The following is a 72,089-nucleotide window of genomic DNA, read 5'->3' as shown; positions in this document are numbered from 1 at the left end:
TCATGGACTATCTTCCCAATGTTGCCATACCTGGGGTCCTAATTTAAAGTCTGACATACGCTCACACCACCTGTCTTTTTATTTACTAACCAAGTACTCTTACTATGTGGTCCAGTGCTATTGAATGGTACGCCCTTATTAAATAAAAAGATAAAAGAAGATCTTCTTCCAAACAATTCATTTTTTTACTCAAATAAATAAAATTTAATTATAAAAGGGAATTCTTCTATTGCTACTATAAATTAGCAAACAGGAATGCTATCATAAAGAGAAGGTAACTATATACATAAAAGCAACCCCAACAAAAACATTAGTCAGTTGTAGCAAGATGCCACTGCCAGCCCAAGGCCTAACTCTCCCTTTGTTACAAGGAAGACTGGAAAATTTCATTAAAGGTAAACCATTACCCAACTGAAAATTTCCTCTTAAGGTAATCAGGAGGCTCATAAGAAAAATGAAAGGCTTATAATTTCCTTGCTCTATGATTCCATATTATGTTAATCCTTTCTTTTACAGCCTAAACTCCTTGAAATGACCCGTTGGTAAACTCACAAGGCACAATGAGCAACATATTCTAGGGAAAGCATAAGGATCCACTGGAGCAAGGAGAAGGACGCATGGGCTGGGACAACCCCTGTTCTCCATCCACGATCTCATTCTCTGGAAACCGATGAGGCATAAGGCTACTCAGCAGCTTGCCTTGGAGAGTGGGAGACCTGGAATCGCAATGTTAATGTCCGGGGTAAACTTGCCTACGGAGGAATAAGCCCACAGACCTATTTTATCAGCCTGTGGAGCTCCATGCACATGTGGGGGAGTGTGCGCACACATGTGAGCACATGCACATGCACACACACACATAAAGTCTTGCTCAGGGGACTATGAGCTTCAGGGCCAGACAGATGTATAGATTCCCTCACTTAGTACTTGAGCCTCAGTTTCCCCATATGTTAATTAAAATATTTGTCATGGAGGATAACTATAATTAGTACATATGCAACATCAGCTTGCTGCTCAGGACCCTATAGGAGCCTAGTAACTGGCAGCTATTATTCTTCCAATCCAATTTTCCAATATTGAAATATTGCCAAGTGACACTAGAGAAGGAACAGACGGGAAGAAATTTAGAGAGATGCATTTGAAATACAGACTTAGTGAATCTTTCTACCCTGTGACCTATGGAATGTGGTAAAACTCTGTGAATGTCCAATTTCATGTACATGAAACAGTATAAAATGTTAAGTTATATAATTAATAACTATATAATTAGATAATAGGATGGCTTTGAAGACATCCAGCACATGGTAGTTGCACAAGGAATGTGAGTTAATTCTCTATCTGCAGTTGAACCAGTTAGAAATACAAAAATCCAGTGTCACAGAGCAAATGCATTTTTCTGATTTAATTTACCAAATCCTTTCAAAAGGATTTCTGGATGTACAAGATGATCTGCTAATCTTACCTTTAGTAGTGAGCTTTGTTAGTGCATTTAAAATGCATCTCCTTCTTTATTTTGAGTTGTGGACCCTACCTTTTGGCCAATTTTCAAGTTAAACACAATAGTACTTAAAGATAGAAACTAAGCAGTAGAGGGAACAGACGTTACCAGAAACAGGTAGGTAAGGACTTCGGTGCTGTGCGTCACAGCAGCTAAGACCAAGACAGAAAGAGGAGTAGTTTCTACTACCTGACAAAAGCAAGCGGAGCAGTCCCAATGCCTAATGAGCCCTCCCTACCCCATTGCCAGGTACTCAGGCAGGGAGAGTCCCAGCTGTTCTCTGTATAATGTATTAAACACACAGCTCCTTCAGTGATGACATATTTATTACATACCATAGTGTACTCACTCTTAAAGAAAGGTATCCCAGTGCAATCATGATACCTACTACTTCACCTTCATTTTCACCCAAAGATTCATGCAGGAATCCAATGTTGGATCTGCAGTTGTTACAGGTCTACACCTGCAAAGCTCATTTAAGATTTTTATTTATTTTAGAGAGAGAAAGAGAGAGAGCATGCAAGGGGCTGGGGGCAGAGGGAGACAGAGAGAGAGAATCCCAAGCAGAATCTGTGCTAAGCATGGAGCCTAATGCCAGGTTCGACCTCAGGACCCTGAGATCATAACCTGAACCAAAATCAAGAGCTAGTTGCTTAACCAACTGAGTCATCCAGGCGCCCCACAAAGCTTACACAGACTGAAATGTATGTATGTGTATCAGTTAGTGACCTAGAGAACAAATTGGGCACACATTGCTCCCTGTACTAGTGGTCAAGAGCAACGGTTCAGGCCTGCATCTTACCTGCTGTGGTGGGCTGAGTGGTCCTCTAATCCCTGGAACCTGTGAATATGTTACATAACATGGCAAAGGAGACTCACATATAATTAAGGTTACAGAATTTAAAATCGGGAGATTATCATGAATTACATCCAATCTATCACACAAACCCTTAAACAAAGGGAACAGTCTCTGGCAGTAGGTAAGGCAGTTGAAAAAGAAGGGGAGATCAGAGCGTAAGAAGGGTTTGACTCATAACTGCTGGGTTTGAAGGGAGAGGGGGCCACAAGCCAAGAAATGTGGGTGACCTCTACAAGTGGACAACAATCCTTGACTAATAGTCAGCAAGGAATCAGAGACTTCAGTTTGAACTGAGTTTTGCCAATAAGCTGAATGAACCTGGAAGCAGACTTCAGTTTGAACTGAGTTTTGCCAATAAGCTGAATGAACCTGGAAGCAGATTCCCCTCCAGAGGGTCCTAAGTTCCCAGACCAGCTGATACCTTGAGTCCAGTCTTGTGAGACACAGAGCAGAGAATCTACCCCAAACAAACCACTGCCCCAGGCATGTGACCTACAGAACTGTGAAATAATTCATTTGTCTTAGCTTTAAGCCACCAAACTCGTGTCATTTATTATGATAGTAACCGCAATCAAATACAGCTGTGTTCCCAACACTGGCTCACAGACCAGAAAAGGTTTACAAGCAAGTTTTACCAATCCTCTGTTTAAACAAGGAAAAAAAGAAAAAAAAGAAATAACTGAAGAATAAAAAAAAAAAAAAAAAAAGAAAGAAAGAAAATTGATTTTTTTTTTTTTCATGTATTGATAGTTTGGTATAAGGAAGTCAACTCTCCTTTCAAGGCTAACCACAATCCTTTATTCTGAGGTGACATCCTTTCTGATTCTTTGACCTTAAACTGTGTTGATTTTTTTTTTTTTTAAAGATTTTATTTATTTATTTGACAGAGATAGAGACAGCCAGCGAGAGAGGGAACACAAGCAGGGGGAGTGGGAGAGGAAGAAGCAGGCTCATAGCGGAGGAGCCCGATGTGGGGCTCGATCCCAGATCGCCGGGATCACGCCCTGAGCCGAAGGCAGGCGCTTAACCGCTGTGCCACCCAGGCGCCCCTAAACTGTGTTGATTTTTTAAAAGATTTTATTTATTTATGAGAGAGACTGTGAGCATGAGCAGGGGGAGGGGCAGAAGAAGAGGGAGAAGAAGACCCCCCGCTGAGCAAGGAGCCCAACACAGGGATCGATTCCAGGACCCTGAGATCATGACCTGAGCCAAAGGCAGACGCTTAACTGACTGATATGCCCAGGTGCCCCAAATTGTCTTCTGTTTTATGACATTATGATGCAGCGGATGATTATCTTTTCAGGAAAGACAAAATGATGGTAGCTCAATTTCTGCTTTTTGTTTCCCTCCCACATTTTTTAATTTTTTTACAAACTTTATGGGTGTGTGAAATCCCAAAGTCTGAGAACCACTGCTGTCACCAGCTAGACCTCAAGACATGACCTTTACTGCCCACCTGCTTGTACTAGCTGACCTTTGTCCCACATTTTTCCTTAAGCTCTTTCTTCCAGCTTATCTGTTAACTCCAGCAAATGGAAACAAAAACCACCTCTCAAGCAATAGCAACTGTCCTGATAAGACCTCAAGCTAGCCCAGACCACCCAGACCAGTTTGAGCATAACCCCCAACCCTGCCTGTGCAGGTGGACCATGGAATAACCTCTAGAATGACCCATGTTTACCTTTACCTCATTATAATACTAAAATCTCGGTGCAAGGAGGAGTACAAGCCTCACTTACATAACATACAATGTTTGCATAGGCATGTTTCCTTAAGGCACATGCAGGAACTTATGCCCACCTGTACATATGAGGACAAGGATCCTCTTTTTAAATATTTATCCTAACTCTAAATAAAAGGAACCTATTCACCCTTGCTTGAGGAATCACAGCTTTGGAAGTTATTCCCCATGATCTTATTTGCTGCAAATAAAGTTTACTTTGTGCAACAACTCCACCTGGTCTATCTATGATTCACCAAGGAGCAAACTTATGTTGGTTTGGTTACATTGCCACACATTACAAACTTCCTTCTTTGAAGCTAGCAGTTGCAGAAATGACAACCAAAGGGACACAGAAACAGTGATGAGACATTCTGAGTGCCTGGTTAATAACTTGTTCATACCCTTCTGTTTAGGAAAACAGGTATATCTGATTCTACAAAGTAGATATATCCTCAAAACTGTGGCTCCAAAATGTTTTGGATTTTGTTTGAGAGCATGTGAGGTCGTGCGTGTAGATTTGTGAGTAGGTGTAAATCTAGTTATATGTGAAAGAAGGAGATAAGATTGCTATGCCAACAAAACGCTATTTACTCATTCATTCACTCATTTAGTCATCCAATACATATGTATGGAGTACCTACTATGTGCCAGAAACTGTACTAGGTCTTGGGAATTAATGATGAACCAAAATAAAGTCATTTCATGGAAGTTAAAATTTCATAAGGAAATCGAAATCAATGAGCTAATTTCACAAATATATGCCAAACTGAAACTGACATGAGTGCTAGAAAAAGAGGCACATGCAGCCATGAGACCTCTCATTGTGGGGTTCATTTGGTCTGGCTGTGGGTCAGACATGACTTCCCTGAGAAAATGATGTCATAGCAAGAATCTAAAGGATGAGGGAGTCAACTAAGCAAAGTAGTGAAGACAAGTGTTGTAAGCAAATACAATAATCCTCATGTAAATGGAGACACATTCTGAAGAGGAGAGTTAGTGTATCCTTTTTTTTTTTTTTCTTTTTAAAGTGGAGCTATTTGTGCCAAAAGAGGAGAGAAGGCCTGAACTACTAGCCTGGAAATCTGGCTTTTACTCTCAGTGTTTTAGTATAAATCTGACTCAATGTCTGGTTTCAGTTTCCTCATTGCTAAAATGTTCTACTGGGGCTCTATGAATTCTAAACGCTCTGTAACATCCTCAAAATTCCTATACTTGTGAATCATCGTTGTCAAGAACAGAAAAGATGAGCTAATATAAAGAATGACAACAATCAACAGCAACAACGAATGTATTTCATTGTGCACTTACTGTGTGACCAGACACTGTATCAATGTTTTCCATCAATTAGCTGATTTAAGCCTCATAACAACCCATGAGATAAATTTGTGTGGCAGTGATTGGCACAGCTCACTATCACTGGGAGCTCTCAGTCTCTGAACACATGGTAGGATTGTAATGCCTGACCCTCCATGGTTTGGCAACACTCTATGATCTATTTTTGCCAATGAGTTGTGAGTAGAATTGCCATGTGCCACCTCTCGGCTGAGCATGAAATTTGGCACAGTACCCTCCAGAAGACCCTTTTTCTCCCAGCTAAGGTGACCAGCAGTAATTTAGATGGTGGCTTCTCCACAAGTCTGAGTCCTTGAGTGTGTCTGACAAGGAGCACAGTCCAAGGAGTTGGTGAAAAATACACTTCTGTTAATTGAAGCTACTGAACTATGGGGTTGATCATTACTGCAACATATCCTCGCTTACCCTGTCTAGCACACAATTATATTGATCTGCTTTTTTTAAGTTTATTTAAGCAATCTCTACACCCAACATGGGGCTTGAACTCACAACTCTGAGATCAAGAGCTGCATGGTCTACCCACTGAGTCAGCGAAGGGGCCCCTTCATCTGCTTCTTATAAATGTCAAACCAAGTTCAGAGAGGTTGTCTAACTTCCCAAGGTGATGAAAATGATTAAGGGGTGGGGCCAGCATTTGGACTCACTGGTATGACCCCAGGTTATTTAATAACTACGCTAAGCTAAATGTGCAGATGCATGACCCTTTGTGCCGTGGGTTATTTCGTAGAGTTGTGTGATTCTTGCCATAAAAAGGCACCCAATGATAGGGCAAACACGTTCCCCTATCATGAAGCAAATGACAGCACTAAATCAAATGCAGCCATCCCCGGACCCTCTGAAGATAGCAAAGAGGAAGTTAAGGAAATTTACACCTGCAGATACTTCCCCTTCCCATTTTCTAGAAAGATTCCCGGTATGCATGTAAATATCCTCTGAATTCAGAGATGAAGAGGCCTCCAGCTAGGCACAATAAAGCCAATTTAGCTTCTTAAGCTGAAACTGCTTTGTGAAATAATCCTGTAGAACTCTCCACTAAATGAGTTACAAACTAGTCGCATGGGGCTTTCATTGAATTTACTTGTGAAAGCTATAAAGGACAATTGTCTCTGAACCAGGTACATCAAATACAGAACTGCTACTGTGTAAAAGCTTGGAATTCTACACCACCTACACACACAAAGAAAATTAGCTTTTGATTGAAAGGAAGAACTATTGAAAAACCCCAGGGGAGGAAAAAGAAACAACACAAATGAATGACACCTACAGGCAAATCCAATGGTTGAGGCCATCTGGCTAAGGACTTTCTTAGCCTGAAAGGGAGAGAAAAGTACAATTTCTGAGATCATGAAAGATAATCAAACCAAATCAAAGGAAAAGTAGTCACTCTTGAAATTCTAAACAAGGAGAGTTTAAATATGCCACGTGGAGATGAAATAAAAGTTCTCCACACTTCTTTCTGAGTATTTAATGCTGGGAAAAAAATGTCAGCAAGTACTCAACCTTTTCATTCTTCTCTTTCTTTAAGATTTATTTATTTATTTTAGAAAGAGAGACAGAAAGAGAGAGAAAGGGGGGAAGGGGCTGAGGGAGAGAATTTTATTTTATTTTATTTTTTTTTTTTTTATAATAATGACTTTTTATTATATTATGTTAGTCACCATACAGTACATCCCCGGTTTTCGATGTAAGGTGAGGGAGAGAATTTTAAAAGGAGACTCCCAGCTGAGAGCAAAGCTTAACGTGGGGCTCGATCTCAGGACCCTGAGATCATGACCTGAGCTGAAACTATGAGTCGGAGCCTTAACCAACTGAGCCACCCAGGCCCCCTCATTCTTCTCTTGATTGTCATTATTCCAGTTGTCCCTTTCTTTCTTTAAGATTCTCAACCAAGACTTAGAACTACTTCTTAGTTTTCCAAACGCTGTTAAAAGAAGGAGAGTAAGTTGTGACCTCAGTCATTACTGACACTTTTCTTCAAACTCATGCTGTAGCTACAGGTAGAGTTCTATCATTTTTGCCAAATACTCTCAAAGTATATATTTTTTCCTGGCAGTGATATTGTTGGTGCTATGGTTCTGCTAAAGAGATACAGTTAATATTTAATTTTTTTTTTTTTTTTTTAAGAGAGAGAGAGCAAGGAGCAGATGCGGGGGAAAGAATCCTAAGCAGGCTCTATGCCCAGCATAGAGCCCAATGTGGGGCTTGATCTCAGGACTCTGATATCATGATCTGAGCTGAAATCAAGTGTCCTGTGCTTAACCGACTGAGCTACCCAGGCACCTCCCCAGGTTACTTCCTAATTACTAGACTAGTTTATCCTGCAGAGATCTGCCAGTTACCAAGTGATCAAGTTCACTGTCATCAACAGTGGGGCAGAGTGACATGAAGTATCTCTGGATAACATGAAGTGGGATACACTCAACATCACCCATCTAGTGGTGGTGACAAAATGATGAAGCTGAATCTAACCATGGGGAAACGGTCAAGTAAATCCTGATTTTGAAATATCCTGCAAGGAAATCATCCAAGACTGTTCAGAAATGTCAGTACTGTAGAAGATTAAAAAGAAAAATGATAGGGGGACTTTTCTAGATCAAAGGTGGGAAAGAAATGAGACAAATGCAATGCATATATTCCTTAATTATACCCTAGATTAAAATAATAGTCATAATTGTATCATGGTTATGTAAGAAATTACCCTTGTTTTTAAGAGATGCATGGTGAAATCTTTAGGCATGAGGTATTCATGGTGCCTGTAATTTTTAAATGGTACAATATAGATATATAACAGAGAGAGAGTAAAAAGAGAAGGTTGATGTCATAGAATTTTAACAATCAGTGAGTCTAGGTGAGAGCTACATGGGTCTTCACTATACTTTAAATTTTTCTGCAGGTTTAAATTTTAAAAGTTTAGAAAAAGGGGCACCTGGCTGGCTAAGTCAGTAGAGCATACAACTCTTGATCTCAGGGTCATAAGTTCAAGCCCCATATTGAGTGTAGAGATTACTAAAAAAAAAAAAAAGTTTGGAAAGAAAAGACACTTTTTCTTTAAAAAAATCATTTTTATAGTTTTTTAAGATTTTATTTATTCGACAGAGACAGCCAGCGAGAGAGGGAACACAAGCAGGGGGAGTGGGAGAGGAAGAGGCAGGCTCATAGCGGAGGAGCCTGATGTGGGGCTTGATCCCATAACGCCGGGATCACGCCCTGAGCCGAAGGCAGACGCTTAACCGCTGTGCCACCCAGGTGCCCCATTTTTATAGTTTTTACATTAAAAACCTATATTATAGTACACTTTTAGGATTTACTTGTCCATCATGCCTCTGGTTTCTTCTAAGATTAAGACTCCTTAAACGGGTGCCTGGATGGCTCAATTGGTTAAGCGTCCGTCTGCCTTCAGCTCAGGTCATGATCCCGGGGTCCTGGGATCGAGCCCTAGATTGGGCTTTCTTGTCCGTGGGGAGCCTGCTTCTCTCTCTCCCTGTCCCCGTTCATACTCTCTCTCACTATCTCTCTCTCTCTCTCTAATAAATAAAACCTTTAAAAATGCAAAAAAAAAAAAAAAAAAAAAAAGGACTCCTTGAAACAACCCTTCCCCTACAATCAGTTCATGTGGTTATGATGGGTCTCATCTAAAACCTTGCTTCTTAAGATGCGTGACCATTGAAATTAAGTTCTCTTTGCCACCAGGCTCCTGAGCTGGTGGGATGTAAGTTTGTACCTGCCGGTAGCCATCTTGCTATTTCTAGGGAATAGCCTGAGCATACAGCCAATACAGAGGAATGCATAATTGCAAGAGGAGATACTCCCGGCAACATTCCTCATGCATCTTGATTCAGCCTTGCTCCCAACCTGCTATATACCTACATGTTTCAATAACATAAGCCAGTATTTCTTTTTTCTTAAGCCAGTTCATGGTGGGTGTATGTCATTTACCACCAAAAAGATCTCAGATTAATAGAAAGTCACAGAGGTGTGATACTGAAAATTATGACTCATTGGAGATGACTACTAGATTAATCTGTGCTGCTGGTTTAACTCATTTTGTGGGCATTTCAGAAACAAACACTTCTTCAGTTATCTCTGATAATAAAGAATACCCTTGAGAATGCAGGGTGGTTTGTTAACGGAAGTTGTTGTTCTTGCATTTACTTTTCTCAGTGACTTGGGATTTTCCTGATACTGTAGGCTGAACACACATACAGCTGTCTACAGCTGCCATATCACCTGATTTTAAATGTCTAAATTTATCATAACAGACTCATTGTTTTTGACAATGGGTGTATAAGAAAACATTACAAATTTCAAGTGAAATATAAATGTTTAGTATCAAATATAGCTAATACCTGTTTTACATATTGTAGTATGTAATTTCACGTGTTGGGGAAAATGTATCCCACTGTTTTAAAAGTGAAAGGCTATAGTTTAGAGCTATCTGTAGACACTTCAATTATAAGAGAAAGAATTACATACAATCTCCTCTGCATGATATGTCTGCAATACTCACAGACACCTATTTTACAGAACTTCACCTGAAATTCTCAGTATCATTGCACAGACTTCTATCCAAATTGACTGAGCATCAGAGAAAAAAAAAAACTGAATTAGTTTTGCAGTGATGGCCAACGAGAGTACATCTGTTTTTGCTCCCTTTGAACTGCAGCAAACAGATGCATGGTTATAGGAGCAAATATTTATCATTCTGAGCATTCACCATTGTTTACCACATTATTCTTGAACAGAAAAAGTTTGTATCTTTGATCTAACATAGCACAATCAAAGAAGTGAAAATGCCCCATGCAGACCATTGCAGAGAATTAAACAGAGCTCAGTCACAAAGGCAAGAGGCTTCCAAAACATGTCAAGATGAAAAATGGGACTTGAAACATTTATTTTGAGTGTGACATGGGGAATCTATGATTCTACTCAAAAGGGACAGGGAATATAAGTCAACCTCAGAATTAAAATTGAAATAAAGTCAAAGTCAATGCCAAGCAAGGAAGAGAAGATTCCAAAGTTTTCAAGAGCATGAAGAAGCTCTTTGTTGGGCTGGTGGAGAAAAAGGGGCCAAGACACCCAAGATGGCCGACTCTCCCGCCAAGATTTAAACCAAAACCTAGGCGGGAAACCGAAAACCGTCCTACCGACTTTCCTCACCCCCCAACAGTACCCAATAAAAACCTGCCGCGACTCTCCAAGACAGACTTTCCCCACCCCCAGCCGTACCAGATAAAAACCCTCGCTGCCTTGCCCTGGGCGCGACTTCCCCGACTCACCGCTCTTTCCTGAGTCGTGGAACCTCGCCCGAGGGTGCTTGCAATAAAGTTCATCCCTTGAACCATGTTTGCCTTGCGGTCTTGATTTCATTGGCGACCAGAAAAAAACCTAACATTTGGTGCCGAAACCCGGGAGGAGATCGAGCCCCTGCTTCGGCACGGAGGCTCTCTCTTCCTCTCAAGCGGACTGGGACCCCTCTCTCCCTCTCCAAACATCTCTCGGAACTTGCTCTGGTGAGTGTTCCCTGGTCCCCGATCCTCCTCCAGGATGCCCTGTCCTAATCGCGGCCGCGTCAGGGCGAGCCCCCCCTCCGGCCACCTGGTGGCCCCCGTAGTTCTGAGGAATCGGGAGACGTCCCCATTCCTCGGCAACTACCCTCCCCTCTGAACCACAACTCAGCACACGGACAAAGGGACGCCTTTCTCCGTGCCCTGGGTTGATAGGCGAAGGGGCCATGGGAACCTCCCAGTCCAAATTCGACCCTAAAACGCCCCTGGGCTGTCTCCTGGCCAATCTGCGAACCCTAAAATTGGATCAGGGCCTACGAAGGCGACGCCTCATACATTACTGTACTGTCGCTTGGCCCCAATATCAATTGGACAACCAATCACAATGGCCAGGTCCTCCTCGCCCGCTCTTCCCCTCCAACCCTTCCGCCTACTGCTCCCAAGGACCCTGATCCACCCTCTCTCTCTCCTCTCTCTGAACCTCCTGAGAACCTCTCGGGGGCCCCCCGTAAGGACCCCCCTTGTATCTCCACACCCCCTTACCATCCCGTTCCTCAGCCACCTGTATCCCCTAATCCCCCGCAGACCCCAGAGCCGTCCCCAGCTCCGGCTACTCCAACAGCTCCTGAAGTTCTACCCCTCGGGACCGCCACCGAGCCCCGCTCACGCCCCGACTCTCTCTCTTCCCCTCCCATCTCCGCTTGTACCCGGTCCCGGAATCCTTCCCCCGACCTGGTTTGTCCCCTGAGGGAGGTCGCCGGGGCCGAAGGGGTCGTCCGAATCCATGCACCCTTCTCCCTGAAGGACCTCTCCCAAATCGAAAAGCACCTGGGATCTTTTTCAGCCAACCCAGATAATTTCATCAAAGAATTTCAATATCTGGCCCAGGCCTACGACCTTACCTGGAACGACTCACGTGTTGTCCAGACCACCACCCTCACCACTGAGGAGAGGGAACGTATCCAGGCTGCCGCGCAAGAGCATGCCGACCAGGTTCATCTTACTGACGCCACCAGGCCGGTCGGCGCTCAGGCAGTGCCAGCTGTAGAACCAGGCTGGACTATCAGAACGGACAAGATGGCCGCCGGCCCCGTGACGGCATGATCTAATGCCTCATCGCCGGGATGAGGGCGGCCTCCAATAAAGCTGTAAATTATGATAAGATCAGGGAAATCCTTCAGACCCCTGACGAGAACCCTGCTGTATTCCTTAACCGGCTAACCGAGGCCTTGACCCAATTCACCCGTCTAGATCTGGCCTCTCTGGCGGGGGCCACGGTCCTAGCCACTCACTTTATCTCCTAGTCGGCACCAGATATTCGGAAAAAATTAAAGAAGGCCGAGGAGGGCCCCCAGACCCCCATTTCCGACCTGGTGAAAATGGCATTTAAGGTCTTGAATTCCCGAGAGGAGGCGGCTGAGCTTAAACGGCAGCCAGGCTCCAGCAGAAGGTTCAGCTACAGACCCAGGCCTTAGTAGCGGCCCTGCGGCCAGCCGGCTCCAGGAGCCAGCAGAGGGGGGCAGCCAACCGTACCCCACCGGGGGCATGCTTCAAATGCAGAGCCAAGGGACACTGGGCTTGTCAATGTCCCAACCCAAAGGCGCCCACCCGACTGTGTCCTCGATGCCACATGATGGGGCATTGGAAATCGGACTGCCCTAACCTCCGGGGATCCTCAGCACCTCTACGCAGGGGCAACCCCGAGACAGTAAGTCTGGCCTTCCAGCTACTCGGGTTGGAGGACGACTGACGGAGCCCAGACTCAGACACCCCTCTCACCCAGGCTGAGCCCAGGGTCACGCTCCAGGTAGCGGGTAAGTCCATCTCCTTTCTGCTAGACATGGGGGCTACCTACTCAGTTCTGCCATCCTACTCGGGACCTACGTGAACCTCACCGGTCACTGTCACGGGGATCGATGGGACCTCCTCCTCTCCCAGGGTGACTCTTCCCCTTACTTGCAGCCTGGATGGTTTCCCCTTCTCCCACTCGTTCCTCATAATTTCCTCTTGTCCGGTCCGCCTACTGGGAAGGGATATCCTCCAAAAACTGCAGGTCACCATTCGTCTCTCTCCCTCCCCCTTGACCTCAGAATGCCTCGTCTTACCCCTCCTTCCTGCCCATCTGTCCCCCGCCCCAGATAACCTTCCTGCAGTGGATCCCCAGGTCTGGGACACCTCTAAACCCATCATTGCATCCCACGATACCCCTGTTAAAATATAGCTAAAAGATAACTCCAAGTTCCCCTCCCGAGCACAGTTTCCCACTTCCCTGACTCAACCGTCAGGGTCTCAAGCCTATCATAGACCGGCTGAGACGGCAGGGGCTCCTGATCCCCATCAGCTCCCCCTGTAACACCCCTATCCTGCCAGTCCATAAACCCTCGGGGGCCTACCGACTGGTGCAGGACCTGCGGCTCATTAATGAGGCTGTAGTCCCGCTTCATCCGGTCGTCCCCAACCCTTATACCCTATTGTCTCATGTCCCGTCTAACACTTCTCACTTTACTGTATTAGACTTAAAGGATGCCTTCTTTACTATCCCCCTGCACCCTGACTCCTACTTCCTCTTTGCCTTTACCTGGGAGGACCCGGACACACATGTCTCCAGACAGCTGACCTGGACAGTCCTGCCTCAGGGATTCCAAGACAGTCCCCATATTTTTGGTCAGGCGTTGGCCACTGACCTGCAGCAGTGCACCCTTAAGGCCAGTACCCTGCTACAATATGTGGACGATCTCCTCCTCTGCAGCCCCTCTCTCTCCTTATCCCAGGAAGACACCTCTACATTACTCAATTTCCTGGGGGGCAAAGGGTACCGGGTCACCCCTTCAAAGGCCCAACTGTGCACCCCCTCAGTCACGTTCCTGGGTATCTTCCTGACTCCCACCTCTAAGTCCCTTACCGGGGACCGCATCCACCTCCTCCGGGAACTCCAGCCTCCTCAAACCGCAGAGGAAATTCTCTCCTTTCTTGGGCTTGTAGGCTTTTTCAGACATTGGATTCCAAATTTCTCAATCCTGGCCCAACCTTTATACCAAGCGGCCAAGGAGACCCCCCAGGGTCCTCTCACTGAGCCCACTTCAGTCCGGCACTTGTTCATCAAGCTGCGGGACTACCTCACCGCCGGACCAGTCCTGGCACTACCTGACCACTCTAAACCCTTCCACCTGCTCACCGATGAGCGCTCCGGCTCAGCCACTGGCCTCCTAGCCCAACCAGCGGGGCCCACATACAGGGCCGTGGCCTACCTATCTAAACAGTTAGACACCACCACCCGAAGATGGCAGCCCTGTCTTCGAGCAGTGGCGGCTGCCGCCTGTCTGACCAAGGAGACCCTCAAACTTACTCTGGGACAGTCCCTCATAGTCTACTCTCCCCACCGACTCATGGATCTCCTCAGCCACTGATCCCTGGCCCACTTAACCCCCTCCCGCCTGCAACTGTACCATCTGCTATTCGTCGAAAATCCGCAAATTTCCCTCTCTGCCTCCCCTTGCTTAAACCCTGCTACTTTGTCGCCTGCACCCTCGCTCACCCCTGAACCCACTCATTCCTGTCCGCAACTCCTGGAGGACCTCACTCCCTCTCACCCACGGCTCTCTGATCAGCCGTTGCCTAACCCTGACTGCATGCTCTTCGTGGACGGCAGCTCCCTCCTGGCCTCGGACAGTGAAAGACGCGCCGTCTATGCTGTAGTCACCTCGTCTATGCTGTAGTCACCTCGGAGGCAGTAATAGAAACAGCTCCCCTTCTTATCGGGACCACCTCCCAGAAGGCTGAGCTTATAGCTCTCACCCGGGTGCTACACCTGTCTAAGGGACAGCAAGTCACTATATACACGGACTCCAAGTACGCCTATCTCATAACTCACACCCACTCCGTCCTTTGGCAGGAGCGGGGGTTCCTGACCACCAAGGGCACTCCTATAGTTAACGGGCCTCTCATTGCCAAATTACTCGAGGCCCTTAGCTTGCCCACCGAGGTAGCAGTAGTCCACTGCCACGGCCACCAGACCTCCAAGGACCCGGTCTCCCAAGGCAATAACAGGGCGGACTTAGTGACCAAACGGCCCTGAACACCTCTTTGGCTCCGATCCTTTTCCTCAACACCCCCACCGGCCTTCTTACTCTGAAAAGGAGGTGCAAACCCTCCAAGGCCTAGTGGGAAAACCCGGAGACAAGGGATGAATCTACATCCAGAATAAAATTGCCCTGCCGGAAAACATGGCTCACACCCTAATCACAGACATTCACCAGTCTCTCCACATTGGCCCAAAAGCCCTCCACCAGTTCCTGCAACCTCTTTTTCACCACCCTTCCCTATCTCGGGTAATTGAGACAGTTCACACAGCCTGTAAAACCTGTTCGGCCATAAATACACAGGGCGGAATCTGCAGATCAGGGCCCAACCATCAACTCCGTGGCCATCAGCTAGGAGAAGACTAGCAACCGGACTTCACTCATATGCCCCGCCACAAAACCTTCCGATACCTGTTAACTCTGCTCGATACATTCACAGGCTGGATCGAGGCATATTCCACGGCCCGAGAGACAGAGGATACAGTGGCCACAATTCTCATTGAGCACATCATTCCGAGATTCGGACTACCCCGAACTCTGCAGTCAGACAACGGACCTGCTTTCGTCTCTAGTATAACCCAACAGGTGGCAGAGAGTCTCAACATCACCTGGAAACTCCACATCCCCTACCACCCTCAATTGTCGGGAAGGTAGAAAAAGCCAACGGGTTCCTCAAGGCACAGCTCACCAAACTGACCTTGGAAACCCGTCTTTCGTGGCCCACACTCTTGCCCCTGGCCCTCACCAGGCTTAGGGCAACCACTCGCGGACCCTCGGGGTTGAGCCCATTTGAGCTGCTGTACGGCCGACCCTTCCTTATGAGCCATAACCTCCCAGCCGTTCCCCCACCTCTCCTGTCCTACCTGCCTTACCTTACCCTCCTGCGGGCTCTCCTGAGGGCCCATGCTGATGCTGTCAAATCCCTGCCCCGAACGACCATGACCATAAGGAAGCGCCCCGCAAGGGCTATTCCCAGGGGACCAGGTCCTCCTCAGAAATCTGCACCCAGGCTTCTTGCAGACACGATGGACAGGGCCTCATACTGTCATCCTTACCACCCCAACCGCGGCAAAACTGCTGGGGCACCAGGTGTGGGTACACATCAACAACCTCAAAGGGGCACCTGCAGGTAATGACTGGACCTCTCAGATGGTGGGCCCTACCAAACTTCGCTTGGTACAGGCTCCTCCCTCTGGTTCTCCTGAGCCCCCTGACCCAAGCGACAGAACGTGAATGCATGCGTGGCAGCGGACACACAAGGTACTTCCAGTCATTCACCTATATGCCTAGTAAATGCTACGCAGGAAAGTCCCCATATACTTGCACATCTGTCCACGCCCCAGGAAGAACCTTCTGGATGTCTGACCTCACTGAAAGGTACAGTCACCCTTGCGACACTTACCCCAAGACAGGGAAGGTCTGCTGGACATATCTGGCCCAGATAGGACTCTCCGACAGAGGAGGGGTCCAGGACCAGGCCGGCCATAATCAAACCCAGCAAACAGTCAGGAGGTTACATGAGCAGCTACAAGCCCAGGCCTATCCCACCTACAAGGGAATCAATCTCGACAGCATCCAGAAGGTTCCCACCACTGAGCAACTGACAGTGGCCCTTTTAAACTCCAGCTATAATCTGTGGCTGAACGTCTCTCAGGACCGCGACTGCTGGATCTGTTTCCCCTTCTCTACTCTCTCTAACATTGTGGGGATACCCATTCCAACCCGGTGGCCCCTCCCCAATTCCACCATCAACAATAAGACAGTCCACATCGGACCCATTGGAGGGACCATACCAATCCTTAATCTTTCCTCCACCATCAACACCCTCACCCCTCGCACCACCAACATCACCTCCTCCCTTCCTTACTGCACTCCCTCAGGGGTGTTCCTCTCGTGCGCCAAGGGAATCTATCGCTGCCTGACTACTAATGACTCCCTAGACTGTATATTTATCCTACTATCCCCATCTACCAACATCTCCCATTCCCAACTCCTGTCCATACTATTCCCCCAGCGCCGAGAAAAAAAGGGCTGTATTCCTTCCCCTGCTGATAGGGGCGGGCTTAACGACCACGGTGGCGACCGGAGTGGCTGGGCTTGGGACGTCAATAAATTTCTACTATAAACTCTCCCAAGCACTCAACGATGACATGGAATGGATCGCCGACTCCCTTACTGCCTTACAGACCCAGGTCACCAGTTTGGCTGCCATGGCCCTACAAAACCGAAGCGCCTTGGACCTCCTGACCGCCAAAAAGGGAGGAACCTGCCTCTACCTAAACGAGGAGTGCTGTTATTTTGTCAACCAGTCGGGTATAGTCACCTCCAAGATCCGGGAACTCAAGGACCGGATCCAAACAAGGCGCCAAGACACCTCCATATGGGGCCTAGACCCCCATACATGGGTAACGTGGTTTCTCCCTTTAGCGGGACCCCTCTGCTTAATCCTCCTGCTAATCTCGGTTGCCACCTGCCTTATTCGGGACATACGGGAACGCTTGCGGGAAGTAACTCGGGTGTCAGTCAACCAACTGCTCCTACAGCCCTATTCTCGCCTGCTCACTTCCGACTACCCCTATGACGACGCCCAACGGTCAGCAGGAAGTAGCCAGAATGGAGTGGACGCCCCCGATACCATTATATAAAACAAAAGGTCAGAATGTTGGGCTGGCCGAGAAAAAGGGGCCAAGACACCCAAGATGGCCGACTCTCCCGCCAAGATTTAAACCAAAACCTAGGCGGGAAACCGAAACCTGTCCTACCGACTTTCCCCACCACCAGCAGTACCCAATAAAAACCTTCACTGCCTTGCCCTGGGCACGAATTCCCCGACTCACCACTCTTTCCTGAGTCGTGGAACCTCGCCCGAGGGTGCTTGCAATAAAGTTCATCCCTTGAACCATGTTTGCCTTGCGGTCTTGATTTCATTGGCGACCAGAAGAAACCTAACACTCTTCACACACTAAACATGTATATTTTAAATGCTGAATGATGCACTATGAGAATATCTTTTACTTCGCAAACGTGCAATGATAAAGGTTTTCTCTCCTTGAAGACAAGACAGATGATGACTGCCTATTAGGGAGCTGCGTAGGAAAAACACCTCAGAGAACACTAGGATAACCTGGTGCTGCCATAGAATGATTTTTCCCCCTTTCCATGAGAATGGCTCTGATTAATGTTCTGACCACTGTGTATATTGAAGGCATCTGGAGACATGGTGCCTCTCCCCACTTGTAAGAAGCAGAAGTGACACCTACAGAGCCCTTGCCAGATGTCACTCAGTTTAGGAATCCTGTTTGCTGGCTCTTTTGCTTGCAAGTTAAGTACTGGATTCCCCTTTATCTAAGTAAGGCAGAGGGAAGTTGCCATAGTTTTCAACACAGTGCATAATCCTTGCCTCAGGAAGGGAGATAATGGCCAAACATCCTCATCTGTTGCTGAAGCTAAAGCCCAGCTTGTGGGGGATCTGCTGGAGGCTGCAGGCAAAACCATTCTGGTGCGCCCCAACCCTTCAGTGATCAGTAGTAGACTGGCCCTGCCTCAGTGGGGAAGGATTCCCACCTTCCAGCTGAAGGTGGCAGACTGGGAGTAACTGGGAGATCTTTGGGGGTGTTGTATTTTAAAAGCAAACAGCATAAGAAGGCATCCTGCTGCCCCTAACATACTGGTCTCATTTCAGTCAAAATAGTGAACATGTGGTTTGATCACATTCAGAACACCACCTTTGCTGGGCCCTAAAACTCCATCTCACAAGATTGTTGTCATGGTCTATTGAGAAAATAGATGTGGTTATCCTGGGCACAATGCCTGCCACACAGTAGGAACACCAAGCACATCAGGGGAAGATGACACTTAGTTATGTTTCTTTCTGAACAATCTTTTAGTATTTGTGATTTATTCACTTTTTTTTAAAAAAAGAGCCCTCAACTCAGGAATCCCAAGTTAAAAAAAAAAATTGTTTTTATTTAAGTTTATAGCTTTCTTGTTTACCAAACTGGACTAACAGTGATACAATCGCCTTTCTTTATAAACAAGTGCAGCCAAACTCATTAGCCTTTAACATTTTCCAATCCGATTATTTGTAGATTCCCCTACTTTTCAATGAGTAAATAAAACAAGCTGGGAATGAAACATTTATTTTGGCATCACACCAACCTAATTAAACTGCAGTTTCATTAGGCAGTAGCAGACTGCTGAAAAATAATGTAATTGACCTATTAAAAGTTACTACTTCGGTTCAGTTTTCTGAGCTACCAGAAATTACACTGTGATTTAAAATGCCTAGTTACCTTGACAAAACCAGCCAGAGAGCAAGGAACCAAGAGTTACAAAGAATGGAAAGAATCCAATTAGAAAGGAAACAGGTAACAAGATGCTCTCCCCAATCACAATTACTTGGAGGAAAGCAATAAAATGTAAAATGGAAGCTAATAAAGTTCTACTTATTTCCTCCATTGACTAAATGTTGTTCATACATGGAGGCTAGTACGAGATGCTCTCCCCAAAACTTAGCAGTGAAGTGGTTTAATGAGCAGACATTGGGTTCTTTGCCCAGTATTATTCCAGTCGTTTGGAATCAGCAGGCCCATTGCTGGAGGGATCCACCCTTTCCCAGCCTCAGACCAGGAGTTTGGGTGCAGTTAAGTCTTGGTTCAGAGGTTTTATGAGTGTTCCAAGCTGGCCGATCATAGTGTCACATATTCTGACCATAGTGATTGATTCCTTCCAGGACCAATCAGAACTTCTCCTGGGCCTTCTGCTGGATTGACCAGGAAAGGAGACCTCTATTGCCCAGTTGGTGTTCTGAGTGGAGTAAGCCTGTCTCTATTGGTAGCCATCTGCCATCTTGGAGGGAGAACCCACCTAAGAATGGAGTCAATTCCGAAGAGAGATGTAGGGCAAGGGTGAGAGGGAGAAAGAGCAAGAATAATTGATAACAATAGTTCTTCTGGCGCCATATTTTTACGAACACTCCCTGCATGCTTGGAACCTCTGTTCTAGGTTTAGGCCATCTTTGAATTTGTGGATGAGTTCCACAAGCTTCCTTCACTAGATGCCCTTAAGATTACTTCCATCATCACGTTCATTTGTTCATTCATTTTTTCACTCATTCAGTATGTTTCACTTCCCCAGTGCATTCCAGGCCCTTCGCTAAGCAAAGAAGAAACAGCAGAAAACAACACACATGTTCCAAAATGTTATAAGGCTTGGATTTGACTGGTCATTAGTAAGATAATCATGTGCATTAACACAGAATTACATGGTGCTGTAGGTACATTTGAGGGAAGATCTAATTTAATGAAGGACTGAGTAAGTCAGGGAAGGTCTCATTGATAAGGTGACAAGGATGTGGGGATATGAAGAATGAGACATGGCCAGATCTTGAATAGGGAGGCAGCAGGATAGAACAGTGCTTCTGGCAGAGGAGCAAGATGCTCCTAGAAGACAAGTTAGAACACTGTCCTAAGGGGTAGAGTGACATGAGGCGAGGCTGGAGAGCAGCACCAGATACTATAGATTCTTGGGGAAAGGGATGACTATATTCTAAATGCCAAGAGAAGCCATTAGAAATTATTACCCTACCATGAATAAAGAATCTCTCTCTGGTGATGGCAACTGGCAGACTAGTTTGTTGGTACATGTGTGATGCCTTTTTAAGGACACCCTAAAACAACTAGAGGTGTTTTGAGAGATGACTGTTCTGACAGTTGAGCAAATGTTGGCCTAAGATGTCATCATTTAAGTATTACAATGAATTTCATTAAGCCCTGACTGGGAAGGTCCAAGATTGATGTGTTCAAGGACTTTTTATCCACCTGACTCTATAGGCAGCATTAGACCTTTGAGTTCCAAGGGCATCCAAATTGAAAGAAAAAAATTATTAGCTCTAGCACTTCAAGCAGCAAAGTCAAAATTAATAGCTACTTAATTATATTTCTCCAAAATGCTGCATTATATCATCATCATTAAGTGTCAAATTTGGATTCATAAATATTTTATGACATTAGAAGACAAGGTGTATGCTGTTTATTCCTCTTATAGGAATTTCCAAGTTTATGGGACAATTGCTGAGAAATAATAACTAATCATGAATCAAATGGGTTATTAAGAGTTAATTCACTTTCACAGCAAGAATATTAAAAAAACTCTTTCAATGTTATGCCATATTAAAATTGTGTTTTATATTAAATTTGGGTGCACTTTAATTAATAGCTTATATCAAGTTTTCTCAACCTTGACATTTTGGGCTAGATAATTCTTTGTTGTGGAAAGGGCTGTCCTGTGCCTTGTAGGAACGATGTCTAGCAGCAACCCTGGCCTTTACCCACTAGATGCCAGTAGCAACATTCCCCCAAGTTATAACAACCAAAAATATCTCCAAACATTGACAAATGTCCCAGGGGTGGGAGGTAGGGGATGCAAAATACCTCGATTGAAAATGATTGGCTTATTTGAATGCCTGGGGCAAAAGAAACCCTCGAAATGTCTCTGATTGTGTTAGATATATAATCGACAATTGCTTCCTGGAGAAACATAACACCAAAGCTAAGAATCTGGGACACGTATCCAATTTTTACAAAGTTTGAGAGTCTCCAGTAAAGCTACCTTTAGTTCCAGGTGACCTCTATAAACCCAGCTGAGAGTCCCTCATTAATGAGCTAACCAGGACACATGAGGGAGGCCTCATCAGCAGCTGGAGAATCAATAGGTCACCTGTTTATGAGAAGGCGGTGTAGTATTTTCATAGAGAGGCAACACGACTCAAATGGCAAGATCGATATCTGCCTTCTGCAAGGGAAGGGCCTGTCCCTAATCAGCACTTGCCTGTTGTTTGCTTCACCTAGGGTGGATCCTCCGGGAACCTGGCAGGGCTCTGAGGGGAAAGGGCGAGTTTTCTTTCCCAAAGCAGCAGTCTACATGACCGGGGGAGGGAGCTCTGTGCCAGCTTCCAAGAGCAAAATCACCAAGACAAACAGCCCACAAGGACACTCATAAATAACAACTAGCTGTGCCAAAGAGGAAGGTAAGAGCATTGGGTTTGTGTTTAACAGGAGTCTTCAGAAAGCAAAGGGATAGCACCTGGGTAGGAGATAAATTCTAAAGCACAGCTAGACTTTGTAACCCACCAAAGGGACAGCTTCTGTGGGTCTGTGGAAACCCCAACAGAAGAGGCTTCATGAGGGATGGGCATGGCACATAGAGCCTCCCCCTTCCCCCCCCGCCCCCCCGCCTCCTCTGGCTTTCAGTCTGTAGGTTTAAATTAATCAGCACACCATGAAAGGAGGGGGTAAAGGAGAGGAGGGGAAAAAAATGAGGTTGGAGAAACATTTGGGGCATCCTTCTAAAATCAGATACTCTTCATCAAAAGCAAAACATATTCTTTACATACTGCCTATGCAATTATTACCTCTGGAGGGAAAAGGGCAAATAACCCAAACGAGATGCCCAGGGGGCTGTGGCTCTGTTCATTTTAATTCTTTCCCTGTAAAAATTCAATTCCATTAAGGCTTTAGTGAAGACTGGGCATATTTGGAAGCACACAGGCTTTGGGTATAACAAAATGTGGGTTTGAACTCAGTTCTAGTACTAGATCAGCTGTGTGGGTCCAGGGAACTTACTGAACCTCTCTAAGCCTGAACTGGTCTCCTCACATCACTGCAATGTGATGAGAATACTAATACCTACATTGCAGGTCTGTGTTTGGGTTTACTTTATATATTTCACAAAAGTGCCTTAACAAAGAGTGGTCCCTCAGGGGAACCTAGGTGCCTCAGTTGGTTAAGCATTTGCCTTCGGCTCAGGTCATGATCCCAGGATCCTGGGATCAAGCCCTCATTGGGCTCCTTGCTCAGCAGGTAGTCTGCTTCTCCCTCTCCCTCTGCTATTCCCCTTGCTTGTGTTCTCTCTCTGTTAAATAAATAAAATCTTTAAAAAAAAAAAAAAAAAGAGCAGTCCCTTGGTACAGCCCCTATTATTCACCCTTCCTGTGACATTTCTGGATTGGTAGTATTGAGAAAACATGTATTTATTTCTGTTTTCTTTATTTGTATGATTACGAATGGAACCATAAGGGATTATGTCTTAGGGAGCTTTTAATCTTGCATGGTGTTTATTACTGTGGCTTTGCATATCGGTGCAGCTTAATGCTCAACTATTCAATGACAACATAATTAGGAAGTAACATTCCTCTCCAGAAAATTGGCATTGTTATATTTTGACTCAAAATTACCTGGAAATGGTTATCAACAAACTGAAGCAAATCAAATATGTGATGGAAAAAGTCAAAGGATGTAATTCCTTAACAGGGAGACATGTCCACGAACCTACACACAGAATTTGTGCTTTAAAGAGGACGAGGGGTAAAGAGTTTTGCATAAAGCATTAAAAGATATTGAGGTAAAACAAAGTAGGTGAAAAGACATGATGTCAGTAGAATCATTTCTGAGCAAAAACTTTTTTTTAGTAACTAGGAAATGTATTTTTATTTTTTAAAGATTTATTTATTTACTTTAGAGAGTGAGAGCAAGAGCATGAGTGCGAGCAGGGGGAGAGGAGGAGAGAGAGGAAGAATCTCCAGCAGACTCCCCACTGAGCGGGGAGTCGACCCTGAGATCATGACCTGAGCCAAAATCAAGAGGAAATAGGAAAATTCCCTCTTTTTTTTCTGTTTCTCTCTCTTTCCATCTCTGTCTCTCTCCATGTCTCTTTCTATTTTCTGTCTCCCTCCCATTCTCTCTCTCTTCCCCACACCTCTCTTTCTCTCTCAACTTCTGTCTCCTTCTGTCTGTCTGTCTCTCACACACACACACCCACTAGTAGATATTCTTCCATCAACACAATAAGTGAGGTTCAGGATAAAATGTTTATGCTGAATAAAATGCAAAACAGCTTCATTTTTACTATGGATCTTTATTTATTTCTTGTAACACCCTTAGAAGCACATCAGTGCTCCATTAACTACCCAGCCAAGGACAGAGAGAAAAGAACACCGTCCATCCATAAGGTAATGAATCAAGAAATACTTACTCCCTACTGGTATATTCCAAGGACATTACTTGTGCTAACTTCCCCTTAGCCTGCACTTAGACTCTCACACCATTGTCCATTTCAGACCAGGATTCTTGTGTACCTGAAAAAGGGTTTTGCAGGGACCTGCAAGAGTTTTCTTAGACCCTCATATCATTCCATAAAGACTAACAGTATTGTTTAATATCTGCCAGTGGTCAGGATACAGGTAACTGCTTGGTCCACTTATTTGTTTTCAGCACGAAATGGAAAGATTCTTGAGCACAAGGACATCATCTCATTTTGTGTTATAACATGAAGAAAGAATTCAACAAATAGCTAGTGATGAAATGATCACTCTTGAATAACATCCTTCATGATGAAGCCTGTCTTTTACTAGTTGGGAAACCTTGTCCAAGTTACTGAAGCTCTCAAAGCTACAGTTTTGTCATCTGTAATTTGTGAACAACAATTGTCTCTCCTGCTCCACTATGTGATTTCCCTTTCTTCTGAACACATGGGAGGGTACAGAAGGATGGCATAGGCCATGTGACTAGTTCTGGACAATGGGATTTGGTGAAAGTGAAGTGTAGCACTTCCTGGCCAAAGCACTTAATAGCCGGTGTAAGACTTTCAGGCCAATTGCCCCCCTGGGTGGTGTGAAAACAGTAATCCACATGGAGGTTCCTTAAGTATAAAGCCACTAGGACTACTGAGCCAACACATGGAGGAAAGCTTCCCTACAGAGGGACTCAGACCCTCAGTGTACTTCCACGACCAAGAAATAAACCTGTGTTGAGTTATGTCATGGATATTTGAGGGCTGTTTGCTAAGACAGCATCATGTAGCCCTCCCTGACTGATACAGAACAGACTACTGGAAGGAAGATGAAAGGAGCCAAGACAGGTAAAGTTCTTAGCACTAGGCGAATTTACTACTTACATTTCATAAGCTATTATTGCCAAATGTTAAGCACCATTGGTCCAAAATCTAAATCTTTGCTGTAAGGACCCAATATCACATCAGACGAAAATATCCATCACTATCATTTTAGGCATCACTAGCTGCTATAACAGACATGCCCCCACATTGTAGGGAATATAATAGGGAACAGCTAGAAAGAGTGGGGGTGGTTTTGATCCACACAGTCATTCAGGGACCTAAGGACTTCACCATGTTCAACATACAGCTCCCAAGGTCAAGTGAGGGTCAACCAGAGGATGGGGGAAGGGAGAAGTATAGGGGATCCCAGAGGGGATTTTGGGGGCTGGTCCTGGAAGTAAACTATCACTTCTTCCCACATTTTCACTGGGTGGAACTCAATCACATCTCACCACTTAGATAAAAGATGGGCTGGAAATGTGTCCCTAGCTGGGCAGCTATTTATCAGGTATTTGAATTTGTTGTGAAAGAGGAGCACAAATTATCAGCAGATAGCCAGCCACTTTGCCACAGTACCCTTTAATACTTTCAGGAAGTAATTCCCCAATACCCATGAAATCTTTGCTCTTGTTCAACACCCCCCCACCCCACACACTGGGGAAATGTCATCTTGTTCAACCCCCCCACCCCACACACTGGGGGAATGTCATCCTTCCATCTAGTGTAAACCTCCAAAGTTACAGTAAAAAATTACTGCCTTTTTTTATTTAGCAGAAAAAATATCCTCCCACATGGGGTGAATTCAGTCACTACTGCCTTCACCCTATCAATAAAAATAGAACAATCCCTCCTTTAGCTGGCATTTCCTCCTGGTTTTCGTTCCAACAGGGTTCTAAGAACCCTTTCATGTCCCTACAAAAAAAAAAAAAAAAAAATAGACACCAAAATAGCAGAGAAAACTATGCAACTGTAATGTCCTCAACTTTCGAGGACCTTCATGGGAATATACAGTTGAGAGTACATTTCAATTTGAAGAAAATATAAATATGCAAGGACCAAACAACATGTATGTGCTTAATCAAGCACATAATTGCTTTTAGACACTAGGGTGTAATTATCTTTATCAGAGTTATGATACGATATAGAGAAAATGATTCCCAGAAATAAAATTAGGCTGTGTCTTGCTAAAGGCAAATTTTAAAGAAAGTATCAAAATCTGGCCTGATCACCTTGGGGGAAGTCCCAAGCATGTCTTAAAGTGACTTCACATGGGATCCCTGCTGCTGGGTTTTAAGAGGAGATAGGGATGGGAAACCTTGCCAAACCAAGATCTACCCTTTTAGGCAGACGGACGCCTTCATCTCACATCACAGCACTCTCACTTCTGGTCTGAAAGTCTGGACAGTGAGCTGGCACTGGTGAGAAAATGCCATTAAAGCAGAGAGCACCTGGACAGTTCACGTGAGCAGACCTGGGGAGAGCTACAGGGAAAGGTATGTTGGATGTGACAATGTGCACTATCTTGGTTATACCAGAGGTGCCAACAGTAACCCTGTTCTACACACAAGGAAACGGATCCTAAGAGAAGTTGATCCCACAGATAATAAGCAGCAGGGTTCAAAACTAAACACAAAACTTCCTGAGTATTTAGCTCAAGCGTTAGCCTCCCCAACCATAATCTGCCTGCTGAAGAGTTAAAATTCTCAAGAAGGAAAAGGAGATTCACAGACGAGACGTAAGAGAGGCATTGGCCAGCTGACAATGATGCCAACTGTCTCAACACCAATGGAAGGCATCTTTTAGAAACAAGCTAACAGAGTAAGAGCAGACCCTGGAGGAGCACGAAATGTGCCTAGCATATGTTCATCTGCTGTCCTTCAGGACACCTATCCCATCAGTGCTGGAAAAAAGGACAGCTGCAGGACTGTCCCTGTGATGCCAGTGGGTGTCACTGCCTCCCCACGGTGCTCAGAAGGGAATCTGCAGCAAGCAGCGGAAGACGGATGCTAAGCTCCTTGCTCTCCCTGCAGCTGCGCTCCACACTCCTGTCTTCTCCACTACCTTCCCCTTTCCTGAGGCGTGTCACACTGCACCTGTCACAGAGCAGGCCATCTACCTGTGCTAGTGACCATCACCATCAGTAACACTACCCAGGGTGTCACTAGCTCTCCAAACATGCTGCTTCCTTTCAGAGGTCATGCTACACACACAATGGAAGTAAGACGGATGGCAAGATGCAGGATTATCAGTGATCTGGATTCAGATTGAATAAGATGAATTTGTAAAGCCTTTCCCGAGTCACAGCATGCTCCGAGCCTGATCTGCATGAATGGCCGATGACTTCCCCCAGTCCTTTTACTTGAGAAACAAGCCAGGGTAAGGTAACATCTTTAAAGAAACTCCTCAGAGTGGACAGAACTGCAGCCTGGAGCAGGAGAGAGCCATCTCTTAATCACTTTCTAGCGGGAGAGTCTGGCATCTGAAATAGCATTCAGCAAGGGACGTGTGTGACAGCCAGAGCCACCCCACCATGCTCCATGTCTGCTGGTTGCTTTAATGGCAACTACTCAAAGGGCATTGTCTCCATCCACATGACAGTGACAACAAAGTCTAGGGTAATGGGTCTCTCTCTCCAGTATCAGTGCTCTAAGGGGATCAAGAGGAAATTAAAGAGCCGTCCTGTTTCTCTAGAAAGGCAGAGTGTTGACCTGCTCTCTTAATAGAGTGACACCCCCCCCCCACCTAGACTGGAGCACAAGATCCCTGAGGGAAGGTATTCATTTTGTTTACTGTTAAGTCCCCAGTACAGTGCTATGGATGCAGTAGGCACTTAATAAACATTTACTGAATCAACCTCCATAGAAGCAAAAGAAAGAAGTTGTATAAATTCAGTGCCTATCTGGGGAAGAACTAGCAACAATGTCTGGTTATGGTTCATGCTTAATAGTGTTGTAATGGATTAGATGTGTATGTGCGTGCATGTATACACATGTATATGAGTACATGTGTGTGTAATATACATATATATATTAAGTGCATACATGTGTATATATAATACATCTGTATTATATATACATTTAGAGCAGAGCAGTGTCTATCAGATAAGAGCCTGAACAAAGCTAAACATTCTTATTATTTTTAGGAGTACAGTTGTTGTTGTTGTTGTTGTTGTTGTTTTAAGTAAGCTCTACGCCTGATGTGGGGCTTGAACTCACAACCCCAAGATCAAGAGTCACACACTCCACCGACTGGACCAGCCAGGCGCCCTTCATGTGTACAGTTTTGATTCTATAAGTATATTAAAAAAATTTAACCTTTAACATTTAAAAAGTAACACATAGGGGCGCCTGGGTGGCACAGCGATTAAGTGTCTGCCTTCGGCTCAGGGCGTGATCCCGGTGTTATGGGATCGAGCCCCACATCAGGCTCCTCCACTATGAGCCTGCTTCTTCCTCTCCCACTCCCCCTGCTTGTGTTCCCTCTCTCGCTGGCTGTCTCTATCTCTGTCAAATAAATAAATAACATCTTTAAAAAAAAAAAAAAGTAACACATATTCATTAAAGAAAATGTGTGGGGCACTTGGGTGGCTCAGCTGGTCAAGCGTCTGCCTTTGGCTCAGGTCATGATCACAGGGTCCTGGGATCTACCTGCGACGGGCTCCCTGCTCCGGGGGAGCCTGCTTCTCTCTCTCCACTCCCCACCCCCTCATGCTCTCTCTCTCAAATAAATAAAATCTTTTAAAAAAATGTGCAAAATACATAATTAAATATTCAACAACTTGTGAGTGTCATGAGCTTATTTTGTATCCCATACAGAGCTTAATACAGATCAGTTGCTTAAATATTCATTATAAAATTAAACATTGCTACAAAGTGGTTAAATAAATGATGTTAAGTCCCTACTATGTGACGGATGCAACATTTTGAAAGAATGCAGTAGACATTTATGGACTAACAAACAAAGGGCCCAGGACACCTGCTAACTGCGCATTTGAAGAAATATACACTGTGTATCATTTCATTTATATTTGAGTGAAATATACTTGTACATGCAATGTAAAGCCATAAAAAATGTGCAAGGCTATCACAAATTGTTAACAGGGGTGAGGAGTAGCACTGTGTTATTTGTATATAAAATTATAATAATCTATAATCATAATAAAAGTGATTAATCAAACATTATCAAAATTTGTGAAAACCGAGGAAAGAAAAATCATCCTCAGTCAGACCTCCCATAATAATGACTAATGTTTTTTTATACATCCTATTTTATAAATTCATTTGAGGAGTATTTATTGAATGTCTGCAATGGGCCCAGCACTCCATAGGTACATCCCTCCTTCGTTTGTGTAATAAATATTTCCTGACAAGTCCTTTCCCCCTATTCAATCAATTTAATGAGGATGCCTCCAGGAGGCTTTGGAGAACCCCAAGATTCTCCATAACGAGCAGATGATCTGGTAAGGATTCTTAGAGAATTGGCAAGCAATAGGTCCTTGATTTTATCAATCAAACCCTCCTTCCTCCTCCACCACGTCAACACATATACCCCCTGCCTCTTATTTCATTAAAGCATAAAGACTCGAGTCAGGAAAGAAAATGCATTGGAAACATACACAGTATAAGAAGCACTCCGAGCACTAGGACTAGGCCATAGATCATGGCTGCGTGATATAGATTCCTAATAGGAATGGCCTCCCAGGATTAGAACGCTCCATTTTCTCTGGAATGCTGCCCTTCCACCCCCAGCATTTCTTGCAGGGCATCCTCCCTCCTTCTTTTTGCCCTCCAGTCCTGCCCAGGTTCTCGGGGGCCCTCAGAGCAGCTCATGTTACTAAGGGGAAGAGGCTTTGACAATCTCTGAAGAGGCCTTGTGGGAATAGGCCCCTTTTGTTTGCAGTTATCAAAACAAATTATGCGCTACATGGCTGAGATGATGTTGACTCCAAGATGTCTTCCCTGGGGTCCCGCAGACTCACAAATGTGAATTCCAGTCTTTTGTAGTATAAAGGCCAATCGAAAGCACACACTGATCTGAATAGAGCCTGCTCCTTAATGATTCCTGGGGGAGTCTATATTTAAAGTACAATAACATTATTCTGAGAACGGGGTGCTCAGTGACCCTGAATAAGGAGCTACAATAGTCATGTAATCAACGGTCCTGGAAGATTAGCATCTAACTGTTCAAAACCTCTTCCTTCTCCCCATCCCACCCTTAACCAAGGCGACCATCAAGGACAGTGGTTCAAAGCTAATTGAGTCTTTAAACGTAAAATAGTTATAATAATCAAAGAAAAAAATATTAGCTATTGCCACACTTAAACAAATGCCACATGGCACATAAATTCTGCCATCTGCTTTAACTTTTCCTGAGTAGGAAGTTGGCAGATACTGCATAATATCTACATATGACTGATAATTTTTAGCCAAGTCTAAATAAAAAGGTGCTTTGTCTTCATGTGCTGCTTAAAAAGCTAGAGACACATAAGATTAACAATAAAACATGCTTTCAATGTTTACTTCTCCCATTTAAGATACATATATAAATTATATATAATATTTATGTGTGAGATTATATAGATATTTTGAGATATATATATATTCCACAGTAAACTCTATACTTTAGCCTTGGGTGCAAACTTAATCAATAATGTTATACATTTCTATCTTTTGTATAGAAAATATTCCATTTTATCTGTTTTGATATGTTCCAGGAGAGGCCTAAAGTACAAGGCTTTGCTTATACAGAGTGCACTGAGAGGTAAAGCAATAAAAACACTCATTTTCAGAAGGAAAGTGTATTTTACAGTGAAGGGGGTCCAATACACAGTGGAGATAATTTGTACAAACTGAAAAAATAAATCCATGGTCAATGAAATTGTGTCCTTGTAGAACACTTGAAGTTTCCTAATATATGATGGAATTAGTGTAGGCAGATTTCATTGAAGCACATGGCTCCACGGTCCATTATTTAAACAGCTCTGTCAGTCATGAAAGAATACTTCAAGTGCATGACAACAAAATGCTATCAATACTGAAGGTCGTCCTCTAAATCAGAAGGGAATGCAAGGGTTTCCTAACGACTTCTTCTCAAACAAATTACTGAGAGGCCGAACCAAAATGAATTTTATTATTGAGGACAAGTGAATTGTACAGTACTTATAGCAAACACATTAGAAGATTAAAATTGATTGAAGGAGATTGGATTTGAAAAGATATAAATAGGGAAGACATGAAAAATCTGCTCAAAGTGAACTTATGAAAGCTGTGGTAGAATTCGGCCACCAGCCAATCACTTTTGGAAAACATGCTTTGGTTTTCTCTGGAGAGGGAAGTGAGGATCTTGGATTCTGGATGGTGGTGAAGGTTACTGCACAGATGTGCTGAGGCTATAGGATAAGCACCCAGAGGAAACACACAACATGGACATATATGGTGGACAGAGTCCGTACGGCAAAAATTAGGCTTCATGTGGTCACTAGGAATTTACCAAAGGAAGTTGAGCTTGATTCCACCTTGGAGGTCTCACTAGGGCTGTTCAATCCATTCAAAGACAGCTGAGGAAAGCACAAATCATGTCTGCACTCATTAGCTATGGGATAGTCCAAATAATACAAGACAACACTTCCTAAGTGCAGCTCTATGAGGTAGCGAATAATAGCACCCCCATTTTATACCACAGAATACTGAGGTAGGAGAAGCACAAAGAGTATCTCCTGTTCACATGGACATCAAGACGCAGGGACAGTGTTCAGAGCTGGGCTGCTGACACCAGAATCTGTTTTTAATTACTATACTTAAAAACTTGGTTTTAGTAATCAAACCATCCACCCGAATGGATCCTGGGATGGAAAAGGAAGTAGGGAAAGACTTCCAGTATTCTGAGAAGTGTGTTCAATCCACTGCACTGTTCTGAGAATCTGAACAAGATATATGGTACCAGCCTCCAAAATGCCCCTAATGATTTCCACCTCATGGTATCCATAGTCTTATACTGATTCCCCTACATTGGACCATAGTTGGTCTGTGCGGCAGAATACAGCAGAAGTGATGGTACGTCACTCTGAGATTAGGTTATAAAAGACCATGACTTCCATTATAGAATTATCTCCCTCTCTCTCCATCCCTCCATCCCACACTCCCCACTCCCTTCTCTCTCAACACTCAATCTGGAAAAAGCCAGCTGCCAAGTTACCAGGACACTCCAGTAGTCATGCAGAGAGGCCCATGTGGCAAGGAAGGAACTGAGGCTTGCCAACATCCACATGAAGGAGCTAGGAAGTGGATCCTCCAGCCTTCATTTAACATTTACCCCTGCTGACAGCTTCACAACAACCTCATGAGGCACCCTGAGCCAGAACCACACAGCTAAACCACTCCCAAATTCCTGACCCTCAGAAACTGTAAGATAATAAATGCTTATTATTTCAAGATACTCATCTTGGGAGTAATTTGTTACATGGTGTTAGATAACTAATACACGCTGTTACCTGCAAAGCTGAGCTCTCAAAGACCTTAAGTAGTGGGCTTTGTTCATAAAGACCTCAATGCTTAATTCATTCCTTTATATAGAGCAGTTCAGTAAGGTGTCTTAAACTCCATTCCTGAGAGAGAGATAATGTTGTGTGTAAATATGTATTCATCTATTAATATTTTTGAACATCTACGAGGTGCCAGATGCTGCTGTAGTGCTGGGATGTTGACACAAAAGAAACAAGGTCTCCTGGGGCACCTGGGTGGCTCAGCTGGTTAAGTATCTGCCTTTGGCTCAGGTCATGATCTCAGGATCTGGGGATCAAGACCCACTGTCAGGCTCCCTGCTCAGTAGGGAGTCTGCTTCCCTTCTCCCTCTACCCCTTGCCCCTCATCATGCGCGCTCTCTCTCTCTCTCTCTAATAAATAAATAAATAAATAAATAAATAAATAAATAAATAAAATATTAAAAAAAAAAAAAGAAACAGGTTTCCTTCCTTGTATCTAGATGATAGAGACTGGAAATAAATATGCAGATAGAAATAAGAAAAAAACAAGGAGATCATACTATGGAAATAAAATAGAACACTGAAATAAGTGATGACTGTGTTTCTCTGGCTGGACTAGTCAAGAAATGCCTCCCTGAAGAGGGATATTTGAGAAGAGGCCTGAGTGATGAGAAAAGCTCAGCCAAGAAGAGATCTGAAAGGAAAAGACGAAGTAACTTGGCTTCTTCGGTAGTTCCATCTTCTCTGGCATGACACCTAACATTAGGGCCTCAGGTTCCCCATCTGCATGCTTAGGACAATAATAATTTGCCTCACAAGGTAAAGAGAATGAAGTGGGATTCTATATATGAAAGAAACTTGAAAACTGAGATGCCACTACTCATTGTTCCCCATTTAAAAATAGCAATGACTGCTTTGGTCCAGCTTTGAAATCACTAGGACTGGGGCGACACTATCCCCCAAACCAAAGGCAATGCAGGGAAATTTGGACAGCCTGCTGATTTAATAGAATATCAATCTCAAGGGAAACTAACTCAGTTATAGAACAGTCTGACCATTAATTTCAATGATTTGACTGTGTAATATAATGTTTCAATCCTAGAACACAATTTAAACTGGGACAGGTAGTCATTACTTAACTTAGAGTCTGCAAATTCATCTCCGACATGTCAATTTTTTGTAGTCTATGTTCAAAGACTTGCCAAAAAAGATATGGGGAAAATATTTCAAAGTCTATGAAATCTAGCATCTCGATATCAAATAGTGCCTCGACTGCTACTGTAGATAAAAACGGTGATAGAAATTTTTATTAAAACAGTAAGCAAAGGGTAAGCATGCTTGTCAAACACAGATCCTGCTTTCCATACAAATGAGTGCACCAAGAACAGTAAAGATGACAAATGGAACACAGACTGATTTAGCCTGTGGGGAGAAGGGTAACAGGGAGAGTAGGAAAAGAGTCAAAATGAGGACCTACCAGTGATACCTTCTAAAGAAAATGACAAGAAACAAAATAAAATGATATTTTGGCAAACAAATGTTTCAAGTAATAGTCAAAAAAGAAGCAGCCAATGGTCTGAAACTAAAAATTAATTGCCCGTTAATTGAGAAAGCTTCTGTTGATTAAGGGATCCAACATCTCAGTCTGGGGACCAGTGCAAAGGAAAATTGAGAAAAAAATCAAATTAGATGTATATCAGGATGTCTAGCCACAAAAGTCCCACAGATGAGAATGAAAATACTGTTAGTGTGCATCCTAAGAGCATTGCTCCTGGTCTGACTGCACTGGGAATGGACATGTGGTTAGGTGCAGCTATTTCCCATGATGCTGTGGGAGATCTTAGCTGCTGTTCACTAAAAACTTCTGCTTCTCCTTCAGGGCAGAAGAGGAGACTGTGCTGCCTTGCCTGCTTAAATTTAGGTGCAGGCAAATGTCTTCCTTTGGCTAATGCAATGTGAACAGAGGTGACACATGTCACTTTGGGGTAGAAGCTTTACGAACCAGTGTGCAATTAACCTTGTCCTTTCCTTGTCCCAGTAATTGTAGAAGAAAGTGGATCCCGTGACCACAAGTGAGGGAGAAACAGAGCAGCACTCCCAGCCAGCCCACAGAGGACCTAGAGAATATATGAGAAGCAAAAAATTTTAACAATTGTCCTTTTAAGCCACAGAGCTGTTTGTCACTATAGCATGATCTTCCCTATCCTGATTGATACCCTCTTTTAGCTACTAAACCTTCTAGCCCCTTTTCACCAGGTGAGGCTTCCAGCAAAAGTTAAAGAGGAAGCCATCTTGGGGTCTCTGGCTATTTGTATTAGCATTTTCTATAAGGAGCGATTTTCTGCCATCACCAGTCTTCACCTTCCCTTTTGCAGATAGATGCCTTTTGACTTTCAAAAGCAGGGGCTTACTCTGCATTTTCCTCAGCACTGTAGATAGGCAAATACCCCATATCTTCATTAAAAACAATAGGATGTGTTTGATGTGTAGATGTTGCTTTCACAAAAACACTCTAGAGTCTTAGTGCCATTCCAATCACTCATTCACAATGATGTGAGGGTTCATACCCTCACCAAGCTTACAATCACCCCACAGAAGATTAAAGAAGCTAGAACGATAAGCAGTGAATGCTATGAGAACACAGAGAAGGGATATGGAGCAAAGGCTGGGGAGTGAGGTGGCCAGAGATGGCTTCCAGGCAGTAAGTAAAGACAAAACAGATGAATCAGAAGAGGGGCAAGTATTCTGGGCAAGCACTACAAATGGCTGGAGGCGAGAGAGACAAAGACACTGAGTACAACTGAAGAGTGCTGAGTGTGGCTGTATTATGGGTGGGGTGGAGAGTGATTCATCTGGAAGAAGGCAGGAGACAGCTTCTGAAAGCCCTTGAAATCAGGCTAGACATGCTGGATTTATGTGAAGAGGAATGGAGAGCCATTGGAGGTGGGGTGACATAATTTGTTTGCTAAAGAGCCACTGCTTGAAGAGGATAAATATACAAAAGATAGTGACGCTAGTTACCAGAATATCACAGCAAAAGGTCACCGTGGCCTGGATGAAAGATGGTGGACTAGAAGACAGAAGAGTAAAGATTTGAGGTGTATTTTGAAGATTGAATCGGAGAAGTGCGACTTAACTTCACTTTTTGCCTGCAGCAGGGTTACGTTTTTGGTGACGGAAATAGCTGCAGATTCTTCACTCAACGTTAAAACCCCATTAATCATTTCACTGGAGTCCCTTCATATTAAATATAGGACTCCAGCCACATTGAAATGTTGAAACATGTGATTAGGATCCTTATTAGCACCACAATTCCATTTAGAATTGTGTTTATTCCCCCAGAAGACCACATTACGTGCACCACCTGCATCTGATCTTAACTCCTCTGGTAAGAAGCGTTGTCTATGGAAAGTACTATGAAATCACTTCCATATAGTACATGGCTTAGACTGCTTTCCAGAAATGTAGAGGACATTTAAATGTATCTAATCCCTACTTGCCATTTGGTTTTTGAGGATACCTCTCTATTTATATACCTACCCCTTACAATATTTTTTTTTTCCCTTGGAAGACAAGGAAGAATAGAAGTTAGGAACTCTTCAGCTCTAGGATGACACTAGCTATTTCGACTCCCAGCTTCATCACTTATTAGCCAACTGATCTAGGGGGATGGTTCTTCTTTCTAAGTCCCAGTTTCTCATGTGACCAAGGGGGGTAATGACAGGATTGCCTTAAATGGATTGCCTTGAGCACTCCAAGAAATAATGATGTGAAGTGCTTAGAGTAGTGCCTGATCCATAGCCCATAGCAAGGTCTCAGTAAATGCTCTAAACTAATAATGTCAACAGACAGTAGTTATAAAACTCATGAGTGTTACAAGGGATGCTGAGATCGCTGTTTGGAAAGTAGCACAGTGTCATGGGCTCTGCAGAAGTAGCTCAGTCAGTCATGAAAGAAGAGAATATAATTTCTTACATGTCACTTTCACATAAGGTACTGTGCCAGGGTCTAGGGAAATAACATTAAATCAGTAGATACAGTCCATGCCCTCCTGGATCCTCTCCTCTAATTGTGCAAATGACATCAAACCTATGATGACAACCACAGTGAGCCTCACACAGAAGGTATATCACACAGAAGAATGTACCTAAGCGGGGGTTATGGAGGCTCATCATGGTGCTCTGCCTTACAAAACAGTCACAGCCATGAAAGAAAAAAAATCAAGGCCTGCAATAGTTTATGCCAACTCGACCTACAGCAACATTCTCAATTAGAGAGAGAGAAAAAGGCAACTTTTGCAGAATATGAACCTCCAAAGAGTTTTAAAGGGTATTTCATAAATGACTGTTTCACATAGTTCCAAGTAAGGAGTTCCAGACCCATGGTTGCTTTCTCAGTTGTCAACTGAAGGTATTTATTAGAGTATGCAAGCTGTTTAGAAACTTGCACAACCACTTATAACCTATTAGTGAAACATCCAATTACACGCCTGGCCTCTTCATTTACTTTCCAGCCAACTACTTGGAGATCTGGGCTATGCTAACCTTGCTACAGCTACTATCTGCTCTAACCCAGACGGAAGGTGTAGTTGAACTCTTTTGATTATTGTAGACAATTGTTGGTGAAATTCATTAAATATTCAGTATTTGATCTGAAGAGAGGTAAATGATTTATAGATACTAACTCATTCACAGGAACCTTATGAAGTGGGTACTAATATCACACCCATTTTACAGATAAGGCAATCAGGTTTTAAAGCAGTTACCTGACTTGCCCAAGTTCAGAGACCTAATGCCCTAGTCATTTGGTTCCAGAGCCACGAGGTTTTGAGTACAATTTTACGCATCCATGAACTACCTTGAACTATGAGTCAAATTCTCTATTCCCATAGCCAGAAGCAGGCTGAACATCTGTTAGGATGGAAATTTAATAATGTCCCACTGAAAACTCAATGCCTCACAACACTGACATGGCCTCACAGTTCACTCTACAAAAATGATTCCTGTCCAATATATCTAGATGGTTGATGTACATATGATTCTCTTTTCCTTGGCTTAACTTGACTATGGTGAGGTATACTCATTAAGTATCATTAACTGATACTCTCATGGAAATCATTTATCAGAATCCAACTTTTGGATCTGTCTATCATCATGAGATTAGCAACTGGAACACGGGCCCCTATACATGTTCAGAAGTCTGTACACTAATCACTTACAAAGTCATATTATGTTATCAAGAATTAAATTATTTGAAAATTTACCCTGGTGTCATTAGCATTCAGTCTTCCAGGAACTTGCAAATTAAAAAGGAAGAGGAGGAGAAGAAAGGAACGACAACAGAGAAAAAGAGGAGAGAAAGGAAAAAATAGGAGGATCAGAGTCTACATCTATATTAAAATTTTCCTCTAAAATTGGTTATGCTACATGACAAACCCTCACTCTTCTAAAAATCACACATCTTCTTTTACACTATGTCCATAATCAAAACATCATTAAAACTACATCCGTAAGTTAGCCCGATAGACTAAAGACTGGGAAGGTTTCTTCAGAACTGTCACAGACTATTGGGTAAATACATATTTGGTACACATTCTAATTTTGAAAAACATGTTATTTACTTACTAGACTGTAACAGTTCTGCTGAAGAGTCACAGACTACCAGGTAAATATGTATTTTGGAATGCATGCATTCTAATTCTAAAACATGGATCATTTACCCGCTAGAGTGTAACATTCTGGTCTGCCATGTACAACCCTTGCCCCATGAATCATTACCCTGGCAGACCATAGGGATACTTTCTAGTCATTTGTTTGGGCATGAAGCATGTTCATTTTAAGGAGGAAAGTCTTCTAACCTAGCATGAGATTTCTTTTTGTTAGAAATATCAAAGTTCACAAATTGCAAATTAAAACAGTACTAATTAAGAGCAGTTGCATATAGCAACAATTAGGTGGATAATTAAACTCAAGCCTTTGGTTGGGAGGTACCGAAGTAGTCTTTAAATGGATGGGTAAAATTAGATCCTGAGCTTGAAATCTGCACATTGGCTGTCTCCAATACTTGCCTCTGAGGGATGGATGCCAATTAACATCATCTTGATGTGCCCTGTACTTATTTTATTCTTTCACATTAAATATTTATTGGACAACAATGTGCCAAGCACTGGGCTTGATCCTGGGGTTTCAGCGAAGAGCAAAACCAGCCCTCCTGGAGCCTATCGTCTATGGCTACGAACTCTATTGAGGCCCTTAAAATATACTCTCAATGTAGAAGCCCACATTATCCTTTTAAAATATAAATCAAGTCTTTATCTTACTCAAGTAAAAACAAAGTCTCTAATTATCTACAAGTCCTACATGATATCTGCCCCCTTCCAGCCCCCACCTTGTTATCCCCTGAACTCATTCCCTCCCTACTATTTTCTGCTCCAGTCTCTCTCACCCCCTTGTTCATTGAACACAGAGGTACACTCAAGGTTTAGGTTTTTTGTTTTAATTATTTGCTCTGCCTGGAATATTCTTTCCCCAAATATCCGCAGAGCTCACTCCTTCACCTTCCACTCTTGGCTAAAATGTCACCTTTACAATGAGGCCCACCCTGATTCCCCTCCCCGTTCATTTAAAATTTTAAGTGACTCTTCCAGCCTGCTCTGTTCCTCCTTATCCTTTTCCTCTTTCCTTTTATCATAGCACTGGTCACCTTCTACAATGACTTGCTTATTTACTATATGCACTTTCCATGGGCTCTGTGCCCCACTAGAATGTAGGCTCCACAAAGCCTTGTCCAAGTATTTCACTGATGGGTCCCCAACACAAAGATGAATGCCTGGTATACAAAAGGTGCTCAATACACACACACACACACACACACACACACACACACACACACACACACACGTGTGTATAGAAATATATGCATACATATGAGTAGAAGAAACATATAAATTGGTATAAGGTCACATGCAAGTCAATTCTCATCCATCCCAGGGAGTTGGAGTTGGGGTAGGGTGGGAATTCCAGGAAACGCTTTCCCAGGAGACGTGGCCCTTTTGAGCTGAAATTGAAATGAGAAGTAAGAAGTAAAGGAGTGAGGCAGAGGGAACAGAAAGTGCATGACTCAGGAAGAGCTTGATGTGTTTGGGGAAATGAAAGACAGTTTGCAATGTGGCTATTGCATGAGAGCAAGTAGGCTTGAAGATTTTACATACGGGGGAAACCATGTTCTGTTAAGTGAAACCTATTCTTCACCTATGAGAGGGAAAGAGAAATTGAATGAATGAAAAATGAATATGCCGCTCTTTTGGCATTTTGTTTTCTTTTGTTCTGTTCAACCAGCCATTTTGGGCTATAAGGCACAATTTTTCTGAACATTGGAGTGACAGCTGCACATCCCCAGGAAAAATGCCGAAAGCCCCCTGTCAATTTGCAGGCCAAACTTTTGAAGGTCATGAAAGTTCTAAATGAAACAGCTGATTTCCCAGTGTCCTTCCAACATGGCAGGGGACTCAAGTTACAGAATTCAAGAAATCTCCCATTTCTTGAGCAGGAAATTCATGTTTCTTAGAAAGTGCATAGTTCTGGACAAACTTTCCTCCTCTTCCTAAAAGGGAAGATGACACTGAAATTACCTCAGTGATGGGGCCAGAGGCAGCAGCACAAGGCCCTTTTCTTTCTCAATTTGCGAGGTGCTGCCTTGGCCTGCCCGCCGACAATGGGAGGTGGAGACGAGACACGTGAAGTCATTTCACCCATCACTAACCCAACACCCCTGCCCATTCTCCACCTCTATCACACACTCCCCAGGCCTCCTGGCAGAAGATATGTTTTGAAAGATTTGTAAAGCACTCCTTTGGAGTACATAATAACTTAATATTAATTTAAATGACTAATATTTGGAGTATAAAAAAAGGAGAGAAAAGGTTCCATTTGTGAAAAATATATCTCAATTTTCCTAGAAAATGTCTCACGGTGACAGCAATGTATCCCATGAGCAGAAATAAGGTTGTTACCGGCAGAAATTTAATTAAGATGAGTCGGGCATGCCATGAGCGGTACATGGCCAAGGAAGCATTAGTGAGGTACTTACCACACTGATGTGGAGAACACACAATATTAAAATGCCCAATAAATTAGCCTACAAATCTACTTAGCTCTACATTTGTCCTGCATCACCAAATAAAACATTGCCTTAAAAAGGAACCATCTGAGATTTTTCACACCAAATCAATTTATACAGAATAAGGAAAATGCTTATACAACTCCTGGGCTGCTGTTTGCAATGAGATACTTGGTAGAAGAGAAAATTTTCCCCTTCTCTATTTCATCAGACACAGAATGGGAATTAATCAGCGATACTTAACTACCCTTTCAAAAGGACTCCAGCAACATCCCCAGAAACACTTCATTTCTTTCAACATTTCTGAACAACAGACAGTCACCAACTTTTAATAATTCCATATATTACTGGAGACTGTGAAAAAGGATTTTAAATCACAAGACTGATGACAATGTAATAAATTAGAAAAATTGTGGCTGTTATTGTGAATTCTTAGTGCCCCAGTGTGGTTCACATCTCAATTTCTAGATGTAATACGATTTGAGTATAATTATTAGCAATTATTATCAAAGCATTCATAAGCTTTTCCCCCACTGTGAAAGCAAAGATTCTTCTTTATATCCTATTTTTAATCTTAATTCATGGGTGTCACACATCATCCACAAAAGAAGGGCATGGTGATTCCAAAATGTCTGTTTTGACAGATTGCTCTTTCCCACTTCTTTTATATTATAAATATTTAATACATGATTCAACAATGAATGACAAAATCTAGCTCTGTGATCATCCAGTTAAGTGAAATCTCCCCTCCTCCTCCTCCTCCTCAAAAGACAGTCACCAGCCTTGCCACAGGAGCAAAGAAGGGTCAAAATACAACATCTGCATTAATATAAGCCCCTATGGACCCAAGTCATAAGAAATGTCCCACTAATTCATTTTCTGCCACTTTTTCTTTTAAATGCAAATTTCTAGGGCAAGCCCGCCGCAATATATTTAATTGTCTACATTGTGCAATTATAACAAAACAATTCTGTGATGGTACCATGTCATCATTTAAATACACGCCATCTTATCTCTTTCTATATATTAATCTAAAATGGAATCTGGAAAGTGACAAGAACATCTCATAATGGAACACCCAGTGAATGGCTGATTTGCCTTTCATTGTCCGCGAGCCTTAATGTGCTGTGGACTTCCTGGGAACAAATGAGACCTCGGCAGCGACATGTTTTCATTTTATCACATTTATTTAAGATGACCGAGGACAGTGCCCAATATTTATTCACCACGTTCAACATTTGCCATCATCAGAATAAAAGGCGAGACGGCACAGTTTGAACAACATCTGGTAATTCCAAAGAGATAGTGTCACTTGAAGAACAAATGAACCTTTAGTTAATAAAATCTCCCCCTGACTGACAAAGATGGCTTTTTGTACACATGCAGGATCCATGATAAGTAGATAGAGAAACGCAGATAAAGAGCACCCGATTCCTACAAAGGGAAGTCAATGTGCCCATGTTTAAATAAAGACGGGGTTTATTACTGGTCTTTTATGAATCATGATAAATTAAATGTCCTGAGTTCTGGAGGGATGAAAGATTTAAATTATAATTCTGAAAGCCATGGGAAGTTTCACTACTCTCAAAATGCTCTAATGCCTGAAAGTAAGAATAATATTGCCAGGATGAAAAAATAGCTGGTTTCAAAGAAGCAGCCTTTCATCCAGTAATGCCTGAGTTAATAGAGTCAATTCTCCTATATTCTGAATATCTATGACCCCAAGCCCTTACCAGACACTGTCCTAGGTGCTTGTATCTAAGTAAGGAAATGTCTGGAATAGGCAAATGTGTCTAATGTGAGTGCAACTATACCCAAGTGTCTATGAACCACACGTGCACATGAGCACACACACACACACACACCAGATGGGGTGATGTCCTTTAATACATGAAGAACGGGGCTTCTGCCTATTGCTGAGCCATATTTCATACCATATTTATTCCATTATCACACCACTGGTATTGATACATTATGGCTATGATCATGTCCACAGATAGGATTTGGGTGGGAGATAATTAATTCAAGAGAAGCCCTTTATAGACATGGATTGTGGCTGATATACAATGAAGAGAACATCCTCTGATCCCTAGGGACTCCAAATTTTTAAAAAGTATTTATGATAGAAATGACAGAATGATCATAATAAACAGACCTCCTGAGAAGATAAATATATTATGTCCCCTCTTTCTTGATACTATTATGAGAAGATAATAAGTCTATGAAAGTTCTTTGAGGACTGTAAAAAATCATACAGAGATAGAAATTATTCTTAAAAGTTTAGAGTCAAAGTGAACGGTCTTTGGCACAGAAAGTACCCGGCATAAATGGGGCAATGGGAAAGTTTAGAGGCATTGGCTTTGATCTTCTTTCTTCTTCCTTAGCAGTTTGTTCCCCAGGGTACCTGCCTTAGATTCAAATCTTATTCAAACCCAAGTTTTGTGTGTGTGCGTGTGTGTTTAATTGGTACCACTACAGTTATTCTATGGCTAGACATGAAGAGGGTGAGGTGCGGGGGGGGGGGGGGGGGCGGCCATATTTATCCCCTACTCCCTATGTTTCTATGTGAAAGAACTCCTTCACAGTAATAGTCCAGATCTCTCCCCAGTTCTTCACTCCTCCACCCCTAAGAAGGAATGGTTTATTTGACTGCTTACTTCGGCATGCCCACGGAACTGGGCATGTTCAGTTCAGTCTTCTTAGCTCTTTTTTTCAATTCCCCAGCTGGCAGAAAGGGTACACTCTGGTCCTCTTTCTTAGCCATAAGACTCATGAGTATACAGAGGAGTGGGGAGGAGGGAGAAAATGAAGACAGAGGTTACAGGGGCCTACTCCATCAGTGACTGATAGATAAGTCTGAACAAATTGGGAGAGTACAAACAAATCCATTTGGTCACACATTTTAACTTAGATTTCTTTCATTAACAAAATGTATTTCATTTATTTCATTAATAAAAACTAATACCCTATTACTGCCTTTTTAAGAATAGCTTCACTGAGATGTGATTCATACACCATAAAATTCACTTATTCAAAGTGAACAGTTCAATAGTTTTTAGTATATTCACAGAGTTGTGCAATTATCACACAATTTAATTCTAGAACACCTTTTTCACCCCAGAAAGAAATGCCTATAGCAGGTAAACTCACTTCTTATCATTCTCTCACCACAGCCCATGGCAAGACTAATCTACCTTCTGTCTCTCTATATTTGCCTGTTTTGGACATTTCATATGAATATGATCAGAACCTTGAAAATATTAGGCTAAGTGAAAGAAGTTTGTTTATTTCCTTTTGCCTTCCTGCTGTGCTACTTTCTCGGTTGGTTCTTACTCAGTAGGGAAATAACAGGATTTTATTCTTTGAACCCCTAGAGCTACCACATACCTAGAATGGTTTCTTGTGTCCTATTTTACCTAAATCAAATCACTTCTTTAACACTTTATAATTTTAATTTTGCATAGACATTAAACTGCTATATTAAGGTCGGCATTCATTTACCCATTTATCCATCCGTTCATACTTTCAAAACATATTTATTGGTCCCTAACATGTCTGCCAGACTCTGAAGGTCCTAAAATGAATAAAATCTGGTACCTGCTCTCAGGGAGTTCACACTTAATTATTGGGAATGATTTATGTACAAAATTGCATAAAATATATAAAACAGATCCACTAGAATCTAAGTTCAAAAACTCTTGTTAATCCTTAAATACTCGACACCATCCACAGTTCCTGTTTCTAGGAAATTCTCTCTACCTTTGTGAAACTGTCCTCACCTGGTTCACTTGCTATCACCCTGTCAATCTTCTTAGAGTCCTTGTCTCTTTTTCCAATCATTCACGTGATCCTTTCTTCAGGTAAATCCTTGTGTTCTTCTTTATCTTCTATCTTCCTTTCCTTGGAGACATCGTCCATTCCCACTACCTCCACAGCAACTTGTGAGCAGCATAAAGCAGCATATAACACAAGATATAAAGGACTTAGCCCTTGAACTGAGACTTAAAGGACACACTGGATTTTGGGTCATGGGTTTGAGGTGTATGTGCATATATGGATGGATATACAGGGCATCAATTTCTACCAACTAGCTTTGTCTTCTTGCTGATATCAATTAGTTAACTTAGCTCAAAATGAGCAAAAACTGTTTTTCCTATCCACACTTGATATATTTTCACAAAATAGACCTGTCAACTCCACACATTATTCCCAGCAGTTGCTGCCTATGCCTGCACGTCACAATCTTTATTTCAACCAAAAAAGCTGCTGTCAGCTCTAAATCTGTGGCTTCACAAAAACTATTGATTTATGGCGATGACCCTTCTTGCCTGTGCACATCTCAAATCCATACAGTGAGGGGAGCCCCGGAAATATTTATTCAGACAGATAAAATCCTCCCTATTTAACAGAACTGACTTCCATGACCAGTGGGCACGTCTTGTTACCTAGGGACATTTCCACAGGATTACACAGTGAGGCTCTGGCTGTGACTGTAAGTCACTGCCACTGATTTGTCAAAATAAATAACAATAAAAATCAACCCTTACAGAACTTGGGGGTAGCTGATGCTTTTTCTTAAAAAAAAAAAGTAATAATAATAATAATAATAATTCTTCATTTTTAATTGGAAAAAAATTCCAAGAGATACAAGGAATGCGTGTTATCTAACAATATATATATTTTATGTATAGCATAAAACAGAATATAGTACTAGATATACTTTGTGTTATTATAAATATATTAATAATACAACATATCTAGATATACTCTATATTATATATATTACATATGACATTACTACATAAAATTGTGTGTATATATGTATTCTATAAACATTATAGATTTAAAAAGTGTACATACATATATGTGCATATATTATATAACTAAATTTTTGTGACAAAGGGAAAAAAATTTGATTTATTCTTCCCTTTGCCAAGGGCTACAACATTACTCCTCAAACCTCAAAAGTCTTCAAAAGTTCTTGTTTATTACAGTCATCAATGGCTACAACACTCGGAAAGTGACTATCATTTAATCACCAATTACCATATACTAGACCATCTTCTGATCTTTGTGCAGGTAGTATGTCCTTCAATCATCAGGGGAAATCCAATAAAAAGTGGATCTAAAAATCCATTTTAAAATCTATTAATCCATTAAAAATTGATTTTAAAAATCAATTAAAAATCCATTTGGTTATTGTTTCCATTTTGCAGATGGCATTACTAAGTTTCAGAGAACTGAAGAAACTACTCTAACATCTCAGTGACGTAAGCCTGGATCTGTCAGTCCCCAGATACTGGACTGATATCCACTGCTCCGACTGCCTCCTTGATATTAGCTGTACAGTTTTCCTTTTACAGTAAAATGCTCCCCTCCTTCAAACACTGTCACCATTTTTATCACTGGTCTGATTCAACTTAAAGTAAGATTTTCAAAGGAACCCAAATCAATTGAATATGTTCTACCTTTTCAAAACATTAGAATAGCTTGGCCACATCATGAACACCACTGTTCTAACAAGAAGTAGTGAGTAATAAAGTGATTTTTAAAGCATAATCAGTGGTACCAGGAATGGAAAGCATGGGCATTTCTCCTTGCATTTCTGACTGAATTGATAAATGTTCTGAATTGACTGGCAAGTGGATATGACTGGAAAAGGAGAAGAAAATCTTTCTGAAGTAAAAAAGAACCCCCCCCCAAGTCATTTAAGGATTAGGTAGGATTCTAAAGGACATTAAGCCGTAAGCTTCTCTCTTTCCAAAATGGTCAATGCATTGAGAGGGAAGAATCATCCTGGCAGAATATGAGATTGAATCCCACTGATAATCATAGTAGTACTGAAATCCAGCTTGGATAAGGACCATATCAGCCATACATAACTGCTGCTTTATCAGCAATCATCAAAACTTGATAAATTGTTCATTTGGACTCTAATCTGTGGATGATCTTATAGATAGCTAGATTAATTATTCATTGCCAGGTAAGATTTACAGAACTTCATATTTTAAGTGTTCATAATACTAAGCACCTCCTCTTCAGATCAATTATGTCCAAATTTTTATTTCAAATATGATTATTTGATTAATTTCTGTTCCATCAGGCTGTAGGCCTCATGAGCCAATAGCTATAAGTAATAGCTGTTGTTTGGTGAAAGCTTACTATGTGCTGGACATTATCCAAATAATAGCTCCTTTAATCCTTACAATAGCTCTATGAAGTAGTTATCTTTCCCTATTTTATAGATAAGACAGTTTAAGTATAGGACTGTTAAATAACTAGTCTAAAATCCCACAGAGAGCAAAAGGCAGCCCCAGACTGGACCCCAGGCAATCAAGTTCCAAGCATGAAGGCAAGTGCCATGTATATGTTGATCATCACATATCCCCAGAACATAGCTGATGCTCTATAAAATTTGATGGATGAATGAAAAGCTGCTTTCTTCTGGGTTGGGCTAGATCTACACAGACATGCAAAAAAGACCCTCACTTTGTGTTAATCTCAGAGAGATGAACTTGTCCTCCTATAACTCAGAGCAATTATCATGTAAAATGAGGCCAGGTGAGGCAAATTCCCATGGGCCCCCAACAGAAACAACCTTCCCCTACTTCTCTCACATCAGTTGACTGTCCTCCTGTTCTCCTCCAAATGATCACTTAATGCTCACGTTCACATCCCCATAATAAAACACAGCTAAACCCAAATGATAATGGAGTTGCCCAAGTGCTTACTTCCTCCATTAGTCTTGTCTGGGAAAAATTCACCAGAATTAAATCCCTATGTGGTACCAGGCATTGTGTTGTCAATCATGAAGTGATTAAAAAGAACACAAAATGGCATCCTGTTTCCAAAGGAAGAAACGGATTCTTAAAAACTAAAATTAAAGGCCAAACATTGTAGGTATTATAAGAAAAATGTAAGTTACAATAGGAACACAGAGGAAGAGGAAATTTGTTTGGGCTCCTTTTAGAAAAAAATCAGAAGAAACAATCAGAGATGGGTTGGGTGGGGGATAGGAAGGGAAGAGGGGCTCCAGGCGGGAAAAAGAGAAAGGCTTTAGAATGGAGGCACATGAGAAAAATATTTTGTTTGAGTCATTTAGTATAGACTAGACTTCTCAGGTGGACTTGAAACTGCCACCTCTATTAGGCAATATTCAGGAAATGTCAGAAAATCCTCCGCAAAAGCAGATCCTCCCAAGGTAAGCACATATAAACTGGCAAGCAGAGCAAACAATTGGACAGCACTTGGCTAACTGCAAAAGAGTGAATGAGAGTGTCCCTCTACTTGTCTTTGTTTTTTTGTTTTATTTTCTGATCTATCCCAAGTCCCTTACTTTGGGGAACCATCTTTATCCTACTGTACATTTATCTACAAAGTTTAAGTGGAGCTCTATACGTCTCCCCCACCACCTTACTCCATGGGGAAGAGACTCAAACCAGCCAATCAGAAAAACCAGTCCGACAGTCCAGGAATTTGCTCAGTAGGGGGCACATGACTCAAAATGGCCAATCAGAGCCTTCCCTATGATTTTTGAAGCCTGATACCAAGAGGGCAAGCAGATCTAGGAGAGAATGAGTCCTTGTGACATCATTAAATCTTGAGTCTCAACCATGCCTGAAGCCTACCTTTTGTGCTGCCCAGTTCCATAACCCAAACTTTCTTTATTCTTAAGTGTATTTGAATTGTTTGTGTGTGTGTGTGTGAGTGTGTGTGTGTTTCACTTGGAACTGGAAGAATCCTGATGAAATCGGACCCTAAATATCCTGTAACATAATGCATTCTAATTCTGCACTGGTTGCAGCTTCCCTCCTCATAACAAAAACTAGTAAGTGTGAAGAGATGTTACATACTTCCCCAATTTGTTTGATATTAAAAGACCACCTTTGGAATCCACATCTCTGTTCTTTTAAGCACCACACTGTTTTCTAAACTACCAGAATGATTCAGATAATCTCAGACACCAGAACTTGTTTGACAGTTGCTGCCATCTAGCAAAAAAACTCCAAAAAACAAAACAAAATGAAAACAAACAAACAAACAAAAAACAGCTATGAAACTGAAGGGGGTTATAAAGTACTGCAAGACCCAAAAACTAATAATGTTCAAGGCATGTCAGTAAGCTGATATATTAAACTGGATTAAATTTAAACCACCCTTCACTATGTAAAATAGGTATACCTTTATAGAATGTTAATAGTAGGTCCTGGTACTTCCACACCAATGAATAGTCTGATTGAGCTTATCAATAAGCTAATAGATAATAAGGTCTGTGATTAAAGAGAGCACTGTCTCCATGCATTGTGGTAGCTCTCCTCTTCATTTCCCAGCTAAGGGGCTACCACAGCCTGACGTACAAAAATAGGCTGGGGTTTAATCAGCATCCTAACTGTGAGAAACCCTGTGAATTAAATACCATTCCCTTCCAGAGTTCAAAGAAGTCACATTTTAAGGCCAAGGTTTAGATGCAAATATGAGAGATGTGATCCTGAGGAAAAAAAATCAAACATGACCAGGAAGGACCCCTGCTTCCTGCCTAAAAGAAATGTGTCCCAGAGAAGGTTTTCTCTGATCTCTGCTTTAGAAAGATCAGTCGTCTTATTTGAAACCTCGAAAAGCTGTCACATTTATTATATTTCTGGAAGCCTGTAAATGATGAATGTTTCTTCCATTTCCCCTCCTTCAGGAGAAGGAAAAAAAAAAAAAGGTGTCATTCTGCCTGACTTCCAGGAAGATGTCATGAGTATCTCAAAAAAAAAAAAAAAAAAAAAAAAAAAAAAAAAAAAAAAAGAAAAAAAATAACCACAATTTGTCTGCTGTTATCAGCAATTAAAGAAACTTTATCTAATTACTATGGAAGATGGCACCGTTCGACAATCATCTCTGACAAACTGATCATTATCAGTAATTTATGACCAGTTTCTTAGTTAATTGTCCTCAGGAAGGAGAGCAAAAACCATTTGTATAGAAAAATAAGTAGTCATTAACAACAGTGGAATTTGTTGGGAATGTGATTATAAATCACTAACTAGGGCTGGTAATGATTCCTGGGAAGAGAAGAGAATGAAAACAATGTAGACACTACATCCAACTTTAGGGAACTATTCGGAGGAAAGAAGACTTCATAATTAACTCCCCCCCCCCGCAATTAAAATGAAGAATGGTTTGTCTCCCCTTAAAAGAATATGAGACACTTTATCCTAAATGCAGGAGAGAAGAGCAAGGGAGGAACACATCTCTGCTTTTGCATGCAGGGCTAGTTATAAAACACACTCAGACCCTTTAAAGTTCTGCCTCTCCTAACCAAGCTCACTTTGCATAAAGAAAATGGGCCCTGCTTCAGTTTCTTCCAAAACTAACTGAATCTATCTGACCAAGCTTTGATTTTAGGGCTTGAAAACTGGTCCATCTATCTGGTCCAAAAGCCAAGCATAGACTTGTGAATCCAGATCTGTATTTGAACCTCACAATGCCAATTACAAGCTGTGAAACCTTGGAGTATGTTACAGAGCTTGTGGCCCTATATTTGTGAAAAGGGCATCAGATGTGTGCCTGCTATGGATATGGAACCCTAAGGATATGGGTGAATTGTGTCCCCCTCCCATCCAAAATACGGTATGTTAAACCTCTAATTCCTGGTACCTGTGAATATGAGCTAACTTGCAATAGTCTCTGCAGATATAATCAAGTTAAGGGAGGTCATGAAGGTGGGCCTTAATCCAATATATGACTGCTATCCTTATAGAAAATGTGAACAGACACACAAACAAAAGGAATGTGTTGTGAACATACACAGGGAGAACATCATGTGATGATGGAGCCAGAGAGAGGAGTGGCATAGCTACAATCCAAGGAATGCCAATAGCTGCTGACAAGCCACCAGAAGGTAGGAAGAGGCAAGGAAGAATTTCCCTACAGGTTTCAGAGAGAAGACAGCCCTGCTGACCCCTTGATTTGTGGCTTTCTGCATCAAGAACTGTGAGATAATAAATTTCTATAGTTTTAACTCTTCAATTTGTGGTGCTTTGTTATGGCACCCCTAAGAAACTAATGCAGTACTTTACAGGATCCTGAGACAGACTGGATGAGAAAGGGCTTGGAATGTCCCCAGGACAGTGTTTGGTATGTGATATGCATGCAATGAGAATGCTTGTTCATGAAAAATGAACACAAAAAATGAAAAAAATGGTCCATCCTAGACATGAAAAATGACCCATCCTAGACAAACAATAAACAATGAGTATATTAGATCATGATAGACAGAGTGTCTGGAATGCACAGCCCTGGAGCTGAAAGAGCCCTGGACTTGGCATGAGAATTCTGAGATTAAGACTCAGTCCTTCCATTTCCAAGACTTTCCCAGAGTGAGCTTTAGATTCCTCACCTATACATTAGAGGTAGTCCAGTATATGCCTTCCCTTGCAAGGATGCGATGAGCCTCAACTGGAATAATATACATCAAAATCTCCTTATAGTTGGAAATATTCTTCATTCATGAAGCCACTAAGATGAGTTCTAGGGATACAACGGTGACTAATTTAGTAAGAAACCACAACAACAAACCTGCAGTTATAAACTGGAATTAGAGTAATGTAGAAAGAGTGTGCAATGAGATCTTTAGAGGACAATTATCAGAGGGGCCAGACAACGCCTCACTACAGAGCCTAAGCTAAAACTTGACATAAGAGTGGAACTTGCCAGGTGATGGTTACAGGGAGCACACTCTGGCAGACAGAAGAACATGTCTCTAAGACTTGAAAGAACATGGAAACAACCGTAGTTAGAACCCTAGGAATGAAAGTTTGGAGAGAGATGGGTTGGAGAGAAAGGCAAGAGGCCAGATGATACTGGAACTGCAGGCCAAGTTACCCATTTTTATTTTATCAGGGTTTTATTCATGGTTGGGAGGGTTGGAAGGGATGCAGTGAACTGACCTGATCTGAATATTAAAATGATCACTCTGATTAGTCTATAAAAATTGGATTAGGAGACAATGGAAACAGGGAGACCCATTAGGTGGTTAGGGGTCCAGATGTGGGTAGCTTGGATCAAAGTGGTGACAGTGGAGCTGGGAAAAAGCAGACAGATTTTGAGATCTCATTTGGAGGAAAGCCATTATTATTACTTTTACCTCCTAATTTAATTCAACTCAGTCCTATCGGAATGCCTTCTGCCACTTCCCTGACAGATGGTCAGCCCATTAAAAAAAAAAAAAATTCATTAGTTTAAACTGAATAACCTATGCTCAATCACCCTTTTCCACATACCCTATAAAAAATTTACCTCAACTAATAATTATAAAAGCAGATATATACAAACAATGCTACTGGGCAAAGGTAACTGCTTCCAAGTTGGATGGCACTCAATAATAGGAACATCGGCACTGGGTGCCTTTTACTGACTACTTCTGTGTGCCTGGCATCATTCAGCATGTTATATACCCTAGCTCATTTAATTCTCACACAAACTTTGAGAAATTAGTATTACTATCTCTATTTTTAAAATGAGGAAACTGAGATTTTATTTTATTTGTTTTTTTTTTTATTTTTTTTAGAGAAAGAGAGCACACAGGCAAAGGAAGGTGGAGGGAGAGAATCTTAAGCATGCTGCATGTCCAGCATAGAGCCCAACACGGGGCTCGGTCTCACAACCCTGAGATCATGTCCCAATTTGAAATCACGAGTCTGACGCTTAACCGACTGACCCACCTAGGCACCCTGGAAGCTTGAGACTTTGAAAGGTAAAGAAACTTGTCCAGAGGCACATAGTTAAGAATGGGGTTGATATGCAGTAAGTGAAATTGTGGGTATGGCCCTCAAATACACCAAATATCTTATGGGGAAACATTAAGTTAAAAAGGCATTTGAAATAGTATCATTTGAAGCTAAGAAGAAACTATCTGAATAGTCACTTATAATTGGTGATAATGAGATAGCTGAACCCATATGTAAAAATTTCTATGAAATCCTATGAAATGCTAAATTACAGTACTTCCTAGAACATCAATTTACATAAACTGCAGAATGCAAAAGATAAATGATTTAGGTACAAATATTTGCTAGGTGTTTCTCAGGCTGGAAGTGGGGAAAGGTTTCTTTTATACCGTTAGTAATGATTTGCTACTATCTAGACGTTCTTGAATTGAACATGTTCAATGTTATCAGGTTAATTTATTGTCACCATGTATGTGGCCCAGAAGTATCTTTTTTCCCTCAAAGTGGAGCCCATGTACCATAATATGGATGTCACCTTCAAATAAGGCTCGTTGCCCTCTGCATGAGAAGACTGGCAGTCACTGGGTGCCTATGTGTGCAATATTCTACTGATGCTAGGGATGCAGAAACACACATTTCCAGGTCTCAAGTAGCTCACAGTGCAAGATGGCACATGATGGAACACTCAACAAAATATCTCCTATACATATTTAAACGTACAGAACTGGCAAATGTAAGAAATCACAGACACACTGCTTTTCATGATCTCTCTCTTTTATATCTTTTAAGCTTGAAAGGAAAGTGCCCTGATTTTTTTGTTTCCCAAATGCCTGAATGATCGTGACATCTTGTCCTTCCCTTGCCTTTCTTTTTTTTCCTCTTTCTTTCTTCTTGTTCTTCATCTTTTTCTTCCCTGTTGTTGTTTTTTATGCAGATGCCCTGCCTAGATTAATCTTCTCCCAGAGAAGAACCCTGTAACATTTTAGAAAACTTGTCTTACAGAGTGTTTAGAAAGAGACTCTAACTTCCTTGGGGATGCTTCAGTGTGACTCTCAGGGAAAATTTTTCACACAATCCTGTAGGTTTCCCTCAAAGTGCCTCTTTCTAATCAGGGAAAAATCATTCAGGCCAGAAGGGCATGTAAGTAGAAAACAAGGAAAAACAAAGCAGCAAAGGTCTTCCCTGAGTCACAGAGAGGTATAAAAAGTGCAAAGCTCAAGGTGTGGGGAGGGAAGGTCAAAGAGAGGGAAGAAATAATCTTCCAAGTCAGAAGCTATAGTTAAGAAAGAAAATATTTCTTCAGGCAGACCTTGTTCATGCTCATACATGAGGGTGAATATAGTCCAAGGGGTTTCTGCCCTTCCATCTTTTCAAGTCACAGGCAGTAAAGTATCTTAATGACAGGCAGCTGTTAAAATGCCCAGGGTTCCTGAATTCATAAGCTACAGGCTGTAAGGAAGAGACACCGTACTATGAATTTTAAACACAAAGCCAAGAGAATGTTTTTCCCCACCTACAAAATTCCAACATGCTCACACTAAAGCATGGGGTACAAATGTACCACATTTTGAATATACCTTTCATCAGCTGCTAAACATTAAGCTCATTTCAATTTGAAATGAAAAAAATCTATTGATCGAAATTGGCTTGGATGTAGTCATGCCAAAGGATAGACTAGCCTGGGGAAGGAGAGCACAGGAAGAGGAATGATAAACAGCAGAGTGTCAGGGAGCAGAGAGATGTCACACTGTGATGACAAACATCCTTTCAAGCTGTGACTCAACATTGTGTGGTCCCCATTAATGTATCAAGAGGAAGTCAATGGCAGGTTAATGAAGTTCACAGACAGTCTTACAAAAGAAGATGATCACAGCACCCAAGAAGGCAGAACCCTTGTCTAAGACTGTAGTCCCATGCAGGGAAGCTGATCATGCTATTACCCACCGAGACATCTTTCAGCTCTGCTATCACTGGACTCAAAGGAAAGCAAGCAGCAGGGTGAACCTTCATAGCACACCTGTGCTGATCCCTGAATTTACTCCACCCGACAATCCAGCCCTATGTGAAGTGTTATTTGAGAAAGAGAAAAGAAGCAAATAAGCATTCACCTTCTGGTCAGGCATAGCTTGTGAATCTCAAAATTTATTCTAAAAACACAAATGTAAATCAGTCCTGTGAATGCTGGTTGCACAGCCTGATGCAAACTTTTCTTGGTTTCATCTGTTCAGATGGTCAAGCTAAAAAATTAAAGTTATTTTAAAGTCTTTTTGCTCTCTTCTCACACTTAGTCTAGAGGCAAATCTTCATCTTTATGTTCAGCATATATCCTGGATCTGTCTACTGGTTCTCTGCCTCCTCACTGCTACCATCTTAGCACAGCTACCATCATCTCTCCCCTGACCTGCAGCATTAGCCTACCAGTCAGTCTTTTTGCTCGCCCCTTAGACCCCTTATAACAAATTCTCCACATAGTTGTCAAAGAGGTCTTTTAAGTATAAATCCTATCATATTCCTCCTCTATTTAAAACTCTACAGTATCTTTCCATTGCACTTAGAAAAAAAATCCCAATATCCTTACTCCTTCTTAATGCCTTCTATTTGCTATGCTTATCTTTGGTGCCACTAAATTACCCTGCATTACTGCCATCCTAACGTTTCTCGGTTGATCATCAACTACCTATTTATGGCCTGATGCTTTTTGTAAAAAAGATTTTACTTATTTATTTGAGGGAGAGAGAGTGAGCTAGAGAGAGTGGGAGAGAACACAAGTGGGGGTGCGGGGCAGAGGGAAAAGACTACCCACTGAGCAGGGAGCCCCACGTGGGGCTCGATCCCAGGACCCTGGAGTTGTGACCTGAGCCAAAGGCAGACACTTAACTGACTGAGACACCCAGGTGCCCCTGTTTATGGTCTGATGCTTGCATTGGGATGGAAGCTCCATCTTAGCAATGAATTTTGCAGTCTTGGTCACTGCTGTCAACCCTGGTTAGAACAGTGTTTGGCACTTGGTAGGTTCTCCATAAATACTAGTAAGATGAATGAATGTCAAAGTCCTCTGTCTATACAATGAGGAGGTTGAGTATCTTTTTTTTTTTTTTAAGATTTTATTTATTTATTTGAGATCGAGAGAGAGAGAGAGAGTGAGCGTGCCCACACATGAGCTGGGGTGAGGGGCAGAGTGAAAAGCAGGCTCCCACTGAGGAAGGAGCCCAACGTGGGGCTCTATCCCAGGACCCTGGGATCATGACCTGAGCCAAAGGCAGACACTTCACCAACTGAGCCACCCAGGTGCCCCAGGAGGCTGGATATCTTGATCTCAAAGTTCCCTTCCAAGACTAATCCAGGAGAGCCTATGATCAGTTTCTCTTCAACACTAACATGGAAGGGCCCAGAGCTATAATACCACTGTGCAGACTCCAAGGGTTCTATCTGTAATCCATTATCAACTGATTGTGCAACGTTAGTAAGAACATTTTTCCTTTCTGAAATAAGGTTTTCCATTATTTGGAAATTAAATCTTAGAGTTCTTCCATCTCTAAAAGTGTTCTTGTCCTAGGATTCTTCTTTATAAAAGTACTTTATCCATTCCTAGTTAATATGATTACTGATTGCTCTTGGTACTCTCTCATAATGTGGAAGCATTTGGTTGATCTGGGCAGGGATTTCTTCCGATACCAGATAATCACTGACCTAAACTCTAAAAAGTCAGAGAACAGATATTTTAACAGATTTATAATGTAGAAATATTTTAAATATAATTTAAAACAAAATAATCTGCTAGCATTCTCTTTCTCCAATCAAAAAGCTGCAACTAGGTAATATAAGTCAATGGTTTTTTAAAACTGTGTTGTTTTAAATTATTTATTAGATAAGTTGATAAATAAATTTAAAAATCTAAGCATCTTTTGTGCATTGCATAAGAATTGTCAACAAAGACATCGCAGATATGTGATGAGCATTCATGAAATTTCTGGACAGTAGCTAGGTTGAATTTTTATAACTATCTTGTTTTGTGGCCATCTATGAATAAACAACATTAAAGGAGAACTTCATAAGACTTAAGGCCAAAAACTGCTTGTAAGAACATTCCAGTAGTGAAGTACTTGAAATGTGAAGTATGTATATGAATGTTAAAATATGCCTCTATAGTTACAAGTTGGGATTTTCCAAGCCTCATACAAAATCGGATCATTATCTATAGGTATTGGGTCCTAAACTAACCTGGTAAGGGCAGTCTGCTTCTCTATTTCATCAACAGTAAGATTCTTAAGTCCTTACACTTAGGGGCAGAGACTGTTGGGCCATGTGGGATTGCTGTATACACCTGAAAGCACTAAACTTCATTTTCTCTTAAACATTGCAAAATTTTCACTCTTAGGTTGGCTATCTGTGGAGAAAACTTACAAAAATTGTGTTTAAAGTTTGTTTTATTGAAGAAGGTTCAAAATGTTCACAAAGAAGGAAAAAGGCAATTAGCTTGGGGGAGGAAAATGAGAGAATCATGAAAGTTAAAAAAAAAAAAAAAGTGGTTGTAATGTGCAAGTAAGATCCAAACCATAGAACAAGGCAGAGAACTACGGCAGGGACAACCACAGAAATAATACAATAATAGCATGGAGTGCTGTGTGCCAGACACCATACTGAATGCTTTCCTGAATCATCTTATTTAATCATCAGCCATTTCTGTAAGTACCACAATATGATTTATTTGGGAAAACTGAGGCCCAGGTGAGGTGAGTGACTTGCCCAAGGTAACACACCTAGGAAGTGGCAGAATTAGGGTTTATTTATTTTTTTCAATGATTTTTTATTATATCATGTTAGTCACCATACAGTACATCCCCGGTTTCTGATGTAAAGTTTGATGATTCATTAGTTGTGTATAACACCCAGTGCACCATGCAATACGTGTCCTCCTTACTACCCATTAGGGTTTAAACCTACATCTGCCCCCATCATTCCGCCTAGTGATTCAAATGGAATTTTCCTGCCAGGGAAAAGAACAACCATGGCGTAGATAATTTCTGCACCAAAAGTCATTACCTGTTCTTTCTCCTGGGGTCAGAGGAGTTTGTCTTAGAAAACAATGGGGGAGGACGCTTATTTTAATCATATAGGACACTCTACATGACATAGTGAATACAATACCTGGGATAACAGAGTACTGGGGCAGGGGCAGGGGAGCCTCTTTAACCTCCCGAGCTGGTCCTGGCTAAGAAAAGGCAATGCTTTCTTATGAGGAGGAAATAATCCCTTCCAAGATAGCAAGTTTAGATATCAATGGCTAATATATTGACATGTACCAAAGAAGTGAACATTACCAATTAAGACAAATTCTGGAAGAAGCAGTGAGAAAACTAAAGAAGCAGTGGAAAAAGGCAAAGAAATTCAGTCATCAAAAGTTTGTACAAATTCCATATTTAACATTTTGAGAACCTCCCCCCTAAACTGTTTTCCATGGCAGCTGTACCATTTTGCATTCCCAACAGCAACGTATGAGGGTTCCAATTTCTCCACACCCTCGACAACATGTTACTTTCCCTTTTGTTTTTGTTTCTGTTTTATACCCATCCTAGTAGGTGTAAAATGGTAGCTCATTGTGGTTTTGATTTTCATTTTTCTGATGACTAATGATGTCCAGCCTCTTTTTAGATGCTTATTGGAGGTGATGGTTGCACAACAGCATGCATGTCCTAAATGCCACTGAATTGTACACTTTCAAACAGTTACTTTTACGCTGTGTGAATTTTACCTAAACAAAAAAGGTTAAAAAGCATAAATCTAAATAAACAAAGACAGAATTAATCTGCAGGTGACCTCAAAGTTCCTAGTATATAAATTTCCTTATCTTGTCCCATAGGGCATTTTCTCCATCCAGATAATTATTTCAGATGATGACTTCGTTTTATATACATTTATCTTCCCCTTGGATTTCAGCTATCAATGAGTGCTATTTGCTGGACTTCAATGGGAACACATCACCTTCTCTTGCAGCCACAAAACCTTAAGACATGGCCTCTAGTATTCAATTAATATTTGTTTAAGAGTTTATGATGATAAAAATGGCAAAACTCTAGAGACAAGCTTGGGTTTATGATGATAAAAATGGCAAAACTCTAGAGACAAGCTTGTCTATACTCTAGACAAGCTTCATTTAAGGCAACTGTCTATGGGCACCATAGGCATTAGTCATGGTCTCTGAAAGCAGAATGCCTGAGTTCAAATTCCATCTCTACCACGCACTCCACTATCACTAGCAATGCAATATGATCATGTCACTAAATCTCTCCAAGCTGTATAGCCCCTCAACTATATAATGGGCATAAAAACAGTGGCCACCTATATTGTGGTATTAAATAACACAATCATGACTCAATTCCTATTAGGTAGTATATATCAATGCCTGCTTTTTTTCTCCTCTACATGCAACTCTATTGCAGCTGCATCCGTGTGCAAGTATGTTTATTTGTGGTTAACACCCTATAAAATCTTGCTATTCATAGTGGGACAAAACAGAAGCACCATTGTCACTTGGAAGCTTGTAAGAAATGCAGAATCTTAGGCTTCGCCATAGACCTACTCAAGAGAATATGTATTTTGAGAAGATTACCAGCTGATTCCCAAATTCATAAAGCTTGAGTAGCACTAGAATAGAACAAGGGAAGAAAAGACATCATTAAAGCATATTCTCTACAGCAGGGCTGTGAGCAGCTACAGCGATACTTCCTACAATAAACACGAGTATACATTTGGCTTCCTCCCTGGGAAAGGCAATGTATAGAGAGAAATCCCCTTAGATCAGCAGAATATTAGAAGAAATAACAATCACTCCTTACAGATAGTTTAGATAAGCCATGCCTCCTCCTCCAAATTATTCTATTATTCTGGAAATGTTATTTAACTCCTATGAGTAAAATAAGCAACAAGAATGTTAGTGAACTTGACTGTGGCAGACCAACATTACTAATCTCCTGCATTATCAATCTCCCCTTAATCTTTCAGAACTTGTTCCACTTAAAACCTATCTCAACTTGTTGGTTTTAAGACACATACTATAAAAATCTGAAGATAGCATAGGGTTCCAAGGGACCTCACAAGACATACTAGCTGAAGAAACATTGCTGTTTGCTGCTAACTATAATTAGACTTCTCACACTACAAGAACAGAAGGAAATTAAAAAAACAAAAACAAAAACCCCAAACAAACAAACAGAAAAACCTCCTGGGCCCCCCATTGTCCTTTTGTGGCAGATCCCATTTAAAATGCAGTACATCATCAGAGCCACATTACTCTGATGATATAGAATTTATGAGGGATGTCCTACTTCAAATTATGCATTAACTTGAAGTCAACAGGGGAAAACAATAGGGGACAAAAATTAGAATGTGCAAAACATTTGGAGCCAATTGAATGTACTCAACTGCATGCTGGTAAAAACATAAATTGCAAAATGATATCTATTTTTTCCCCTTCCTACAAGATTATCTGGAAACACTGGAAGACTTTCAAAAGACTCTTGAATATACTGGCTACTTACTTTTAGTCTAAGGAAGCAAGCACATTTGTAATATAAGATTTTTCAAAGCATTTATACAAAATGGCCTTATAAATCACCTGGGTATCAATGTCTACTGAGTATTTGGTTATTAATATTTCTGTGTAATCTCTGCTATTTGCTGGATGTCTGTTCTAGTGACATAAAAGCAGAAATCATGGCACTGAGTTTTGCAAATGGCCTACAGAGAAATAAACATGAAGTCTTCAAGTAGCAAAAAAAGAGGCATGTCAGGGGGTGAAAATTTGAGATAGGTCAACTCAAGAGAGAGATTAAAGGAAAGAGGAAGAAATAGAAAAATAAATTCTACAAATAAATTCTACAAAATAAATTCTACAAATCCATATTGCCACCATCCAGGAAAAAGGGAATAGAGAGGGAAGTTGAGAGCTAGTGTGGCATACACAAAATAGTAGTAAATAATTAAATACACTCATGCTGGCTACTTCAGCCCCAAAGAAAGATGGAAGTCTCCCAGTAAGGGCCTTCAGTCAGAACCTAGCTCAAAGGGCTGTGGCTTGAAGGCAGAGAGATTCGTAAGTGTCACTATTCTGGTCTTTAAAGGAATTAGAACTGATTAAAACTGACTGGTTGATTGGTCAGTCATTCAATCATTCAAGCAAAATTTAATAAGCAGTATGTGACAGGCCTTTTCCATAGACAGAAGATACATTGGTAAATAAACTAGATATGGCAACAACTCTTAGGTTGCTATGGGAATAAAAGTATAAGCAATGGGAATAAAAACACTGAGCCAATAATTTTAAGGATGTTGTTCTTGATGATCATAAACCCTGAACTGGTATAGTTCATCTGCCCACACTCAGTATCCAACTCACCCACTTCCAGGTTTTGGCTTTGCTATTCCTGTATTGGTCTTGACAGCTCTAATGTCTGCAACCTAGTACTTGGCCAACCTAGGATGGTCCTGTGTTGCCAAGGGTGTTTTACAGGACAGAACATAAGACTCACCAGAAGTAAGATTAGTCTTGTTAGGACTCTATTCCCAAGTAGCCAAGACTATTTTCTAAAACACAAGTGTTCCTCAGGGACATCAAGAGACTTTTCTTTGTTCAGATAGGAGGTGAGAAAGACAATCGATGTTGGTGACACCGGTGGTCAGGGGGCCAAGTGTGGTCTCTTACTCACATGGGCAGTCTGAGACCTTTGCTTTTCCATATTCCAGAGTGTACATTCCCTAGGAGCAGAGACAGGTAGCATAGAAGTGGGGAGGGTAACTGCACTAAAATGAAAATAAATCTAAGTTCAGGGGCACCTGGGTGGCTCAGTCGGTTAAGCATCTATCTGCCTTCAGTTCAGGTCATGATCCCAGGGTCCTGGGATTGAGCCCTGTGTCAGGCTCCCTGCTGAGCAGTGAGTCTGCTTCTCCTTCACCCCCTGCCTCTCTCCCCAGCTTATTCTCTCTCTCTGAAATAAATAAAATCTTTCAAAAAATAATAATAATAAATCTAAGTTCAGACAAATGGGTACTGAGTCCAAAGCAGGAAGGACAGTCTAGAAGAGAAATCTACAACAGAAAAGTGTACTATCGGTATGTGTAAATGCAAGAGGAAAATTGTAGAAGAAAATAGACATTGACCAGGAGGTAGAGAAAACTGCACTGGAAGAATGATTTCCATAAAGGGGACGGAAGCCTGAGCAAGAGGCATGTTAAAGAGGCAGAGAGGACAGTACAGCTTATATATAGAAACAGTAGTTAATAAATACCACCTTAATGCAAAAGAAGACTGTAGAGTTCTCCATATATCCAAGAAAAGGGAAGACGGGCAATGCTGTGTAAAAGCAACCTTGAAACGTAGGCTGAGGCAGCTCTGAAACCCTTAAGCAAGAGGAGTGAGATCAGCCTTCCAGTGAAGAGAGACTGACCATCATTTCTTGACTGCCTACCAACTGGTTCTGTGTCCTAAAAGCATCCAGAGTTTTCTAGGGGTTACAGCTCCCTCATTTTGTGCAGTCTTGGTGGAACCACCTTCAGAAGATGACAGTTTGCTGAAGGCACCTCTGTCAGATCCGTGCTCTCCCTGCCAAAGTGAATTTAAGAGTGGGATCTGTGGCCTGAGCTTGGCCAATGGGATGTGCTCCCCTGGGATCTAGAACTGGAGCAGAATGACAGATGGACAGAAGTCATGGCTGGAATTTGTTGCTTCCCTAGAGGAGAACTCACTATTGCTTTGTGAATGTCATGCTGCTCACACTGCATTTCAGCCTCCTTTCAATCCTGTAAACTCCCCAATAACCACTAATAAACATCCCTTGTGCTTAATATAGGGAGAAAATTGGTTTCTGTTGCTTGCAACCAAAGAGCCCTAATTGGTCCACAAAAGTGAGACTGTCCATATAATTAACCACAATGTTTAATTTCACTCCTCTGTAAATTGGATGATATTCATACATGAAGAATAATTACTTGGTTCTCATGTAATCCCTTTTGATATTATAAATCTCCATTAGAAGCTCTGTTTGGGTCCATGAGAAACTATATTTACCTCCTAGAAAGACAAGACAAGGGCTATTACACCACATATGCTCTGAAAATGGGTCATTTGTTACATAGAGATACAGAAAATTAGGGACACTTTCATTGAAACAGCACTCAGCTTTTTTTGATACACCGAATTCAGATATTTTCCAAAGGACAGTGGAATGAAGAGTAAACAATTTCCACCATGTGCCCAAATTTACACTACTCTATCCCAAATGTAATTGTCTTTAGGACAGGTATAGGTCTCAGGAGGGATCTAGGAACAAGTACGAAGCTTTACAAAACCAATCATATATCTGAGAGCCCCAGCACCTGCTCCCAGGTACACTGAAAAAGCCATGTGTCCATGCCAAGAGAAGCCCTTGCAAATACCCGGAGCGCCAGCAAAAAAAGGAAATTGAAATTTCTTTCCCCAGTTGGATGTGTGTTGGTGCAACAAACTTGTTGAGGGTCTGAGAGACATTGCTGAGGACAAAACAGAACTGGGTAAAGATTTGAAGCAGGGCAGGAGTAGGGGAAACAGAGGAAGAATTTTCAATCTTTCCATCTGGCATAGGAATTATGAGTGAGTTTACTGTGGTTCATTTGTGAAGTTCTAGAAGGGAGAGCTGGACTTGAGCCAGCTTGCTGGTGCATTCCAAGAGGGTCACCTGCAAGGTGATGGGGACCATGGCTTGAGTGATTTATTGTTGGAACAGACACCAGGAAGGGAGTAGAATGGGGTTTTGCTTGAGCTAGATTTCCACATGGAGGATTTAGGAGCTTGGAGGCCCCTGTATGTCTAGTTGAGGTATCAGTGATACGTGTGCATCATGAGGAATTTAGAACTAGAATTTTTGCCACACAGAAGCCATAAAGTCACAATAATCAGCAGCAAGAGGAATACAGTGGCACATTTGAGTCTAGGAACCATGACGCTCTGCCTTTCCTTTCCTGCCCCAAATCTTGGTCAGAGCTAGCGGGTCATAGAAAAAGACTGAAGAGGTGCCCGAAAGGCATTCATACAAAATCCTCCCCTGCCATTCCAAGACAAAGGAGAGGGCATGAAAAACATACCATCCCCTCTCCTCTTCTGGCCCAGAGATACAAGTCTCACTAGTAAGGGAAAAGAAATTTTAAATAAACTAAACTGTTCTAAAAAATAAAATGATAGAGGTATAAATACTATGCTAATACCCAGAGATGACCAGAGAGTTGAAAAATCTGCCAAAGATGTTAGTTAAGAAATGAGGGGAAACATACAGCCCAACACGGCAGGGGACAGTGACTAGAAGGAAAACAATCTCATGTGTATATCCCACTGAGCTGAGACTGTTCAATAAATTGGTGAGCGCTCAAAAACAATCTTAAATAAAGACATCTCAATAAGACATGCAATTCAGATCCCCAAGCATTAATACAACTGCGTGTTTGTTAGAACTGTAAGCATGCACGGCCACACATGCCATGGAATCTATACAGTCATTCAGCAATAACTCATCAGTGGTTCTTATTTGAATGCACGTATATCTCACTTCATGTGATAACTGAATTCCAAGTGAAAACAGTGAACTCAATGTTATGTTTAGGATAAAATATTTTTAATGCAGTGGGACAGCCTGCGATCCTTGAAATATGCTTTTGTTTAGAAAATAGTTTAATATCCAAATAACCCCTGTCTGATGACATCATTTTTTTTTTTAATGCCAAGTTATATAGACTGGTTGCTAGGTGAAGACACACCTTCATAACATTTTAGAGTCTGTAAAAAGGTGGAGGCTAGAATTTTTAGGTGGTTTACAGCAAGTTTTTACCCACTAATCATGTATTGAGTAAAATGTGTTTCTCCTAAGTATTTGCGTAGGTGGATTAATTGTTCTTCATGTGGACAAAAAGAAAACCAATTGATAATATTCAAACAATGATAATTTTATGTGTTCATTCAACATTTGTTGAGCTACTACGACAGCATAATTCAACCAAGAGCAATCTCTTCCACTGGGTCTCATTTGGGCAATGTCTGGAGACATTCTTGATTGGCACAACCTGGGAAGGTGGGTGCTTCTGGCATCTAGTAGGTGAGGACAAGGATGCTATTACATCCTACAGTGCACAGTAAAGCCCCCTCCCCCGGACAAACAATTCTCCATCCTATGGTTGAGAAACTCTGCTACAATGTACCTAACACAGGTGATGCCAAGATGAATAAGTCCCTGCCCTCAAGGGACTCACAACTAAGATATAATTTTGAAATCATATCTATCCTATTAAAGTGATACAGAATCATAGTGGCTATTTCTACCAGTTCCAAATATAGGATGTGTGAAGGGCATCTCCCTCTCCCAGCTGTTCACCATTTTCTCCTGTTGCCTTTGGAGATGATACTGTAGGAAACATGCAAATAAAGAGGGGAAGACAAGGTCATTTTTTATTGGCTCTGCAATGACTGTGCATTGATGGTGGTTTTATCCAAACATTTATAATGTGCTGGAGACTGTTCAAACAGTTAGGCAGCTTGTCAATTTTCTAATGAGTGAGGTGCCATGCGTTTGGAAAGTAGAAGTCTAGTTGTCTCTGATAGCTGAAGGGCATGCAGCACACATCTCATGTATTTCCATGGGATTAATTACCAAATGTTTATTGAGCAACTACAATGTCCAGGGCAATCTGGGGAGGGGTGGATAAAGGTGCTTAAGAGAAAAAGAAAGGAACAGAAGAGACAATGCAATGAGAATAAGGGTCTAGGGAAACAAAGGGGAAGCGGAGATTCCAGTTGGGTGAATGAGGAAAGGTTTTCAGAGTTCTTCTTCAGAACTCTGGCAATCTTTGAGGGTAGAAAGGATTTAAGGTCAAGTAGAAGGGCATTCAAGGAAAAACAAACTGTGTGGACCAAAGCACAGCATAGGTCATGGATAGCACATAAGAATACAGTTCAATCATGAATTGAGAAAGGGGGTAATCAAGGGAGATGAAGCTGGATAAAGCACAGTCTTGGCTGACAGCTGCACACTCTTCTGCACCATGGATGTCTGCCCAGGAGGCATGGGTGTGAACCTGCGTTGTATGCATCCCTGCCCTTTAGAAGGAGAAACTCTGAGTAATAACCATCTCTTCTCCTAAAAGGTATCCTTGGCTCCACAGTGAAAGAGGGACTTCTAGACCAAGAGTCAATGACTTGGGACTCTGTCATTGGAGGAAAATCTCATGTTCTCCAAGTTACCTTACATAAGTAGTACACAATTAAGACCAACTCTCAAGATACGGATTTTCAACACTGTTGCAGGTGCATATCATTATAGTTTAGAGGGTCCTAAATAATAACACATAAAGGTGTTTCAAGCATCCCTAACAAGGCAGAGAATAGGCAGAAATGTGACAACCTATAATCCACCTAAGTTGCATGCTCTACTTGAATATGTATCCATGTATTCCCAAAGCTGACAATATAGATATGAAAGATAACCCAAAATACATTAAGTAGGGGGAAAGTACTACATAGCTTGTATGGCATTTTTATCACTCTGTGGGTAAAAAAGAAAAGGGTATACACACATTATCTTAGTACATAGTTATACTATATCTAGAAATTACAAAAGAAACTGGTAAAAAGAAACTACAAAAGAAACTGCTGTTGAGGATAGAAAATGAGAGGACAGAGATCACGGGTAAAAAAGAGACTTACTTTCTCCTATATACTGTTTATAATTTCTGAATTTTTAAAATACTTTGGCGTATTCAAAAATAAATACATTAATTTTAAAAGAAAAGACAGAAGTGCTAAAGACTAATGGAAAAGTTAGCCAAGTTCCTTTGGGAGCCAGTGTCAAACAATGTTTAACAGCACAGATTTAAGTTGGTTTTCTGGATTTGAATTTCTTTTCTGTCAATGACAGGCATGTGACCTTGGGCAATTTATTTAAAAGATTATATCTTTTATGTTCAATGAGGACAAGCATAATAATATATACCTGCTAAGGTATTTGATTAGAGGGTTAAATGAGGTACTATGTGTAAACCATGTAGCCTATGCCTAGAATGTGTTACTGCAGCACCAGCAACCACACTCTAAAGCAATGTCATATGACGAGAGCATGTACTGGTGGAATCTCTTGGGTGGTGACTCAACCCAGATAAATTACAACAGAGCCTTTCACAACATCAGTGGATATAGTTGGTATTAATGGCCCTCCTGTGCAGCAGAACAGAAATGACTCCACTAGTCCCAATCATAATGATACCATGGAAAACCCAATACCCAATTACTCCATAGTGGCAGAAACACTGGGGCAAAGCCTCCTCCCTCTTTTTTTCTTCTATTTTTCTATTTTTTTAAACATGGGAATTGATTCATTGATCAGTGTGAAAGTCTAGAATGATAGAGCGACAAGCCAAAGGACAGGAGGAGCTGGAAGAGGCAGGAAGGATCCTCCCCTGGAGTTTTCAGAGGGAGCTGGCCCTGTCAAAACTGTGGTTTCAGAATTCCATCCTCCGAAACTATGGGGAAGGTTTGTACTATTTTGTCATGGACCTCGGGAACAAATACAATCCCTCATAACCCTTTAGCATAAAACCAATTCCAAGAACTGTGCCTGCAACCTTGTGGTATCCTTATTCTCATTCCAAATCCTCACTAGGCACTTGATGTATGAAAAGGTAAAACTGTAGACATAAATACTTTGAAAGTGGCTTTTTTAAAATTTTTGTATCAGGGGCACTATTTTTCCCACCAAGGGAAATCCTACATGCAGTTTCAAAATGTGACAAAATAAGTGTTGTATTATTAGTATGCAATAGCTGCTTATTATAAAGCCAACCAAGGAGGGTCATATGGCTGTTTTAACGAATGTATAATTTTGAAGTATTTAACGGGTTTGAACAACCCATGAAATCAACACAGAGATATTTATGGGGACTTTCCAGTCTTAACCAAATCTTGGGAACGTAAAAATCTCTGACCTAATAAGTATGCACTTAGCAATATAGACTGAAAAGCTGAGGTCAAGAAAATGTAAGTAATTTACTGAGGTCATTCCTCTGGAGTGTCCATGATAAACTACAGGGCTCACCTAACCAAAGACTGAAGCTAACTTCCATGTTATTTGCTTCATTGTACCACCTATGTGCCCATTCTTAATAGCCATTAATACTATGTAAGTACTCATGCATACAATCTAATTCATTGTTTCTAGTGCCTCCCCAACCCACATCAAACCATCTTAAGGCCTCCGTCATCTAAATAACTAGAAACTTTATTAATTTATCCACCAATGATATCCCCCCTCCCCTCCTTCCCTCCCTTCCTAATCTTCTTTACCTAAAAGACCAGCAATTATGCATGTTAAGGCCACATCGTGTTTCAAAGAAGGACTTGGCTAATCTGGGAACTCAATGGCTGATAATATCCTTGTTTGGATCCACCCCTCCTACTTTCCCCAGCAAAATGCAACCCAATTTCTGCACCTTGAACTTAGTTAAGCCACGTTAAGAAATCAATCCCTCCTACATTGTTGGTGGGAATGCAAGTTGGTACAGCCACTCTGGAAAACAGTGTGGAGGTCCCTTAAAAAGTTAAAAATTGAGCTACCCTATGATCCAGCCATTGCACTACTGGGTATCTACCCCAAAGATACAGACGTAGTGAAGAGAAGGGCCATATGCACCCCAATGTTCATAGTAGCATTGTCCACAATAGCTAAATCGTGGAAGGAGCCGAGATGCCCTTCAACAGATGACTGGATTAAGAAGATGTGGTCCATATATACAATGGAATATTACTCAGCTATCAAAAAGAACGATTTCTCAACATTTGCTGCAACATGGATGGCACTGGAGGAGATAATGCTAAGTGAAATAAGTCAAAGACAATTATAAGAGAAAGACAATTATCACATGCTTTCTCTCATCTATGGAACATAAGAACTAGGAAGATCAGTAGGAGAAGAAAGGGATAAAGAAAGGGGGTGTAATCAGAAGGGGGAATGAAGCATGAGAGACTATGGACTCTGAGAAACAAACTGAGGGCTTCAGAGGGGAGGGGGGTGGGGGAATGGGATAGACCGGAGATGGGTAGTAAGGAGGGCACGTATTGCATGGTGCACTGGGTGTTATACACAACTAATGAATCATCGAGCCTTACATCGGAAACCAGGGATGTACTGTATGGTGACTAACATAATATAATAAAAAAATATTTAAAAAAATCAATTATCTTTACTTCCTAAAATACTATGATCCTTAAAACTAAATAGGAATCCTATGTTGTCTGAAAATGGAAGGCTTAGGGTTAGAACTGAGAAATGAAATCCTTACTACTACCCCATTTTCATTCCATGTTTGGGTCTTAAATCAGAGTTACGGGAAGGGGAATGGTCCTTTTGAAGGGTTTTTGGTCATCAAAGCCCAGGAATGAAAAGTTCAGCTCTCACATTTTCACCAAGGTTATTGACTAGCTTCTACAAAGCCAAATATTTGTTTTCTAATGAAAGTGTTAGGAGATTCAGCAGTGTAAAATGCCCTTGCATCCAGAAAAACTGGCATCTGTGTTCTTTGAATCAATTTCCAAAGATTATGCAGCACATTTTAATGGTGCTCTGGGGACCTACAGCCTGTGTGTCTGAAAAATGAGGATGAACGTTTTATATCTCCCCCAAGTAGATAAACCTCTGTCCTGCCCCCAATGAAGAGAGCATAAAGCAAAGTGTTATTAATCCAGAAGTGATGGAAGAGACTCTCATAATTCCAGAGGTGGTAATTGTTAAAATAGTGATGGTTTGCTACCTTCCCATCTTGGATTAATTTTGACCCGATCTGACCATCAGGAGATGCATAATTTCATCATATTTGGAGGATTTAAAAAATATATTTATGAAGACATCAACTTAAGTCAATGAAATAAGACAGTTAAAGGACTGCAAAATATGTCTCAGCTTGGCATAAGGACAGTGATTCTAGATGAAGCTGTTTCTATTAATTTAGCTGATGGGAAGATGTGGGGGTAGCTTATAGAGTTAAATATCACCTATTCAGGAACCATAACTTGCATGGGGATTAAATAAGTAAGTTAATGTTAATAACCAGGTTAATACTTAACTAAGGTTAAATAATCGGACTTCCTCTAAAACATCTAAGAAAGGGTGAACCATGAGAAGGGATATTTTGACAAAGGATATTAGATTATGTCACCTTCTGCCTAATACCGTTTTATGCCTTCCCTCTTCATTTAGGATGTAGTCTAAGCCCTACCTTGACCTGCAGGCTTTATAGGGCCTAGCCCCTTCCTACTCATCTCCTTCTACTCCATCTTAGACACACAGTCTTCCCTTCTCTATTTCTTGAACCCACCTGAGCTCATTCTGGACTCAGGGAATCTGCTTTAGTCCTAACTTTGGGGATCACTCTCCAGGTTCTTTAAAATGCAGACTCCTTATTCTTTCAATGTCAAAGAAGCCCTCCTGTTCAACTTAACCTGAAAGACTCCTCCCTAGGGGTCACTTTCCTTCATTAGTATTTAAAATCATCTTATTTACTTGTTTCATTGTCCACTGCCTATTTCTGTCAACTGGAATTTAAGCACCAAGAGATGGTTGTCCTTACTCATCTCTATCTCCCCAGCACCTGGGGGAGTGTCTGTTAAAGGACTAGTAATTGGTAAATCACTGATGAAGGATAACAGCCTACAGTACGATAATATCAAAATGTTTGGATCAACATCACTTAAAAATCTTCACACATCTTCACTTGAAAGAGCATGCTCCACTGCAAGTTGGGAAGCTTCTAATTCAGAGAAGAAAATTGTTTACATATTCCAAGTTGAAATGAGCAAACATAAAGAAGCCCTAAGTACCCTGCAGATGAAGTAAATCATGGGACATGGCTGGCCTCTGGTCACAGAATAAGAAAAGGGATATAGTGCATGATAGAATAGCAAGTAAAGTACACAAACACACAAATGAGTTCTCAATATTTATCTGTGCTCCTCTCACACCAAGGAAGCAAGACTAGTAGCTTACTATCATTCCTACTAATCCAAGGCATATCCTCAATCCTCAGAGCAGGGTGGTTAAAAGGATAGGTTCAAATCCACAGCTCAAGCACACGTTAGTTTCCTGAGTTTGGGCAAATCTTTTAATCCTTCTATGCCTCAGACTTTTCAAAATGGTAATAACAAACCCCTGTAGAGATTAAATGAGAAATGTATATAGAGTTGCTAATACAGAGCCAGGCACAGAATGGGTGGTGCGCAATTGGTAGTCTCACGGAATCTTCACCAAAAAGGAGCATTTTCTGGATTTTTGAGAGGTGGGGGCATTGTGTGGATGGCTGGGCTGCACGCCAACGTACGGAATTTTCTCTCTCAAAGAAAGTCAGTTACACCGATAACGACAATGTGATGCAATAGTACCACCAGTCTAGCCTTACCTGGCCCCTTCGAGTGCACAAAGAACTCCCACATACATTGTCTGTTCATCCTCATTCAGCCTACTGTACCAGGCAGGCAGGTAGGATCAATCCCATTTTAGAGGTAAATTACACAGACAGCTCCTTCCCATCTTGACTGCAGCAATGTTTGGCTGATTTGGCAAATCAAGTTTTCCACTTTATACCTGCATATGGTGTGTGGCAGCTTCTCATCAAGAAAGGAGAAAGTAGAGAGAATAAAGTGTCCCTCTTCTCATGGCCCTTAGGAGCCCACTGAGAAAAGAGTGTCGCCTTCATTTTCCTGCTCCTCCAGGCGGTAATACAGGGACAAAATACGTGTGTGGTTGAGGTCTAGCCAAATGCCTCTCCACCTTCTGCTGGCTTTAGGAAAGAATGGGGCACAACTCTTGCTATTTCCACAAACTATATAAATATGAATTATGCACACACATATGCACAAATGTATACATACACACCTACATACAGGATACATAGGATATATAGACTCCAAAGAGCAGGGGCTCTGGGCAACCTCTGAAACAAAACCAGGGCAACCTCAAGGAGACCCAAGAGCTGGGTGCAATGGAAGTAGATTGAACTCCATCTCCCTGATGAATGGCCCAGGATGTTTTAACGTTTCTGAGAAGTAGCAAAGTCGTGGATAGAGCGTGATTTTGAATTCGGATCAGGTGTCTGCAACCCTGGGAAAATGGCATAAAAAAACTTCAGTGTCCTCATCTATAAAATGGAAACAAATCAATTCCAATAACAAGGTAATCACCTGGCCCATTACTAGTTCTCTTTCTTTTCTAGTGTCTCCTAAGTTGACATGTTCTGTAAGGTTTGAGATTGAATGGTGAATCTGTCAGCTTTCCCTTTCCCCAGATACATTATCCTGCAATGATTTTTCTTTTTCTTTTTTTTTTGTCTTCCTTAAGTCAGATAAAGACATTACTTAACTATCATTTCCTTTTTAAATTGCGCATGGTGTTTGGACCAGACAATCTTCAATTTAATCAAGACACTTTCAAGTACCAACCATATGGCAGACTATCAATCTCATTTACTCAGATCCTAACAGACAAATCCATATTTTCATCATTTCAAGAACTAGCAACATTCAGAAGAAAAGAGACTATAAGAAAATCTACAACTTGAATTGGTTCAACAAACACAAACATGAGCTTACCAAAGTTAGTGAGGCATCAAGAACATCATTGCAACCCAATGGGTCTCATTTCTCCTAAATGCAAAACGACCAGCAGCAGCATTGCCATCATCATCAATATTAGGGTGCACGACCCTATAGGAGATAGAGTTCTCATACAATCCATGGTCACGCACTATTTTAAATTGGAAAATAAAGCAGTAACCAAAGAAGAAAAGCCAAAATTCTACTCCTTGAAAAAAATTC

This window comes from Ursus arctos, unplaced genomic scaffold (genome assembly GCF_023065955.2).
Source record: "Ursus arctos isolate Adak ecotype North America unplaced genomic scaffold, UrsArc2.0 scaffold_2, whole genome shotgun sequence".
NCBI classification, from domain to species: Eukaryota; Metazoa; Chordata; class Mammalia; order Carnivora; family Ursidae; genus Ursus; species Ursus arctos.
Note: the sequence above shows the minus strand (reverse complement) of the source record.